This window comes from Pipistrellus hanaki, assembly GCF_964339955.1.
Source record: "Pipistrellus hanaki genome assembly, chromosome: 14".
Lineage (NCBI taxonomy): Eukaryota > Metazoa > Chordata > Mammalia > Chiroptera > Vespertilionidae > Pipistrellus > Pipistrellus hanaki.
The window spans coordinates 5,634,721-5,706,809 of record NC_140516.1 but is presented as its reverse complement, the minus strand read 5'-3'; the positions used below and the strand labels follow the sequence as shown (position 1 = coordinate 5,706,809).

The following is a 72,089-nucleotide window of genomic DNA, read 5'->3' as shown; positions in this document are numbered from 1 at the left end:
TCACTCCCTGTCCTCCCTCCTCACAACCTGTCCTCCCTCCTCACTCCCTGTCCTCCCTCCTCACAACCTGTCCTCCCTCCTCACAACCTGTCCTCCCTCCTCACAACCTGTCCTCCCTCTCCACAACCTGTCCTCCCTCCTCACTCCCTGTCCTCCCTCCTCACTCCCTGTCCTCCCTCCTCACAACCTGTCCTCCCTCCTCACAACCTGTCCTCCCTCCTCACTCCCTGTCCTCCCTCCTCACTCCCTGTCCTCCCTCCTCACAACCTGTCCTCCCTCCTCACAACCTGTCCTCCCTCCTCACTCCCTGTCCTCCCTCCTCACTCCCTGTCCTCCCTCCTCACAACCTGTCCTCCCTCCTCACAACCTGTCCTCCCTCCTCACAACCTGTCCTCCCTCCTCACAACCTGTCCTCCCTTCTCACTCCCTGTCCTCCCTCCTCACAACCTGTCCTCCCTCCTCACAACCTGTCCTCCCTCCTCACAACCTGTCCTCCCTCCTCACTCCCTGTCCTCCCTCCTCACTCCCTGTCCTCCCTCCTCACAACCTGTCCTCCCTCCTCACTCCCTGTCCTCCCTCCTCACAACCTGTCCTCCCTCCTCACTCCCTGTCCTCCCTCCTCACAACCTGTCCTCCCTCCTCACTCCCTGTCCTCCCTCCTCACAACCTGTCCTCCCTCCTCACAACCTGTCCTCCCTCCTCACTCCCTGTCCTCCCTCCTCACTCCCTGTCCCCCCCTCCTCACACCCTGTCCTCCCTCCTCACAACCTGTCCTCCCTCCTCACTCCCTGTCCTCCCTCCTCACAACCCTGTCCTCCCTCCTCACTCCCTGTCCTCCCTCCTCACTCCCTGTCCTCCCTCCTCACAACCTGTCCTCCCTCCTCACAACCTGTCCTCCCTCCTCACTCCCTGTCCTCCCTCCTCACTCCCTGTCCTCCCTCCTCACAACCTGTCCTCCCCCCACACAACCTGTCCTCCCTCCTCACAACCTGTCCTCCCTCCTCACAACCTGTCCTCCCCCCACACAACCTGTCCTCCCCCCACACAACCTGTCCTCCCTCCTCACAACCTGTCCTCCCTCCTCACAACCTGTCCTCCCTCCTCACACCCTGTCCTCCCTCCTCACACCCTGTCCTCCCTCCTCACAACCTGTCCTCCCTCCTCACATCCTGTCCTCCCTCCTCACTCCCTGTCCTCCCTCCTCACAACCTGTCCTCCCTCCTCACAACCTGTCCTCCCTCCTCACAACCTGTCCTCCCTCCTCACAACCTGTCCTCCCTCCTCACAACCTGTCCTCCCTCCTCACAACCTGTCCTCCCTCCTCACAACCTGTCCTCCCTTCTCACTCCCTGTCCTCCCTCCTCACAACCTGTCCTCCCTCCTCACTCCCTGTCCTCCCTCCTCACAACCTGTCCTCCCTCCTCACACCCTGTCCTCCCTCCTCACAACCTGTCCTCCCTCCTCACAACCTGTCCTCCCTCCTCACACCCTGTCCTCCCTCCTCACACCCTGTCCTCCCTCCTCACAACCTGTCCTCCCTCCTCACAACCTGTCCTCCCTCCTCACTCCCTGTCCTCCCTCCTCACACCCTGTCCTCCCTCCTCACAACCTGTCCTCCCTCCTCACAACCTGTCCTCCCTCCTCACAACCTGTCCTCCCCCCACACAACCTGTCCTCCCTCCTCACTCCCTGTCCTCCCTCCTCACAACCTGTCCTCCCTCCTCACTCCCTGTCCTCCCTCCTCACAACCTGTCCTCCCTCCTCACAACCTGTCCTCCCTCCTCACACCCTGTCCTCCGTCCTCACAACCTGTCCTCCCTCCTCACTCCCTGTCCTCCCTCCACACACCCTGTCCTCCCTCCTCACTCCCTGTCCTCCCTCCTCACAACCTGTCCTCCCTCCTCACAACCTGTCCACCCTCCTCACACCCTGTCCTCCCTCCTCACACCCTGTCCTCCCTCCTCACAACCTGTCCACCCTCCTCACAACCTGTCCTCCCTCCTCACAACCTGTCCTCCCTCCTCACAACCTGTCCTCCCTCCTCACTCCCTGTCCTCCCTCCTCACTCCCTGTCCTCCCTCCTCACACCCTGTCCTCCCTCCTCACTCCCTGTCCTCCCTCCTCACAACCTGTCCTCCCTCCTCACTCCCTGTCCTCCCTCCTCACAACCTGTCCTCCCTCCTCACACCCTGTCCTCCCTCCTTACAACCTGTCCTCCCTCCTCACTCCCTGTCCTCCCTCCTCACTCCCTGTCCTCCCTCCTCACACCCTGTCCTCCCTCCTCACAACCTGTCCTCCCTCCTCACTCCCTGTCCTCCCTCCTCACAACCTGTCCTCCCTCCTCACAACCTGTCCTCCCTCCTCACAACCTGTCCTCCCTCCTCACACCCTGTCCTCCCTCCTTACAACCTGTCCTCCCTCCTCACAACCTGTCCTCCCTCCTCACAACCTGTCCTCCCTCCTCACACCCTGTCCTCCCTCCTTACAACCTGTCCTCCCTCCTCACTCCCTGTCCTCCCTCCTCACTCCCTGTCCTCCCTCCTCACACCCTGTCCTCCCTCCTCACAACCTGTCCTCCCTCCTCACTCCCTGTCCTCCCTCCTCACAACCTGTCCTCCCTCCTCACAACCTGTCCTCCCTCCTCACAACCTGTCCTCCCTCCTCACACCCTGTCCTCCCTCCTTACAACCTGTCCTCCCTCCTCACTCCCTGTCCTCCCTCCTCACTCCCTGTCCTCCCTCCTCACACCCTGTCCTCCCTCCTCACAACCTGTCCTCCCTCCTCACTCCCTGTCCTCCCTCCTCACAACCTGTCCTCCCTCCTCACAACCTGTCCTCCCTCCTCACAACCTGTCCTCCCTCCTCACACCCTGTCCTCCCTCCTCACACCCTGTCCTCCCTCCTTACAACCTGTCCTCCCTCCTCACTCCCTGTCCTCCCTCCTCACTCCCTGTCCTCCCTCCTCACACCCTGTCCTCCCTCCTCACAACCTGTCCTCCCTCCTCACTCCCTGTCCTCCCTCCTCACAACCTGTCCTCCCTCCTCACAACCTGTCCTCCCTCCTCACACCCTGTCCTCCGTCCTCACAACCTGTCCTCCCTCCTCACTCCCTGTCCTCCCTCCACACACCCTGTCCTCCCTCCTCACTCCCTGTCCTCCCTCCTCACAACCTGTCCTCCCTCCTCACTCCCTGTCCTCCCTCCTCACAACCTGTCCTCCCTCCTCACAACCTGTCCTCCCTCCTCACTCCCTGTCCTCCCTCCTCACTCCCTGTCCTCCCTCCTCACAACCTGTCCTTCCTCCCTGGACCCTGCTTTATACAAAACGGGGAGCAGAACCAGACTCTAGACTCCACGGAAGCAGTCCCCTCTCGGTCTGGGCGGCCTGGGAAATGCTGATGGCAGACCGAGGTGTAACCAGGTCACCAAACTCCAGAAGGGAGAGTGGGCCTTTGCACAACACACGTGTGACCAGCGCGTACCACTGGTGCTGTGCCGGTCAGCAGATGGAACAAGCCTCCCACTCCGCTGGGTTGTGATGCAGGAAGGGAAGGGATATTAAAAACCAGCCCTACTGTGCATTCTCCATCCTATGCACTGCAAATCCTCTTTGTGGCTTTCTCCCTCGACACTGAAGCCACACGGAGGAAGGAGCACAGCTCTGCCCTCCCTTCCCGCCTCTTCCTAGAAGCCAGGAAGCGAACTCTGTCATGAACAGCAGCGTGTCACTAGGGTTTCACCCGGAAAAATACGTTTCTCATTTTCCAGGGAAAGCTTTTAAAATGACGTTTCCTTGGAACCATCGGTTATGAGCATAAATATGCAAGTTCAAATGGCATATCCAGTTTTCACAGCTGTATCTGTGCTAAATTAAATAATAAAAAAAAGATGAAGAAACAGAGAGAGAAAAAAACGACCCACAGCTTTCTGCAGCAGAACGGAGGCTCTGCCTGCCCAGCCCGGCGAGCCCCCTCCAGCGGGGTCTGCTAATTGCTCACAGCCCGAGCTCTGCACTTTCACTGGACCTGGTGTTTAATTTTCTGGTTCTAGTGCCCACTTGAGCATCCTCTGGCAATAAAACATCCCGGGAGGAGTTATAAAAACATGTCATCCTGGTTCTAACATGTGGCTAATTGATTTTTGAGAATCGCCTAATTGTATGCCTTTAGTTAACTAAACAGCAATGCCGGTTTTCACACCCCCGATATTAGCTCAGCCAGTTCATGGCCGGCCCCCGCTGAGACACACTCGCATTTCTGACTGTAAACCCGGCCATGGCGAGGCCCGCCTGCTTGCTCCCGCTTTGTTGTGGTGGTTTTACGGCAGGTTGCCTTTCTGTCTTTTTTTTTTTTTTTACTTTATAGTGGGCAATAAACATGGAGAGAGGTTTAGGGGTAGAAAGTGTTTGTTTCCAATCCATGTGAGCTGCGCTTTTTAATTTCTTCCTTACATAGAATAATAAAAGGTGGCTTTCTTCATTTCTCCTCCCAACATGTATCTCTGTAGGTTCCACTTAAATTGTATGTGAGAGAAACAGGAGCCGTGGCCCTTTTACAGAGTTCGCCCCAGTCTCCGCAGAGCTGGCCTGATTGCCTGGAAGTTTCACAGGGGCTGTGTCCTTACAGGAGGTTGTAGCTTAGAAAAGTCAGGATGATAGGCGTCTGGGAAGCGGGCCTGAGAGAAAGGAGGGCGGAGGAGGGAGACAGGCGCTGAGGCCAGTGGGGAAACCTGGGGGGGTAAGAAAGTGGGGCTCAAGACTGGCAGTATTTCCCCAGATTGTGATCCAAGCTATAAAGAAAGGAGCAGGGGCAGCTCCTCTTCCCGGTTTGCACCCCCTGAAAATTGCCTGATAGATCAAAGACTGCCACCAAGGCATTCTACAGTGTCAAGGCCGAGGTATTAAAGATACAGAAAGTCACAGCCTGGGATGTAGGAAGTAGCCTTGACTTTCCATAGCTCAGCTTGAGGCTGCTGACTTTTTCTTTTCTTAAAAAAAAATCATACAGGAAACCCAGAGCAATCGTTAAAATCTGTAACGAGAGCTTGGTATTTCCATGCTACTCACCGTGTGCTAGGGCATAGTCTGGGTGCGTTGTTATTCCTTATAGCAGCAGTACTCAACCTTCCTAATGCCTCGACCCTTTAATACTGTTCCTCGTGTTGTGGTGACTCCCAACCATAAAATTATTTTCGTTGCTACTTCATAACTGTAATTTTGCTACTGTTAATGAATCATAATGTAAATATCTGTGTTTTCAGATGGTCTTAGGCTCTACAGCAGCAGTTCTCAACCTGTGGGTCATAAGAAAACACTGATATTTACATTATGATTCATTAACAGTAGCAAAATTACAGTTATGAATTGCAACGAAAATAATTTTATGGTTGGGGGTCACCACAACACGAGGCATTAGGAAGGTTGAGAATCACTGTCTTAAAGCCTCACAAGGACCCTGCGATGCAAGTCCTGCTGTTCTCCCATTTCACAGACGAAACTGTGGAGGCACGCCGGGGTGAGTGCTGTGTGGCAGAGCTCCAGCCTCCGTCCTGGGAACAGTGTGCTTCCTAGTCTCTGTTTTGGTTGATTCCCAGATAAAAGCTTCAACAAGTCCCTGGGTGCTGGGCCCAGCAGTCCTGACCCGGGGAAGGCACAGGGCTGACTCCCAGGGAAGGACGTGAGCCTTTGCTCCTTTCCCTGCTGCTGCCTGGCCAGAGCCTCCAGCGCGGAGACAGCTCTCCTCATTCCCAGGGGGAGGGGGAGGGCAGGAGCCCTTTGCCACCAAGCACGATGCTGGCTGCAGGTTTTTGTTTTTACTCTTTACCGGGGCGAGAAAGTTCCCCCCGAATCCTAGTTCTCTGAGGCTTTTTATCCTAATGGGTATTAAACTCTCTCAAGTGCTTTCTCTGCATCCATTAATATGATCCTGCGATTTTTTCTTTCATTAATATGGTAGATTTCGTGGATTAATTTCTCCATATGGAACCCGCTTTGCATACTGGAGTAACCCCTGCTTGGTCAGGGTGTATGTTCTCTTTAAGTTACTCAATTCTACCAGATTGACATTGTGGAGGGTTTTTGCAATGACAAGAGAAGGAAAGGAGATCCCAGACAGAGCCTTCACTGAGCGGTGGGCAAACCTGGTAGTTTGAGATTCTGGCTGCTGGGCCGCGCCCCCACCAGGCCCTGCAGAAGACCCCGCTGCCCCAGTGCCAATGGGGCTGGGTTAAATGGTGATGCAAACGCAGAACCAGCAGGCAGACCTGGGAGTTCTCACCTGGGCCATTCCAGAAGCCAGTCTGAGGCTTCGTGTGGTTCTGAAGGGAAGGTGTTGGCTCCAGGGCACTGCGACTGTGTTTCACGCCAGCTGCCAGGTAAGACCCACAGAAAAACCAAACGCATCCACTTCCCTTCCCTTTTAGGAGCAAGATAACATTCCCCAGCAATTTTCACTGAACAGGAACAGGACGCTTTGCAGGAATGTAATTGCCTCTGGCATCTACATTGCCCAGGCCCGCTCACCCCACCAGGACCACCACTGTGAGCCAGGGGTGCCCTGGCCAGGGCACATGCAGGAAGGCACTCCTCCTGCCTCAGCCTGGGCACGCTCCCTGCCTTCCCAGGGACGCAAGCCTTGCTGTGCACCTTAGGGCTCATTTCCTGTGCTGACCCACCGGTAACCTCCCCAATACCGAGGGGGAGATATAATTTATCTTCCAAACCAAGAATGACAGTGTATATGCTGGAACAACAGGACTGAAGCAACAATCCCCCATGAAGCAACAATCCCCCTATGAAGTAACAATCCCCCCATGAAGCAACAATCCCCCATGAAGTAACAATCCCCCTATGAAGTAACAATCCCCCCTATGAGATAACAATCCCTCCTATAGGTAACAATCCCACCATGAGGTAACAATCCCCCCCATGAAGTAACAATCCCTCCTATGAGATAACAATCCCTCCTATAGGTAACAATCCCACCATGAGGTAACAATCCCACATATGAAGTAACAATCCCCCATGGAGTAACAATGCCCTTTGAAGTAACAATTCCCTATGAAATAACAATCCCCCCTATGAAGTAAAAATCCCATTATGAGGTAACAATCCCCCTATGAAGTAACATTCCCCCCTATGAAGTAACTCCCCCTTTGAAATAACAATCCCACCTATGAAGTAACAATCCCCCTATGAGGTAAAAATCCCACTTATGAAGTAACAATCCCCCCTATGAGGTAACAATCTCACTATGAGGTAATAATCCCTCTGATGAGGTAACAATCCCCTTATGAGGTAACAATCACCCGATGAAGTCACAATCCCACATATGAAGTAACAATCCCCCTTATGAAGTGACAATTCCTTCTATGAAGTAACAATCCCCCCTATGAGGTAACAATCCCACTATGAAGTAACAATCTCCCTATTAGGTAACAATCCCACCTATGAAGTAACAATCCCACCTATGAAGTAACAATCCCCCTTATGAAGTAACAATCCCCTCTATGAGGAAACAATCCCAGTATGACGTTACAATCCCTCTTATAAGGTAACAATCCCCCTATGAGGTAACAATCCCCCTATAAAGTCACAATCTCACTTATGAAGTAACAATACCCCTTATGAAGTAACAATTCCTTCTATGAAGTAACAATACCTCAATGAGGTAACAATCCCCCCCTATGAAGTAACAATCCCTCCTATGAGGTAACAATCCCCCTATGAGTTAACAATCCCCCTATGAAGTCACAATACCCCTATGAAGTAACAATTCCTTCTATGAAGTAACAATCCTCCCTATGAAGTAACAATTCCTTCTATGAAGTAACAACCCCCCCTATGAAGTAACAATCTCCCCTATGAGGTAACACTCCCCCTATGAAGTAACAATTCCCCTATGAAGTAACAATCCCCCTATGAAGTAACTCCCCCTTTGAAGTAACAATCCCACTATGAGGTAACAATGCCCCTAGGAAGTAACATCCCTTCTATGAAGTAACAATCCCTTCTATGAAGTAGAATCCCCACTATGAGGTAACAATTCCTTCTATGAAGTAACAATCCCCCCTATGAGGTAACAATCCCCTCTATGAGGTAACAATCCCCAGTATGAGGTAACAATCCCTTCTATGAAGTAACAATACCTTCTATGAAGTAACTATCCCCCTATGATGTAACAATCCCTTCTATGAAGTAACAATCCCCACTATGAGGTAACAATCCCCCCTATGAGGTAACAACCCCCACTATGAGGTAACAATCCCCCCTATGATGTAACAATCTCCCTATGAAGTAACAATCCCCACTATTGGGGAAAGAATAGGGCCTAGCTAGGACCCATTATTAAATCCCTGATCCTTTTACTCCTCTCACAGCGTCTCACAGACAAACCCAAAGCTCTTCCGCAGAGGTTAGGAGAGGCAGTGGTTACAGCTTTACAGGAGGTTGCAAAGACATCACAGAGGCGCTAGGACTCTCCGCAGGGCCCTAATCTTACAGGACATAGAATAATATCTCAGCCAGAGACTGGCACCAGGCGCTGCCGTCTTCCCACCCGGGGGCTGTGCATGGGCACTGCTGCCCAGAGCCAGCACTGCCTCCTACCTCAGAGCCTCCCTCTGCACCTCTCCTCACCGCCCTCACCTGGCCTGGCCCCAGGCAGCTGCGGATCTGGTGGCTATTTCTAGAATCGTGTCAGTTTGGAAATGCGATATGAGTGGGATCATACAGCATCTAACCTTTGGCAATGGGCTCCCCCCCCCCCCGTTGCTTATTTATTTATTTATTTATTTATTTACGACAGTATTATAGATGTTCCCCATTTAAAAAAAATTTGAATCTTTATTGTTGAAAGTATTCCATACGTCCCCTCTTTCCCCCGCATTGACCTCCTCCAGCCGGCCCCGCCCCCTCCCCTCCCCCAGGCCTTTGCCACCTGTCTGAGTCCATGGGCTATGCATATACCCATTCAAGTTCTTTGGTTGATATCTTCCCACACACCACCCTCCCCCGCCTTCCCTCTGCAATTCGGCAGTCTGTTCCATGCTTCCATGACTCTGGATTTTTTTTCTTCATCAGTTTACTTTGTCCATTAGGTTCCACATATGAGTGAGATCATGTGACACTTGCGTTTCCCTTAGCATAACACTCTCCAGGCGCCTCCGTGCTGTCTTTTTCACAGCTGCCTGGCATTCCCTGGTGTCAGTGTACCGTGGGTGAGCGTGTGCAGCCGGCATCTGTAGTTAGGAAGATGGGTCCGAGCTGGATTCATCACTGATGGCCTTTAGAGCCATGACCTGTGGGGTGCCTCCTCGGGAGCGTGTGGATGGACCCGGCTCCACATTTGGCAGGGTGTGACCTCCAGAGAGTCCCCTCATAGGACTCCGGAGCCTTCTCTGCGGAGGCGGGTTCTCAGACTCCCTGTCAGCCCGGGGTCAGCATTTCCAAGAACAGGTCCCTGTGCCCCTCAGTGCTCTCCTGCCCAGGCCCCCCTGGCACTCTGCTGATGGGCTGGGCGGTCAGGATGCCTCCCCGGGGGACCAGTGCAGCCCCAGCATCGCCACCCGCATTGTGAGAACGCTGATCAAAGACACAGGTTTTAAAACCCTCCGGGCCTGCTGAGCTGCTCAGAGGAGGCTCCCCCGGCCTATTTGCTTCCTCACTGATTCACCCCCGTGTTGGCATTCCCAAGTCCAAATAAGAGAGAGGACCGAGGATTTTGTTTAACAGGAGACGGTTTAATCTGATTCTCCTTGGGAGTTTTCATGTTGGAAAAAACAGGAGGCCTTAGCATGTGCGAAGGCCACAGAAAGCCCTGCAGGAAAGGGAAAACAGGCGGCACGCTCTGCGCCTTGCTTCCGAGGCTCAGACCCACCGGCATCAGCAATGGCGTCAGCCGTTAGCTCTCCTGCAGCTGCGTCAGCCCTGGGTGCATCCCCAGGAAACAGGAGCGGGCTGTCTGTGTGGCTACAGTTTCCCGGTCTGCGGCCCAAATGAGGCTGATGCCACCGCCCTGGCTGAGCCCACGTCCAGCACCTGCTCATGAAGCCCCGTCTCCGGTGGGGAGGGGCAGGAGCCTGGGCACAAGCTTTCTGAGAGAGGCTGGCACAGGTGGCCCAAGGCCTGGCCCTGGCTGAGATGGACGGGCAGTCAGCTACCCTGCGCTGCTGGCAGTTAAACCGGCCACTGTGCCTCCCTCTATCCCCCTCCTCCCGCCCCCTCCCTGCTCCTGCCGTGGCTCCTCCGTGGAAGGCCCACATGAGCAGTTCAGTCCACAGGGGTCCAGGAAAACACCCCAACCAGGGGGCGGGATCCATGCTCCCTCCAGGACAGAGATGGGTCCTGGGGTCTGCGTTACTGCCCCTCACTGACTCGCCCCCCGCCCCCCCGACTCTGCCTCCGGGGCCCCCCTCCAGGTCTGGGCAGGACCTGGCCTGCAGGAGCTGGGCCCGGGCGGGGCTCTTCCTCCAGGAGGGGTGGGGGCTGGCAATGGACCAGCTGCCCATCCTGGGAGGGTGCGGATGGGAGGTGGAGAGCTGGAGTGCGCCGCCATCCTTCCTGACCCCTGAAGTCAACGATGTAAAATGAAACAAACAAACAAACAAAATAACTTAGAAGCAAAGACTACTGTGCGCCTCCGGGCAGCTGTGGGAGCTGTGTGCGAGGGTCAGGGTCACGTGTGGAAGGAGTGGGGAGGGCACGAACCCCTCAATAACAGCCCCCTTCTGCGTGGCCTTGTCTCTTCCACACTTCAGAGCAGCTGAAGGGGAAGCCTTACTTTAAAGCCGTGAAGGTCAGAGCCCTTAGACGGCACCCGGTGAACTGCTGGCCCCAGGGTCAGAGGCAGGTCCTGAGCCTGAGCGGCCTCTCCGCTCCGCGGACCTGCTGGTTCCGGGCTGTGTGACTCGGAGACCTGGTGGGAAAGGCAGAAGGCGAATGTTTTCTTGGCTTCTCTCAAGTTTTCTCTCTGTGCAGAGGGTGACCACCCTCAGACCTGCATGGGGACCTGCATGGGGAGAAAAAGCAGGTGGAGATTACGTGTCCATGTCACCACCACTCAACACTGAGCACGCACATGAGCAATGTTGCCAGGCTGGAAGCCCAGCCGGGGCCCCCAGCCTCACAGCCTCATGCTGAGCAGTTCAGAACAAGGATTTGGATAATCTCACCCTTATCGTTGGCAAAGTGGGCGCAACATCTGCTTATCTCCTTGGAATGTGGCAAAGAAAACGGAATTGATCACCAGGCATTGAGTCAAGTTTTATAGTGCCATGTAGGACACATGCAGGAATAAACAAACGCACACCCCTTCTCTAGGAGGGCTGTTATTTATGTAGACGAAGAAAAAACTTAGACATTTGGACGATGATGTTCGTTACACATTGCCAAGTTCATTTACAAACTTCTGCAAGGCTTGCAGAGCACAGAGGTTAGCTGAAACCTGTCTGGCAACTGCAATGTATTTGCAGTTAAATGTCCCAACAGAATACATTGCTTTTTTTTTTTCCCATTTGTGTGGAAATGTTGCTTAGATTTTAATTCCCTTTGACCTACGAGCCATTTTGGCCCTTCTGGTTTTAATTACATCTGTCTCTGATTAATCCCGTGGTGTTCTTCACCTCCTCTGCTGTCACTGGCAGAACATTTTGCAAAGTGCAAATGCCTTTGGTATGTTTACTGATTTAATTGATCCCAAATGTAGAGGGGAGATACCTGCTGGAGTTGAGAGCTAAATTCTCACCTATCAGAGTTTCCTAAGTGCTTTCTCTGCGTCTCCAATGAAGACTTTGGGGAAATGCTGTGGCATTTTACTTTTTTGTAATTAGATGTTTCTCATTATTTCCATATGTTTCTATCAGCAAGAATTTTATCTTGTTTGCAAATAATACATCATATTTTAATTAATAGGCTCTGTGTTTCTGCCAAATTTGTTCATAAGAATCTTAGTTAATATCTATAATTTATAACCCAGCATTGCTGGGAGCAGCCCCTCAAGGCCTCTGCTTCTGGTTAACCCGAGTCATGTCACCTTGCCCGCCCCCTCTCGCCACCTCCCCTCCCCCCCCCCCGTCCCTGCCCCCAATGGAGCAGAGGGAGGACAGGCTAAGGGCAGAAGGCGTGAAGACCCGGGGGTGAACTTGAGCTCTGATACCAAATCTGCATTTGGTTCTGGGCAAGTGTTTCAAGGCTTTTCATCTACAGAACTGAATGAAGCTATTTATGCGCACACAGAAAAGTGAAGAGGACTCTAATAAAAAGGGGGATTCACACGTATGTTCACATGCATACAGCCATAGGTTTGAGAACACATCAAGGTGCACGTGTGATTTTGCACGGGTGGTGATGTAGGCGATAAACCAGCTTTGAAATTTTGTGAATTTGCCTACATACTCTGTCTCTCTGTCCCCCCCACCCTCTCACACATACACAAACACACTCCATAGGTGACCACATTCTGGTTTTAATCCCCGTGGATTTGTTTTGTCTTTTATACAGTTTCATGTACATTGAATTATTCATTATGTGCTATTTTGTGGTTTGACTTTTATTCCTCAACATCATGTTTGTGAGACTCATTCGAGTTGTTGCTGCCTGCACCAGTAGTTTCTCCGTATTTGAGAACATATATATGCACATATACAAATACTAGTACACACACTATGTTATCTTTTAATTCATGAGCATGGGCTTGGTATGCTTCTCTACTCACTTGTATTGTTTCAATGATCTAAGCAATGTATTTTTTTTTTTTTTTTTAGTTTTCAGTGTAGCAGTCTTACATGTATTTTACTTGATTTATTATTACCTATTTAATGCTTTTAAATGACATTTTTATTTTATTTTAAAAACTTCTTGCTGCTGGGCATATCAAAATATAGATAATTTTGTATATTGCCTCTTATTCTATGACTATGTATTCTAGTGCTTTTCTGTTTTGTTTTTTTTAGAGTCCACAAGGTTTTGAATGTACACAATTGTCAATGGTAAATAATGACAGTTTTATTCCTTCCTTTCTTTTTAAAAATATTTCTTATTGATTTTAGAGAGGGAGGGAGAGGGAGAGAGAGATAGAAACATCATTGATGAGAGAGAATCATTGATCATCTGCCTCCTACATGCCCAAAACTTGTGATTGAGTCCTCAATCTAGGCATGTTCACTGACTGGGAATTGAACCCCGATCTCCTGGTTCATAGGTTAATGCTTAAAACTGAGTTATGCTGGCCGAGCTACTTCTTCCTTTCTAATCCACATGTCCTTTATTTATTTTATTTACCCTTAATGGAACTTCTGGTATAGTGATTTAGATAGAAGATGCAAGAGTGGACATACTTATCTTATTTTTCATCATAGGAAGAAATTGTTCAATTTCTTTACCAAAACTATGATAGTAGGTACAGGTTCTTTGTCCATGCCTGTTATCTGATTGAAAGACTTCCATTTTATTCCTAGTTTAGAGAGATTTTTCTCACAAGTGGGCACTTTTGACTGTTGCAATTCATCTCTTGTAAGGGATGGGCTCAGCTGCTATTGCACTAGATGTTGATCTCATTCATAGAGATTTGCCTCTCATAGAGATCCTAATCCTTTTACTTTCATTGATGTTAGCAGAGTGTAAACAATCTCATTTTGACATGAACAGCTCGCTGTTAAGCTAAACATCACTTCTCTGTGTATTTATTTTTTTGAAACCACATATCAATCAGACTTTATTGCTTGGTGCAAATCATATACAAGCTCTTCCCTCCAATCCATTTTTATTCTTGATATGACTGAAATTTGATGAAATATTTCACAATAATGTTTACATTACATTTTTACACACAAAACCCAGTAATCAGGTTTAAAATAAAGAAAATTAGTTTATTTAAAGCCCACGGTATAGGATTACTTGCTTTTCTGGGTGTTAATAGGTAATATGCATGTTAGAATCTCACAACAGGATCCATCTTATGCTTCTGCAGTTTTACTTTTGAAATGTATATAAAAACAAAAACAAAAAGTGAAATAAAAACCCCAGGATTTTAAATTTGTAAGAAATACAAATTTGTAATAAAATTACAATTTGGGATACACTTACCATTATTTTATTATAGAAAAATTATGACATATTTTTCTCTTAGAATTTGCATGTAATAAGTGAAATGGTATCACTTTCTTACACTAAACAAAAACAAGCTCACAATGGATTAAAGGTTTAAATGTGAGGCTTGGGACCCTAAAGCGCCTAGAAGGAAACAGGCAGCAGACTCCCTGAGAATGATCTTAGCTGTTTTTGTTTTCTTCGATCTGTTTCCTCAGGCAATGACAACAGGAGTGAACTTAAACAGATGTGACTACACCAAACTAAAAAGGTTTTGCACAGGGAAAGAAACTGTAGCAAAACAAAAAGGCAACTTACTGAATGAGTGAAGACATGTGCAAATAACATATCCAATAAAGGGTTAATACCCAAAATATACAAGGAACTCCTGCAAATCGATATAAAAAATAAACAATCCAATCAAAAACTGGGCAGAGGATTTGAAGCAACATTTTTCTAAAGGAGACATACAGTAGGACAGCAGTCATCACTAATCACCTGGGACATGCAAATAAAAACCACACTCAGGCCGAAACTGGTTTGGCTCAATGGATAGAGCGTCGGCTTGGGGACTGAAAGGTCCCGGGTTTGATTCCGGTCAAGGGCATGTACCTTGGTTGTGGGTATATCCCCAGTGGGGGGTGTGCAAGAGGCAGCTGATTGATGACTCTCTCTCATCGATGTTTCTAACTCTCTATCTCTCTCTGTACAAAATCAATAAAATATATTAAAAAAAAAAAAAACAACCACACTCAGATATCACCTCACACCTGCAGAATGATTATCATAAAAAAGACAACAAATAACAAATAGTAAATGTTTGCGATTATGTGGAGAAAAGGGAGCCAACATGCATTGTTGGTGGAAACATAAATTGGTTCAGTCACTATGGCAACATAATGGAGGCCATGTCTAGGTATTTGTCCAAAGAAATTGAAAATACTACTTTAAAAAAATATATATGGACGTTTAGGCTCATTGCAGCATTATTTACAATAGCAAAGATATGGATGCAGCCTTAATGGCCACAGGAAGGAGAATGGATAAAGAAGATGTGGTACATATACACAACGAAATAGTCTTGATCATAAATAAGGATGAAACTTTGCCATTTGTAACAATATGGATGGACCTAGAGGATGCTATACCAAATGAAATAAGTCAGGCAAAGACAAATACCATATACTTTCATTTGTATGTGGAATCCAAATATCAAAACAAAACAGAAAGAGACTCATAGGTACAGAGAACAAACTAATGGTTTCCAGGGGAGGTGAGTGGGGAGATTGGCAAAATAGGTGAAAGGGATTAAGAGGTACAAACTTTCAATTGTAAACTAAATGAGAGTAATGTATAGTATAGGAAATGTAATCAATAATATTATATTTAGATAGTTACTAGACTTACTATGATAATTATTCCATAAAGGATATAAATGTCAAATCACCATGTTTTACACCTTGAAACTAATATAATATTGTATGCCAACTACATTTTAATAAATTTAAAAAGACACATTTTCCATCTCTGTCCCCTGAAAACATATAAAAGCAATAACAACCTCATCACAATTAGTACCTTAGGATCCTGTTTGGGGACTTTAAACATAATTATCCACTAAAACAATTCAGATTTCTTTTTCTTTCTTTCTTTCTTTCTTTCTTTCTTTCTTTCTTTCTTTCTTTCTTTCTTTCTTCCTTCCTTCCTTCCTTCCTTCCTTCCTTCCTTCCTTCCTTCCTTCCTTCCTCTCTCTCTCTCTCTCTCTCTCTCTCTCTCTCTCTCTCTCTCTCTCTCTCTCTTTCTTTCTTTTTAAAAATATATTTTTATTGATTTTTTACAGAGAGGAAGGGAGAGAGATAGAGTTAGAAACGTCGATGAGAGAGAAACACCGACCAGCTGCCTCTTGCACACCCCCTAATGGGGATGTGCCCACAACCAACGTACATGCCCCTGACCAGAATTGAACCTGGGACCTTTCAGTCCGCAGACTGATGCTCTACCACTGAGCCAAACCGGTTTCGGCAACAATTCAGATTTCTTGCAGAATTGGTTCCAGGTTTGGAAGAGGAAATAGAAAAGATGAGCTTTTATATGCTTTCAACTTGAAAACTCCTACTGGCCTGAGATGGGATAATTTGAGCATCCAAAGTAATAACTGAATGGATTGAAATCCAATATTTATTTTTAAAAATGTTTATGAGTTCTAATTGTCTATTTTTAAAAAGGCAAAAATAATCATTTGTCATATTGGATTTCAACATTTCTATATCACTAATTTATTCTTAAAATTTATAATTTAAGGAAAAGAATCATAGTTTTACCCTGAATTTCCTATACAAAGGATAACCAAGTAATTGTATCTTTATAGAAGATGCTGCTGAATACAAATAGAAGAAATAGTAAAAAAGAATATTGATTCTAATTCAGATTAAGTCAACTATAAAAATACATTTTTGATACAATCAAGGAAATTTGAACACTGACTATGCATTTTCTGATATTAAGGAATTATTGGAAAATTTTAGATAGGATAAAGACATTCCAGATTTTAAGTGTCTTTTATCTGTAAGATTTTAAGAATCAAAGCATCTTTTTACAAAATATGGTACCTGAAATTTTCTTTAGAATATTTCAATGTGTAATTGGAGGTAGTACAAAATGTTTGGGCACATATCAGTTGTCATCAAAACTGAAACATTTGAGAGTAAAATTGGTGCTATTAATAATTGATCAGCCATAAACAGATATAAACAGGCTATCACCCTGCATGTACATCTGCTCAGGGCCATGGATGCAGCACGCTGGTCTGGACACTTATGGGGAAATCCAATAACAGCACTCCCACAGAACAGCACTGCATTCCAGCAGCACGAGTGCCCAGCTGATACCCAGAGAGTGTCTGAAGGAGGGGCTGTGTGTGGTTTACAGACTGTTCTGAGCTTGGTCTTTCTTCCTGCTTGCTCCGTTGAAAGAGAGACACCCTAAGGTGAGGCGGCCTAATTAAGTAGGCTACATCAATAGCAATGACTTCCTGTTCATATAAACTTATATATAAACTTAGAGACAGGTGCTTAAATAGTTCATTCGAACAACACCTCTGAGTATTTATGAGAAGCTGAGAATTATTTTATTTTTTATAAATATATGTTATTGATTTCTTTTTACAGAGAGGAAGGGAGAGAGATTGTTAGAAACATTGATGAGAGAGAAACATCGATCAGCTGTCTCCAAAACCAAGGTACATGCCCTTGTCTGGAATCAAACCTGGGATTCTTTAGTCCGCAGGCTGATGCTCTATCCACTGAGCCAAACTGGTTAGGGCTGAGTATTATTTTAGACAGAAGAAAGAGTATTGGTCACTCCCTTTATCCTCAGGAAGATTAATATCAGGTTTGCATGTCCAGGAAGGACTTCACAGAGCAGGGAGTGCTGGGCAGAGTCTTGGAGGAGAAAGAGGAGATAATCTGAGAGAGGAAATAAGGTCTGAGCATTCTAAACAGAGAGAATAACTCTGCTTAGAATGAAGGAAGAGAAAAGCCACTGCAAATGTCAGAGGAAAAAACTAAATTCTCATGCCTGGATGGGTTCCAGCTTCCAGGAAAAGCCAAATGTGCTAATTAATGGCTTTGTGAGCTGATTATCCCTTGGATGTCAGCTTCTTTTCTGGAGTTGAGGACAGGCTCAGCTCCCATCTCTGCTGAAGCCCACATGTAGCTCCTGTGCCTCCCGGAATGAAGCTTGTCTCGGCAGAGCTGGACTTTCCATCCTGTTGGCTCAAGCCCTTCCTCTGGCATTGTCTCCAGGACTAAGGATAGGATTCTTACTAACTCAATAGGAATTATTGCCAATTGCACAATCCTGATAGCAGAACTCATCCAAAATTATTAAGGACTCTGTAGCTGGGTTTCCAATTAAAAATATACATATTGTTTAAGGCAGAGCTATTAAAGCTTGTGGGAAGGAAGGGGCTTAGATTTTAGGGCTAACTCTGTAGGTCACTAGAGGTGACAAACACTAAGTAAACGGCCCTACCGAATCCACCACTTCCACCACATAGGTTCTCCTATGATCTGGCTTTTAAATCATCTCTTTTCCTATCTCCCACCAATGAGCTACCTGCTAACTTGGAAATGGTAGAGAAAGTGGCATCTAGCCTTATGGCAAGAACTTAGAAAAAGAATATATAGCCATTTGCATTAATTTATATCTTGGTGTCCAGGTTTTTATATCTTGAAAGTATGGGGAAAAAAAAACTAAAACTAAAGACATGATCTTAGAGCAAAGTTTAGATAGTTATCATGGAGGAATCATAAAGAATGAGATAGTTTCCACTTTCTGAACTGACATGTAAACTAGTCATCACCCCCATTCTCACAACAAGCAAAAAGCTTATGAAACAAAACAAAATCTTTCCTTATACCCATCAAAAAATTGAGGTCTCAGGGCAAAATGATATCTCTGAAATTGGAGGAAGAGGTGAACACAGAGAATTGCAGCTTACTGAAAATAGATGCTTCCAGAGCCAGAGTTACAGCTAAGAGATAAGTGCTTAGATTCTATTTAAGCAGGAGTCTCTAGGGAAAGCCAAAGATAACGGGAGACAAAAACTAGGACATTAGAGAGTTTTGAAACCTAAGGCTACAGAGAAGAGTCAACACAGCATAATTTCTATTCAGGTAAAAAAAAAAAAAAAATACACAAAAAACCTAGGTATGGGTTTTTTATGTTTATCCTGCTTCCAGCTTCCAGGAAAAGCCAAATGTGCTAATTAATCACATTTTGCAGATTGAATAGAAGATTTGTGTTAGAATGGGTCTTCCTTTCCCTGGCTGCACCAACTTTCTGCTCCAAGGCTGCCTTCCCACGCTGCCCAGAGGCCCTGAGAGACCAGGGGTGGGGCAAACCTATACCTAGGTTTTTTGTGTATTTTTTTTTTTACCTGAATAGAAATTACATATTTATATTAATATGTAATATAAATATATGTAATTAATATGTAATATATGTAATATAAATTAATGCAAATGGCTATATATTCTTTTTCTAAGTTCTTGCCATAGGTTTTTTGTGTATTTTTTTTTTTACCTGAATAGAAATTACATATTTATATTAATATGTAATATAAATATATGTAATTAATATGTAATATATGTAATATAAATTAATGCAAATGGCTATATATTCTTTTTCTAAGTTCTTGCCATAGGCTAGATGCCACTTTCTCTACCATTTCCAAGTTAGCAGGTAGCTCATTGGTGGGAGATAGGAAAAGAGATGATTTAAAAGCCAGATCATAGTAGCTCATTGGTGGGAGATAGGAAAAGAGATGATTTAAAAGCCAGATCAAAAAAAAAAATACCCAAACGAAAGTCTTATTAACCTTAGTTTTTATTATTCAATGCATTTTGTCTGACTTTAAAAAATGTTTGAGCCATGCTACAAGGCAAGAAAGAACACAGTATAAAGAGACAAATCAAGTAACGGAACCAGATTCAATTATGATACCGATTTTGGAATTATCAAAGCAGGAATTTAAAATAATAATAATAATTAATATACTAAGGGTTCTAATGGAAAAAGTGGACAACATGAGAGAACAGATGGGTAATGTAAGGAGAGGGTTCAAAATTCTAAGATAGAATCCACAGGAAATTCTAGAAATTAAACATATGCTATCGGAAAGAATATCTTTGATGGGCTCACTACTCACTGATGCACATTGTCGAGGACACAATCAGTGAGCTTGAAATATGTCAACAGAAAATTCCCAAACTGCAGTGTGAAGGGAAAAAAAAACAAACCCACAGAACATCCAAAACCTGTGGGATATTTATTCATATGCATAATGGGAATACCAGGAAATAAAGATGGGGACAGAAGAAATATTTGAAGCAATAATGGCTAAATTTTTAAAAAACTAATGACAAATCCAAACCATTGATCCAGAAGTTTAGAAAACACCAAGCAGGATAAACATAAAAAACCTATACCTAGGCATATGATCTTACCTAATAATAAACATGTAAATCTGCTACATCCTCTAGCCAATCAAGAGTGGTATGCAAATTAGCACAACAAAGATGACAGTTAATTTGCATACACAGGCGTAAGTGACCAGGGTGGGCAGGATGCTTGCATTGTAGCCATGGTGATGACACAGGTGTTCTGCCCCACCCCTGGTCTCTCAGGGCCTCTGGGCAGGGTGGGAAGGCAGCCTTGGAGCAGAAAGTTGGTGCAGCCAGGGAAAGGAAGACCCATTCTAACACAAATCTTCTATTCAATCTGCAAAAAAACCAAGATAAAGAGAAGATCTTGAAAGAAGCTGAAAGGAAAGAACCTTACCTATTCATAGGAGCAAGGATAAGAATTACATCAGGCTTCTCTTCAGAAAACATTCTTGTTTTCTTCAGAATGAAATACTTAGAGTGTTTAAAAAACTTAGCCTAAATATTGTGTTAAGAAAAAATATTCTTCAAAAGTAAAGAAAAAATAAAGACGTTCTCAGACAAAAATAAATAAATAAATAAATAAATAAATAAATAAAATTTAAAGGAATTTATTTCTAATAAACTTGCCTTGCATGAAATGTTAGAAGAAGTTCTTCCAACAGAAGGACAATTATATAGATGTTTAGTGGTTTTTTAAAAATATTTTTATTGATTTTTTACAGAGAGGAAGAGAGAGGAATAGAGAGTTAGAAACATCGATGAGTGAGAACCATTGATCAGCCGCCTCCTACACACCCCCTCTTGGGGATGTGCCCACAACCAAGGTACATACCCTTGACCAGAATCAAACCTGTGACCTTTCAGTCCACAGGCCAAAGCTCTATCCACTGAGCCAAACCAGCTTCAGCTCTTTTCATATGTTTATTGCCCATCTATATACTGTCTTCAGAGCTGAAAATTTAGGCAATTTGTCCATCTTTTAATTGAATTGCTTGATTTTTGGTATTGAATTGAATTCTTTATACAATTTGAATATTAAGTCTTTATCAGCTGTATCATTGGCGAATATGTTCTCCCATTCAGTGAGTTGCTTTTTATTTTATTGATGGTTGCTTTTACTGTGAAAAAAAAAAAAACATTTTAGTTTGATGTAGTCCCATTTGTTTATTTTTTATTTTATTTCCCTTGCACAAGAAAATATATCTGAAAAGTATTGCCAGGAGATATGTCGGATATTTTACTGCCAATGTTTTCTTTTAGGATTTTTATGGTTTCAAGTGAAACCATTAACTCTAATGCAATTTGAGTTTATTCTTGTGTATGGTGTAATAAGGTGGTCTAGTTTCATTTTGGCACATATCTATACAATTTTTTCCCCAGCACCATTTATGCAATACACAATCTTTACTGTATTGTATGTTCTTAACTCCTTTGTAAAAAAGTAATTAACTATGAAGAATTTGGTTTATGTTCCCTCTATTCCCATGTTATTGAGAGTTTTTATCAGAAATGGATGCTAAAAATTGTAAAACACCTTTTTCTGCATCTATAGATATGATAATGTGGTTTTTATCATTCATTTTGTTTATGTGGTATGTCAAGCTTATTGATTTTCAGATATTGTACTAATAAAATTCCACATGATCATGGTATATGATCTTTTAAATGTTTTGCTGGAACCAGTTTGCTAACATTTTGTTGAGGATTTTAGCATCTACATTCATTATGGATATTGACCTATAATTTTTTCTTTGTAGTGTCTTTATTTAAAATTAGGATAATCCTGGCCTCATAAGAATAGATTTGGAGTCTTCATTCCACTTGAATTTTTTGGAACAGTTTGAGGAGGATATGTATTAATTCTTCTTTGAATGTTTGATAAAGTTTAATAAAGTTGATTTGTGAAAACTATCCAGTCTAGGTCTTTTGTTTGTTGGGAGATTTCTGATTACTGCTTCAATTTTACTAAATGTAATCTGTCTATTCAGATGATCCTATTCTTCCTGATTTGATTTTGGAAGATTGCATATTTCCTAGAATTTATCCATTTTGTCTAGGTTATCCAATTTCTTGGCATATAGTTCTTCATAATATTTTCATACTATCATTTGTATTTTTTTGGTAGCAGTTGTTATTTCTCTTTCACTTCTGATTTTATTACTTTATTTCTCTCTTTTTTTCTTGTAAAGGTTCATCAATCTGGTTTATCTTTTCAAAAAACCAGCTCTTGTTTTCATTGATCTTTTGTATTGTTATTTTTTCAGGCTCTATTTCAATGACTTGTGCTCTGTTCATTATTATTTTCTTTCTCCTACTCACTTTGGGCTCTGTTTGTTGTTCTTTTTCAAGTTCCCTTAATTGTAAAGTTAAATTGTTTATTTGAGATTTTTCTTGTTTCTTAAGGTTGGCTTATAATGTTATCAATTTCCCACTTAGAACTGCTTTTGCTGTATCCTGTAGATTTTGTATTGTTATGTTTTTATTTTTATTTGTCTCAAGGTATCTTTAGTTTTCTTTCTTGATATTGCTAACCCATTCATTCTTTAGTAACATGCCAAATGCTTTTGTATGTTTTTCAGTTTCTTTATTCTGATTGATTTCTGGTTCCATAACTTTATGGTCAGAGAAGATGCTTGATATGATTTCAATATTCTTAAATTTATTGAGACTTCTTTTGTGTCCTAATGTACACTGAATGGCCAGATTATTATGATCTTTGAATGCATAATAATCTGGCCACTCAGTGTATTCTATATAGTAAAAGGCTAATATGCAAATTGTTCCCTCAACCAGAGTCCACTGGATCTGTAAAGAATAATTTCAATTTGAAATGGAAATTAAACCAGGAATCTTAAAAAGGCACTGGGAAGGTAAACATGAAATGCGGAGTGGGGCAAAAGTAGGTTTGCAGTTGTGAGTCCTGAAAACAAAGAATTTTTTCTTGTACTATTATTTATTAACTAGAAGCCTCAGTGCCCGAAATTTATGTATGGGGGGATGCCTGGCCTGCACCCTCTCCAATCTGGGACCCCTCGGGGAATGTCTGACTGCCAGTTTAAACCAGAAGTCAGACATCACTTTCACAATCCAGGAACACTAGCTCCTAATCATTTGCCTGCCTGTCTGCCTGATCACCCCTAACCACTCTGCCTGTCTGCCTGATCGCCCCTAACTGCCTCTGTCTGCCAGCCTGATCACTCCTAACTTACCCTGCTGCTGGCCTGATAGCCCCTAACTTGCTCCCCTGCTGGCTTGATCGACCCTAACTGCCTCTGCCTCAGCCCCGGCCTAAGCTGCAGTCTGGCCTCTCTCTCCGAAAGGCGACTTGGTGGATCAGGGGAAGGACCCACCACCGTTACCCCACTGCTGCTGCCACTGCCAGCCTGAGCCTTGGCCCTTTGCAGCTGTGCAGCTTTGTTCAGAGGGGTGTCCGGAACGTTGTCCGCCCTAATTATCATATTACCCTTTTATTAGTATAGATTATTGTATTATTTTCCATACAATACTATAAAACTACTTTTGTTCCACCCTGTATAAAAGACATGCTAAAATTTACTTAAGCATTTAAAGAACTTTTGGGGAAGATAAGATTATAATTTTAAATTATGGAGTTCTAATCAGTAGAGTTATGACAATTCCTTAGCAATTAGATAAAGAATATTTATTTAATTAAAAATTGTATATATTTTTTTTTGACAACTAGCTTGTACAGCATTAGATAGAAACAATTGGAAATAGTGAGTCCTTCCTATTGGTGCTTGTTAAAAGGGAAATCAGGAGGAATGTGTGGAAGCACACTGAAGAAGAAATTCCCCATATGAAAGGGAATGGGCTTGCTGTTCTTAAGAAATCCTTTTAATAATATTGCAGGGAAAATCCGTACTTTTCCCGCTCAGCCTCGCTTCCTGCTTGTTTGGGCAATAGCATTCCAGTTTTACAGCACCATTGCTCAGTCTATGAAGTTTAGAGTCATGGCCCCTCCCTTAACGTGAGGACCAGGCCACCCAGAACACTGTCTCTCTCTGCCTAGTGATTAGCCCATGAGTGGACACACTGACCAATGACAACCCTCCTGGGGTTTAGGCTGGAATCACTAAGGAGGAGATGCTCCTGGCCCACTGAGATTATGAAGGCAGAATTCTGTAAATTAGTCCTTCTGCAACCATACATTACAGAAGGACGACTAAGAATGCAGCTGGCACAGAAGAGACGAAAGCTTGAGTCAGAGACAGGACACAGAGACTGTTCTGGTAACAGCTTTTAAACACTACATCTGCCCATTCCTCCCAGTTTAATGAGCCAATAAAACCCCCTTTCTTGCTTAGAGTGGTTTGAGTCAGTTTTCTGTTAAATGCAGCCAAATTAGTCTTAATAACCTATATACGTTCTCTTCAAAACCACAGATACAGGGCGGCATTGTGGTTAAGTGCCAGAAACCAATCATTGTCTCACTAATAGAAAGAGGCTGGTCAACCTTGAAGCTCTGAAAGGTCAGAGCCAACCACTCCCTATCTAATTGAGACAATAGTAACTGAGGCAACTTCCCCATCTTGTAATCATGTAAATCCTTACTGATATGATAACCCGCTTATTACCTGCCTAAGGGCTATGGGTGTTTCCCAAAGGTGCTTAAGGGTAATGGGTGTATCCCAAAGCTGCTTAAGGGTAATGGGTGTATCCCATAGCAGCCTCAATAAAAGGGAGAGCAAGGCCAGAGCCTAGCTAGTCTTCCCACTAGAGATTGACTCCCACCTGGTCCCCGATTTGTCCCAAATTAACTCTTTTCTAGTCTCTCTCTTCATTTTAGTGTGCGGCCTCCTCCAGAAACCGGACCCTGAGTGGGCCCTAATCACGCCGGTCGTGTTAAGGGTTCCCACAGTTAAGGTCGTGTGTGGCGGTGTGGTGGCGGCGGCGGCAGCAGCAGCGGCAGCGGCGGCAGCAGAAGAGTTTGGCGCGATGTCTCACACCATTTTGCTGGTACAGCTTACCAAGAGACCAGAAGGCAGAACTTATGCTGATTATGAATCAGTGAATAAGTGCATGGAAGGTGTTTGTAAAATGTATGAAGAACATCTGAAGAGAATGAATCCCAACAGCCACTCTATCACGTATGGTATCAGCCAGTTGTTTGACTTTATTGATGATCTGGCGGACCTCAGCTGTCTTGTTTACCGAGCTGATACCCAGACATACCAGCCTTATAACAAAGATTGGATTAAAGAGAAGATCTACATGCTCCTTTGTCGACAGGCCCAACAGACCGGGAAATAGTTGTGTTGGAAGCATTTGGGGGCTGGGGGTGGGCTTGGAACACAGGCGTGTACAGCGGTCTGTATGAAGTTTTGTATTATAGTAATCCTGTTTCCATTTTGGTGCACTCTAGCCAGGATTGACTGTGTTAGATGATATGTGAGAATCTTGTTCAATCTGAACTCCCATCACCCCTCCCCCCCCTTTTCTCTTTTTTTACTTAAACATGTTATAATGACCTAGAAGGAAGTTTTCTTTGTCAGTTAATGTTGACTCCAATCCTTCATATCTGCTTTATAACATTCTAAGCCTTCTTCAGGTTGGGGTGGGGGGTAGTGACACAGTTTAATTATGTGCTAAGATAAAGTGTTAGTGAAAAACAAATAAATGTTCTTTAGTTATAAACAAACAAACAAAACAAAACAAAAAAACAACACAGATGCATTTTATGAAACAAAGTGTATGTGAAAATCTCTTCTCATTCCAGAGTATGAATGCCATTCATAAATATAGCAGGGCTAGCTAAATTCAGTACTCAAAAATATATGCCAGAGTCCAGTACACTTGTTAAAACTGGGTTACACATTTACCTTGAAGTGTTTCAGAAGCCAATCATAACAGAAGAGCATTTCAATATCACCCAAAGACCAGTTGCAGGGTTTATATCTTACAGACAGCTCTCGGTGTGTCTCCTATGGGCCTTGGTGATGAGACCACGTTCTCACCAAGTTCCTAGGGTGAGAGCAATTAACACGCGTTGCCTGGGCCTCTCCATACTGCCCCTTAGTATCGACTGTGGGCATCACAGGAAAACAAAGTGAAAGAAAAGCTCATTTGTACGATGTCAAAACAACCAATGTATTTAATGTCTAATCACCGAGAAACAGTCAATAGTTCTGACAATCTGGCTTCATTAAAGAGAATTTATCAAATTTTGAGGACTGAATGTGTCATGTGTCCCTCAGGCAGCATTTGCTGAGTGTCAGGGCCTCTGTATCTGGAAACTCAGGCTTATCCATTCAAGTGGTTCCTCAGGTGAGGGGTCAGCTCTGCTCAGTGAGAAGGAGGCCCTGGCAAAGGGCTCTATATCAGGAGGAAGGTGTGCCTTTTCCTCACTAACAGTGCAGTCTCCCCCTCAATAACCAAAACAACCTTTAGAAAGAACAAATTCATAGGCTTCACAGTTCCTGATTTTAAAACTTATTACAAAGTTACAATAAACAAAACAGTGTGGTACTGGGATAAAGACAGACGTAAAGACCAGTAGAACAGAATGGAAAGCCCAGGAATTAACCCATGTATATGTGGTCAAATGATTTTTTTTTTTGTCAGTAGCTTCTAACTGTTTAGTACAGTAGCTCCTATTTCTTTGTCCCTCAGGACACCCATGATAGATGGCAGTCATGTGACTGAAACACCATCATTGCACAGTCAGGGTTATGTACAACTTTTCACACATTTGTTATAACGTCACATCTTTCCCTCACTTTAAAAATTAGCATATCAAGATTTTATATTTTTCTTCTGAAATTGCTACCCATTTATTACAGAATATTTTCTTTTTCTTTTCTTTTTTAAACCTGAAGTGATTTTCCACAGAGAGGAAGGGAGAGGGATAGAGAGCTAGAAACGCTGAGAGAGAAACATCAACCAGCTGCCTCCTGCACACCCCCTACCGGGGATGTGCACACAACCAATGTACATGCCTTTGACCAGAATCGAACCTGGGACCTTTCAGTCCGCAGGCTGACGCTCTATCCACTGAGCCAAACCGGTTTTGGCTACAGCATATTTTCTTTTACTTGATTGAAAACAGTTACAATAAGTGCTTTAAAGTTCTTTTCTGAAAAGCTGCACAATCTACATTTTCTTGGAGTTGGCATCTGTTGATTGTTCTTTCCCTTAGAATTTGCCATATTTACCTAGGTCTTCATATGTCAAGTAATTTTGGTTTGGGTCTTTGACATTTTAATATTCTTTTATAGAAACTCTCAATTCTGTTATACTCCTCTAGAGTGTTTTTTTTTTGTTTTTTTTTTTCCCCCCTTTAGAAGGCAGGTAACTTGGTTAAGTTAAAAATGCAAACTTAACCTGCCTTGTTGGTGGCTCTGCATGTGGGGTTCAACAGTCTGCAAGTCTTGAACAAAGTTTATGCACAGACTTTGATATTCCTTTATCTGGTTCTCTCTTTCTAGAATTTTCCCCATTACTCTACAGTGGTCCTCCCTCTAAATCATCTTACCATAGAGGTTTTAATTTCCCTTCCCCCAACATCATTGCCATGGGGCAGTGGTTGGCAAACTCATTAGTCAACAGAGCCAAATATAAATAGCACAATGATTGAAATTTCTTTTGAGAGCCAAATTTTTTAAACTTAAACTTCTTCTAATGCCACTTCTTCAAAATAGACTTGCCAAGGCCATGTTATTTTGTGGAAGAGCCACACTCAAGGGGCCAAAGAGCCACATGTGGCTCGTGAGCCGCAGTTTGCTGACCACGGCCATAGGGCAAAACTGGTGCTGGTCATTGGCAATTTTTGACTTCCTGCTTTTCTGCACTCTAGAGCACTCAAAAAGATATTTTTTATTTTATTTTTTAATTACAGTTGATATTGAATATATTTTATATTAATTTCAGGCATACAACATAGTGGTTAGACCTTTATATAATTTACCCTGAGAAGTCTAGTATCCACCTGGAACTATTCATAGTATTACAATATTATTGACTATTTTCCCTATGCTATACTTTACATCCCTGTGACTATTTTGTAAGTACCAATTTGTACTTCTTAATTCTTCATATTTTTACCTGCCCTACCAAACACCCCATTCCCATCTGGTAACAATCAGTTTGTTCTCTGTATCTATGAGTCTTTTTGCTTTATTTGTTAGTTTATTTTGTTATTTATTAGTAGTTCCCACATAAAGTAAAATCGCATGTATTTGTCTTTCTCTGACATATTTCATTTAGTCTAATACCCACTAAGTCAGCAAACTGTGGCTCTGGAGCCACATGCGGCTGTCAAGCAGCAGTTTGCTGCTCTGTTGACTAATGAGTTTGCAGACCACTTACCTAGACTCTCAATTCCAATAATTACAGGCTGTTGTTGTTCCTTGTGATTAAGCCCCTATCCCAGAGGTTGGCAAACTCATTCTTCAACAGAGCTGCAAACTGCAGCTCTCGAGCCTCAGATGGCTCATGAGCCGCAGTTTGTCAACCACTGCACTAGGTTTATCCATGATGTCACAAATAGTAATCTTGAATTATTTTTTTATGGTAAAGTAATATTCCATTATATTACATACCACATCTTCTTTATCCAATTGCCCATTGATAGGCACTTAAGTTTCATCTATATATTGGATATCTTACCTAACAAAAGAGTAATATGCAAATTGACCATCACTCCACCCCACCTGCCATGCCCACCTGCCACACCCACTAGCCAATCAGAGCAAGTATCCAAATAAAGCTCAATCAAGATGGCTGCAACCACAGAGAGCAGGAGGGAGCCTCGGGTTTCCCAGGCAACGAAAGAAGCCAAGCTTTCTGCCTGCCCTAGCGGGTTTAAGCCTCCACTCAAGACTACAAAGTTTCAATTATAGAAGGTAAACAAATCCAAACAGAAATGGTAGCAGCCACAGAGTGAGCAGGAGGCTTGGCTCCGCTCCAGGCTACAAAGTTTCAATTGTAGAAAGTAAATAAATTCCAGATACTAGGGCCTCTGCTTGGGTCACCAGGGGGCGTGGCTGGCCAGCAAATCACCGCAGACACCTAGCTCAGGCTGCCCTATACCCCAAGGGAACCCCCACCCTGATCTGGGACACCCTTCAGGGCAAACCAGCTGGTCCTCACCCATGAACCAAGCCTCTATCCTATGTAATAAAAGAGTAATATGCATATCGACCATCACTCAAACACACAATAGCTGCCCCCATGTGGACACAAGATGGCCACCACAAGATGGCCAGCAAGGAAGGGCGGTTGGGAGATACCAGGCATGCAAAGGAGGGCAGTTGGAGGCGATCAACCCTGCAGGGGAGGGCAGTTAGGGGTGACCAGGATGGCAAAGGAGTGAAGTTGGGGACAAATAGGCTGGCAGGGAAGCAGTTTGACATCAATCAGGCTGGCATGGGAGCAGTTAGACATCAATCTAACTGATGTCTAACTGCTCAGACAGGCAGTTGGCAGGCAGAAGCAGTTAGGGGCAATCAGGAAGGCAGGCAGGCGAGAAGTTGGGAGCCAGCAGTCCTGGATTGTGAGAGGGATCCCATGTTAAAGAGGGTGCAGGCTGAACTGAGGGACACCACCCCTCCTGGTCTGTGCACAAATTTTGTGCACCAGGCCTCTAGTTGTAAATGATAGTCCTATATTCACTTGAAATGAATATATCTTCTGTTGCTTTAGGGTAAAATGCTGTAAAAATTTCAATTAAATCTTGGGTTAATCTGTCATTAAAGGCTATTGTTTCACTCTTTATTTTCTGTCTGGAAGATCTATCACTTGATGAAAATGGGGTGCCAGAGTCCACTATTATGACTGTATTGCTATTGATCTCTCCCTTTGTGTCCATCAGATTTGCTTTTTATACTTAAGTGCTCCTATGTTGGGTATATAAATGTTTAGAAGGGTAATAATTGTTGGATTGAACCTTATCCTATGTACCGTATTTTTCGGACCATAAGACGCACTTTTTCCCCCCCAGAAGTGGGGGGAAAAAGTCCCTGCGTCTTATGGTCCAAATATAGCCTACACATATACTGTAAAAAAATAGTTTTTTTACTTGCCCAGCTCTGTGTGGTCTCTGTGTGCTTGCCCGGCTCTAAAATGGTTCTAAATGCTGCTGTTTACTTTACAGGGTTGATTACATGTGTTTATGACTGTGATGTTGGGTTTTAATGCACATAAAATATTTTAGGACACTATTTGTTTCAGAATCTTTTTTTCTTCATTTCCCTTCTCTAAAAACTGGTGCGTCTTATGGTCCGGTGCATCTTATGGTCCGAAAAATACAGTAAGAAAAGAGTAATATGCAAATTGACCATCACTCCAACACACAAGATGGCCACCACAAGGTGGCTGGCAGGAGAGGGCAGTTGGGGAGGGGCAGCCCTGGTGGGGAGGACAGTTGTGGGGTGATCAGGCCTGTAAGGGAGGACAGTTTGGGGTGACCAGACCTGCAGTGGTAGACAGTTAGGGGCAACCAGGCCTGTAGGGGAGGGCAGTTGGGGGCTACCAGGCTGGCAGGGGAGTGGTTAGGGGGTGATCAGTCTGGCTGGCAGGGTGGGCAATTAGGAGCAATCAGGCAGGCAGGCAGGTGGTCAGTTGGGAGCCAGCAGTCCTGGATGGTGATAGGGATCCCAGATTGGGGAGAGTGTAGGCTGGGCTTACGGACACACACATACACTTACACACACACAAACACACACATACACACACATACCCCAGGCACAAATTTTGTGCACTGGGCCTCTAGTCCTATATAATAAAAGGTTAATATGCAAATAGACCAAATGGCAGAACAACCGAACAACAGAACCACCAGTCACTATGATGTGGGCTGACCTCCAGGATGTGCATGTGGAACATAGCAGGGATTGGCAGCAGGCGGCAGAGCACAGAACATGGTGGATGTTGGCCACATCAGGATGGTAGACCAGGTGAATGGGGTCATCGGACCAAGGCGGGGCACTGGTTCTGCCATCAGTGAGCCTCTGGTGATTACTGAAAATTCTTTGCTTGCTTGCGCTATGGTCCTGCCCAGTGCTCGCACCTGCTGCCATTGCCAGCCCTGCTGGTCCCAATAGCTCTGTGCCATCAGCATGTGGGAGTGGCAGCAGCAGACAGGGGACTGTGAGCCATAGTGGGAGGGTCTGAGTGGGGGCATGGAGGATGGGCAGAGACTCACCCCTGTGCCTACTGCAGCCTCATGGGCCACAGTTCCTTTCAAGGTGCAGGAATTCATGCACTAGGCCCCTAGTATCATTCTAAAATGTCATTCTTTGTTTCTTAATGAAGCCTTTGTTTTAAAGTCTATTTGATCAGATATAAACATTGCTACTCCAGGCTTTTTCTTTTCTATTTCTGTTTCATTGAAATATTTTTCCCCTTTTCTTTCCGTATGTGTGTCTTTTCATCTGAAGAGGGTCTCTTGGAGATAGCATGTTTTTTTTAATGAATTTATTCAGATACCCTATGTCTTTTGATTGAAGCATTTAATCCATTTATAGTTAAAGTGAGTATTCATAGGTATGTAATTATTGCCATTTTATTATTCATATTTATGTTTTTCCCCTCTTCTTAAAGAAGTAGCTTTAACATATTTGTAATACTGGTTTGGTAGTGATGATCTCCCTTAGCTTTTTCTTGTCTGGGAAGCTCTTTATGTTTCGTTCAATTTAAAAATATATTTTATTGATTTTTTTACAGAGAGGAAGGGAGAGAGATAGAGAGCTAGAAACGTTGATGAGAGAGAAACATCGACCAGCTGTCTCTTGCACACCCCCTACTGGGGATGTGCCCGCAACCAATGTACATGCCCTTGACCAGAATCAAACCTGGGACCCTTCAGTCCGCAGAGCGACGCTCTACCACTGAGCTAAACCAGTTTCGGCTATTTCGTTCAATTTTAAATAGCTTTGCTGGGAAGTAGGATCTTGTTTCTGTAAATATGGCTATTTGGTCTTCACAGGGGGTGGAACAAAGAAACACACTTGCGTATGACTAAAAAAACAGCCCTGATATGCTGGGAACAGACAGCCTCCAAACTCTGGACCTCTGGGCCATGAAGTGCAGTCACAGTGATTTTGAAAATGTTCAGAGCATTTACAATCACCCACCATGACCATAACCTTGCAATAATTCACTCAAAAGTTATTAATTTTAAGCAATGCCATTCCTAATAAAATTTCCAAGATAAATTAGTTGCAAAAATGTACATTCAAATAACTAAATGAGTTGACCTGCAGAGTCCAAGTGTTAGATATGAGCCAATTAAATGCTGGCAGGTGGCTGATTTGGAAGTCAGAGGAATTGATCTTAAATCATCCTTTTGGATTGAAATTAGATACAAGGCCCAGGGGACTGTTGGGGGTCACTAAATTTATGACTATTCAAGAAAGAATCATATGGTTTATCTAAAAAAGGATTTGGTCCTTTTAAAGAGAAGGCAATACAGAACACATTCCTGTTTTATGACATCATAAAATATCTCATTGACAATATTTTAATAGAACCTGTTTGTTTCAGTGACACTGGATGGCAGATTTATAATTAAGCATTAATAATTAAGGATTTGATATTAAATGCCTCAATAAAAATTTATTATTGAAGGATACTGATTCTCCCTAATATTTTCATATATGTAGAACAATCCAATCAAATACAGCAAATGACTACTATAAAAAATAACTACTTAAAAAATTAGAATGCTACTAGCAAAGAAATTGTTATAGAAAAATAGTAATGAGGGAGAATCTCACTAACAGATGTTAGATCACTATATAAGTTAGAAATAGACAAAAATGGTGATAGAGTTTATGTTAGTGTGAAGTTAAGTGAGAGGTAAAGATGATGTGGTTACTTAGAAACCAGGATTAAATGGATAATCATTTGGAAAAGACAGAATAGATGTAGATCCCTATCTTGTGCCATATTTAATTCAAGTTGAGTAAAGATTTAAGTATAAAACATGAAAACATTGGAGAAATGTCTATTCAAGTCCTCTGCCCATTTTTAATTGGATTGCTTGTCTTGCTTGTTTTCTGGGTGTTAATTATATGAGTTTTTTTTAAAATAAATTTTGGATATTAACCCCTCATCAAATCTATCAATGGTGAATATCTCTCTCTCTCTTTTTTTTTTTTTTAAATTGTTCCATTGTCTTAATTGGATAATGCTCATGATAGTGTATGTTTTTTTTAAAAATATATATATATTTTATTGATTTTGTACAGAGAGGAAGGGAGAGAGATAGAGAGTTAGAAACATCGACGAGAGAGAGTCATCGATCAGCTGCCTCTTGCACACTCTCTACTGGGGATATGCCCGAAACCAAGGTACATGCCCTTGACCAGAATCGAACTCGGGTCCTTCAGTCCCCAAGCCGACGCTGTATCCATTGAGCCAAACCGGTTTCGGCAATGGTGAATATCTCTTACCAATTGGTAGGCTGCCTTTTCATTTAGTTGATGGTTTCTTTTGTTGTACCCAAATTGTTTAGTTTGATGTAGTCCATTTGTTTATATTTTCTTTTGTTTCAGTTGTCTGAGGAGACATAACAAAAATATTACTAAGATTAACATCATAGATTTTACTAACTATGTTTTCTGCTATCAGTTTTATGTTTTTGTGTTTTACATTTACATTTTGAGTTATTCTTGTATGTGGTATAAGAATGTGGTCTAGTTTTATTTTTTGTGCATGTATAGGTACAGTTTTCCAAATACCATATATTGAATAGGCTATTATTCCCCCATTCTATGTTCTTGCTTCCTTTATCATAGATTAATTGTTCACAGAGGTGTGGGTTTATTTCTGAGTTTTCTATTTTCCATTGATCTATGTGTATGTTTACACAATTGGAAAAATAAGATGTGGCACACATATAGTACACGATGAAATATTACTTGGTCATAAAAAAGAATAAAATCTTACCACTTTATGGATGAATATACAGGGTTTTATGCTAAGTGAACTATGTCAGACAGAAAAAGACAAATATCATATGATTTTACTTATGTAATCTAAAGAACAAAATAAATAAACAAAACAGAAACAGATTCTTCAATACAGAGAACATCTGATAGTTACCAGATGGAAAATGGGATTGGTAGAATGGGGTGGAAAAAAAGATATTAAGAAGTACAAATTGCCAAAACCGGTTTGGCTCAGCGGTAGAGCGTCCGTCTGTGGACTGAAGGGTCCCAGGTTCGATTCCGGTCAGGGGCATGTACCTTGGTTGCGGGCACATCCCCGGTGGGGGGTGTGCAAGAGGCAGCTGGTCAATGATTCTCTCTTATCGACGTTTCTGGCTCTCTATCTCTCTCCCTTCCTCTCTGTAAAAAATCAATAAAATATATTTTTTTAAAAAAAGAAGTACAAATTGATAGTTACAAAATAGTCATGGGGATGTAAAATACAGCAAAAGGACAATTGTCAATAATATTGTAACAACTATGTATGGAGCTAGTGAGTACTAGACTTATTGGGTGGATCACTTTGTAAATTTTATAAACATCTAACCACTATGCTGAATACCTGAAACTAATATAAAATAATATTTAATGTCAACTGTAATTAAAAAATAAAATAGAGCCCAGCTGTGTGGCTCAGAGGTTGAACATTGACCTATGAACCAGGAGGTCACAGTTTGATTCCTGGTCAGGTCATATACTCGGGGTTGGCAAACTCCATCCCCAGTAAGGGGCTTGCAGGAGGCAGCCAATCAATGATTCTCACACATCATTGATGTTTCTATCCTTCTCTTCCTCTCCCTTCCTCTCTCTAAAATAAATAAAAACATAAAAATAAAATTTAAAAACCCACAACCTGAAAACATTATGTCTAGAAACCATATAAATGAGTCTTCAAATAATTTTGACGAGAAGGTAGAATTTCTAAACAGAACCCAAGAAACACAGAACCCTCAGAGAGATAGCTTTGAAAACTTTTACATATAAAAATAAAGATCAGCACATATTTTCTTCAAAATATCCCAAGAACAATAACAAAGTGAACTATGATTAGGACAATAGAGATGCTTCCTTTAGTTGATATGTAGGGGCAACAAATTGCTCAAGCAGAAAAGACTGATCCTTATCCTTTGATTTTAATTAATTATTTAATGTATTTAAAAAAATTAAAAAATACATCTACCTCTCCCAGTGCCCTACTAAAAAAAACTCCAGAGTATCAAACCAAACAAACAGACAAATAAACAAAATGATACTTGTCACTTAGAAAATTAAAATTCAAACAAATTTATATCAAATTCTTGGTTTAATGCAAAAATGAAAATTAAAGTTAAGAAAGATCAACAATTAGAGCACTAAACAGCTACATCCGTTGGCTGGAGCCAGTGCAGCACTGCCAGGGATATTTCATGACTTTCAAAGCGTGTAGTATGTCAGAATGAAATATAAAAGCCAGAGCATAGTTTTTGTTTCTTTTTCTCCATGCAATTAATAAAAGCAAAAGGGAATGCATCCATTAAAGTACTGGGGGCACAATGATTTGAGTAGGGTTGCGCCATCAACTGATGCGGAGATTCAGAAAATGTTGACGCAATGGAAAGGAAATGGGAGAACCCATTATATGAAAAAGAGGAGAAACAAAAACCAGAACCTGGCCACAGAAGGGCTGCAGGGGAGGTGGGAAACCTCTTGTTCTAGAAAGTGTCCAGGGAACCCCAAGCTCTCAGTGCCCTGATTGTCTCTAGGGACCCACAGCTAACCTGTCCCCTCTCTCCAGCAAACAGAGTTTTAATTCTTCCTCCACCTCCAATCACAGAAGGAATAGTTAGCTGTCTAGCATTTACTAGCTGATAAACCAAAAAACTAAATCAGAGAGTTCTTTTGAGGAAAATGCAAAGACTTGAAAATTAGGATATAGGCGTTGGCACCCCAGCAGAAACCATCTTCCTTTAGGGGCCTCTCTGTGCCACCTCACCGGGGATGTCATTTCAGAGAATGAAGAACAAAGATGCATCTGAGAGACTCAGTGCTCCCCAAGATTGTTTGAAATGAAGATCAGAATAAATTGGCTTGAACACAGATTATTGTTTTCCAAAATCACTAGCAGTCGGTGCTCATGTAGAAGGCCAGATGAGCTATAGACAAAAACAAGAAGTAATCTGAGAGAAAATGTGTGATCCTGCTACATCTCAAATCATTCATTTAGATGATTTCTTCTTAACATCTTCACACAGACTTCTGAGCACCCATCTCCACAGACTAGTGCCCCTACAATTTATGGCTTCCAGTTTCTAATGGGCAATCAAAACTTGTCTGCCTTGTGTGTTTTTTTCTCCCCTCCAGCAATATTAGAAGGTGTCACTCTCCTTCCAATAAATCATTGATCACCACCCTCCTGTCTTAGGCTAACACCTCCTCTTAGATTCTCATCCTTTCAAATCATGACTTACACAGGAACAAAGCTTCTTCCTGGACTCCTCTTAATGTGCCCCTTTCCAGATCCAGGCCTGTGTGTTTCACAGGGGCAGGATCTGCCTTGACTCCCTGTTTCTCCCCAGTTATCTGTGTACTGGTTGGAAGAGATGGCAAACACGAAAGGACCAAAGTGTCCAAATAGCCTGAGCTGAAAGTAGACACAGTCCACTTACTACAAAAGGTGGAGTTCTGGGACTCGCCCCAAGCCTGCTTCCTTTCAACCAGGTGGTTATTGAACGGCACTAAGGGGTACGGAGAATGGAGGATGTGTTTCCCTCAGAAAACTGCATGGTGGCTCCATTGCACCTTCAGTAAGATGATGGGCAGCCTGTACTCAGCTTCTGGCTCCTTTGTTTTTCCGAAGGAGGCATTTTCCTGGGATAAGCAAACTGGCCTTCAGGAAATTGTTGAAGAGGCACCTTTGCCTGGATCTGTTTCTAGTATCATAATTTGAATTTGAAAGAGTAAATTTACTAAAAGCAAGAGCTTGGCTTGCTGAGGTTAAGTTATAATAAGAGGACAGATGAGACTACCACGGATAGCTATTTGGGTTTATCTATAGAGCAGTTAATGAAAACATCAGACCTGAGTCCTAGGGGATGGGGCAAAGGAGGTGAGAGCCAGGGCACAAAGCTTCGAGCGGGACTCACAGCATAGAAATAGAAAGTCCCATTATCTGTGCCGATGGAAATGTCCTCTAGTCACACTAATACAATAGCCAGTACCTACACAAGGCTATTGAGTTTGTGAAATGTGAACAGGGCAGTACTAAAGGACTTTTTTATATGAAATTTTTTAATAGATGAGAGAAAATTAAACAAAAATTTGGTGTATGTATACTTGATATATAACCCATAATCTTATTCATAGGCAAACAACCACAAAAAAGCACCCTGAACAAGACTTGCGGGCCAATCAAGTGTTATTAGTATATTTCACTGTGAATATACTTGCATGGCCGTTGGGCTGTAGCTGAAGGACAGCCTAGAGGAGAGGCGGGAACAGGCAGTGTGACTGTGGCTTTAGAAAAGATGGTACACAGAGAACACTCAGGGGACAAAACAGCGTGGCAGTGCTGATGGAGAACAGCCTGGAATGTTAAAGTCAGACATGCTCTCCTTTCTTCATGTCCAATTGTTACTAGAGAATCAAACTTTTCTGTTGCTCCTGGGAGTGGGGTTTTTATGATATTTTTAGAAAATGATTTTTTAAGACTTGCATGGGAGGGTGAATGGTTTTTATGGGTGTGGAATTATATTTCTTGGGTTGTAAAGTCTCATGGCCCTTAACACAGTCCTGAGAAAGGTGCAGCTGGGTTCCAGTAGAATCAAAAGCAGGTCCAGTGTCCAGAGCTTCTGCTCCATGCTGCAGCCAGGTCCATACAGTTAGTCCAGATTCAGTCCGTTCATCCATCAAATGGAGTCTACATGGTTGTGGGCCACTTGGACAAATGGAGGAGAATGCACCCTCTGCATCAGGAGCCCCAAAATAGCTAGAGGGCCAAGAGCCAAGGGCCAAGAGAACAAACATCCTTTGTTCAGAAGTTTAAGTATTCAGGTTCCCCACCCTTGCAGTGGCCATGCCTATTCTGGCCAGTTACCTGTTCCCAGATGTGATTGACAGACAGGTAAGCACTTTCCCATGTGAGTCAGACCTTATGGGAAATGAGTCTAAACTGCCTTTGTTCAGTCCCTTCCCCCAATGATGAGAGGGGAACAGACTTGGTTAATGTTAAATTACAGCTTTCTAGCAAAGCTGTATAAATGGCATGCTTATATTATCCAGTCTTCCTTGGATTCCTTTCCTGTTAAATAATAATCAGATTATTGCAGTGGTATCACAATGTCTTTCCTAATCATTGAGGTGTCTGGGGGTTGGAGAACACAACAAATGTATAGAGTGACAAATTCCAAATATTGAAAGTCAACCAGGAAAGCTTTTCTACTCTTCTCCAATCCAATGGGCCACAGAGAGAGAAGATATATGGTAATCAGTGTCCAGGACCACAGAACTGGGGGCTCCAGAGCATGGGAGGAAGGTAGGCAAGAGACCTGGAGAGGTCTTCTGTGCGGCTAGCCTGCCATATAAAAAGCCTGCCATTCCTTTATTTCATTATCAGTTAATATTTATATACTTTTTATGCAAGGGATACAGGAATAAACAGAAGAGACATTATACCTGCCATCGATGAGCTAAAACTCCACCAGGGAAGACAAATGTTAAGTACATAATCATACTAAGAGTTAATCAATCCCAATTGTATTGGCCGCTATGAAGGAATATGACTGGCAAAGTGGACCTACTTGTGAAGGGGAGTTGGGTAGGGCTGTACCAAAGCCTCTGTTAAGAAATCACATTTTAGCCGCTACCTGAAATGTATTATTCTACTGAAATGTCCAGAAGGATAAAAGAGAAGAACATTCCAGGAGAGAAAATCATTTGGGGATCTGAAAGACCAGTGTGATGAGAGGTGTGGTAGATAATGAGTTAGCTATAGGCATGGGGTAGTCACAGAGGGCCTGGAGCACATTCCAGGATGTTGGCATTTTATCTTACGGGGTTCGAGGTAGGCTTTTTCCCTGAAAACACACATATGCTCCATTTGGGTGGCCCACATTCTCTTCTCCAGGCACTACTGCATGTGGAAGGGATGATGGAGAGGTTGGCTAGGATTTGGGCAAGTGCACTATGGGATAGCAAAGGTATCCATCTGTCCTGACCAATTCTGACACTAAAAAAACCTTTAATTTTGTGGAGCCTGTCTTCTTTGGGGTTGCTGTAGAGTCATCCAAGCTGTGGCTTACACCCAAGGTCATTAATTATTAAATGACAGTGAGGCCTTTACAGGGCATGCATTTGTGGTGAGAACTTTATTACAAGTAATCCCCACAGAATTGGCCTCCACATTCAAACTCATCTCTGACTGAACAGATGGTAAATGTTTGCATTTGCACATGTTTCACCTCAGTGTTATCAGATGCTTCATTTTTCTCAGGCATTGTGCTGGGTTCTTCATTATGGTATATGGAACTGAAAGCTTCCATAATCTAGGCTCCACATCCAATTTGTAATTTTGTGAGGAAACAAGAAACCTTAGAACCTGTTCAGATCTCCAGATCTGGTACGGTGAGTAAGAGTTCTATATATAGAGTTGTAGTCAATTGTCACTGTTTACCCAGTTAAATTTGCATTTCAGATGATTAACAATTTACTTTTTAGCTTAAGTATATTCCAGGTTATGGAAACATTGCATGAGACAGGCTTATACTAATAAAAGTATTTGTTTATCTAAAATGTGAATTTAACTGCTTATTCTGTATTTTATCTATCAATCCTATGTGTGAGTGACATCTCATTATCATAGAGGGAAGATGGAAAAAATTTGGGAAATGTTTGAAAGGCAAACTGGTATAGTTTGGAATAACTTGAATGACCACAGGGTTTTGTAGTCTTTTGGATCCGAAAGGAAACCCTAAGGAATTGCAACCTTGTGGAATGAACCAAATATGGGGTTCGTCCAACCTAGCTTTGAACTTCAGTTTCATTATTGAGTTACCTTGTGCAAACCTTGATTTCTCTGAAATTTAGGCTTCTCATTTACATAAGAACTAATAATACTTGTTCTTAAGAGTTTAAGTAAATGTTAAAGATAATCTATGCCAAGCATGTGGCACCTGGTTAATATATGCATTTAAAAATACACAGTAAAACGGGTCTACATCCTCCCAAAAGGAGACAAACATAATTGAGGAGAACAGGTCCATTAGAAAACCAAAGTACAGGTGACGCCTGCAGGCAGCTGTAGAGAGACCTAGATGGTGTTAGTAAAGAGGTTGTGCGTCTGTGGAAATAAGATAAGGTTTAGAAAAGGCATTTCAGCAGGTGAACATCATGAAGTAGCTATGTGTCTACCCAATCGTACTAAGAGGGTCACGAAAGAGTGTAGAGAGGACACCTTCTGTGGGCTAGCCGGGGAGTGGACAGCATATGCATGGCATTTTATAGGATGTCCACTACCCTTTGCCACTGGTTCAAAAGAGAACCCTAATTCTCATTTTCTTAATTAGAAGCTGGACTCAGTGACTCACTTTTCACAAGTAGATTTGGGTGGAGGTGATGGTGTAGGACTTCTAAGACTAGGCCAGGTAAGGAACAGCATCGTCCTTTCTCAGGGATCCTTGCTCCAGGGGAAGCTGGATGCCATAGTGTAAGGGCACTCCAGTAACCCTATGGAGAAATCCACAGGGTGAGGAACCGAGGCCTCCTGCCAACTACTGTGTGAGGGAGCCATCTTGGAAGAAGATCGTCCAAATTCTAGCCAAGCCTTCAGATGACTTCATGAGTGAACCTAAATCAGAACCACCCAACTAAGCGGTCTCTAGATTCCTGACCATCAAAACTATGTGAGAGGATAAATTCTTGTTTTAAGTGCTAAATTTTGATGTAATTTGATATGTAGCAATGAATAATTAACACAAATAATAATAGTAGCTATCATATATTGACTGCTTATTGATTACTAATATATGTCAAAGATTCTACTAAGCATTTCACACAGGCTATCATTTCCCTCTAATTTGTAGACGAGGAAACTGAAGTACAAAAAGGTTACATAACTTGTCTAGTGGAAATACATAGTAAATAACCTAAATACAGCTAGGTTCTCCTTTCACATGTGCTCACTCTAATATATGTTTGTTTTACTGCCAAACTCTATGTTTTCCTTACTAGATTATAAATCCCACCAGGTTAGGATGTTTTCTACTCATAGCATTGGAACCTAGCAGAATGCTTAGAATTCAGTATGTCTGAAATTTTAATAAATTAAATAAGTGAATGATGAAGAAGTAAAATAAAAATTATTACACACCAGCTGTTTGCCCACGAAACTTGAATGTTTGAGTGTAACATCAAGCCACATACGAGAGCTTCACTGTTGGGGGATAAGTATGTACCCTCTCGTTAAATATCTGAAAAATTGAACTTATCTTATTGCCAATTTTAGATGGTGCAAAATGCCCTAATCTAACCCTGAAACCTAATGTTTCATGAATTTGCACTTAAATCCAAGGAAAATTGGAAATAACCTAAATAACCACATTGGAGTTTAATAAATTATGGCAGGTCAGTGCAGTGAAATTTTATCCAACCACCAAAATTATAAAACTATGTTGAAACAAGAAAAAATGTTTCAATGTGTATTATTTGAAAATAGCAGAAAAAAAGTAAATTTTAAGAAAATTCCCATTATGAATTATTTAGTTATTAAAATATGAAGACTATTTTTACTCATGGAGTGACATCAAAGATATATTTTTAAGTTCTAATGTTACATGTGACTAGTATTGTATAAAATTGTATGTTTCATTAAAAAATAAAAAAGGCGACATGTTGGCTCAGTTGGTTGAGTGTCATCCTGTGCAACAAAAGGTTACAAGTTCAATTCCTGGTGAGGGCACATGCCCAGGTTGCTGGTTGGGTTGCATGTGGAAGGCAACTAATCAATGTTTCTCTCTCTCTCTAAAATTTATATATGAGGATTATTTCCAAAAATTATACTACCCTAAATGGCAATAAACACTGGAAGAGCATTCATAGGAAACTTTGTTCTTGTGTGTAAAGCCTGTCATGTCAATGATCATGCCAATGGCACCACATGTCAATGAGCACGTCACCCAGCGCAGAGAAAAACCAGTTGGATATTAACTGATCTCAGACAGAAGACTCAGCATAGTATGCCCAGAATATAATAGTTCTCTCTACTGTCTGGTATTTAAGTTCTCCTCACTTAGGGGTGTGGAGATGGAAGCACATGTAAGATGAACATTCAGATCTCTGCAGTCTTAATTGAATGACAGAGCATGATGCAGACTATATAGCTATATCATGTATATTTTATGCCATAATGGTATGCTACTACTATGCCTATTTTACAGATGGTAAAATTGAGGTCCAGAGAATTTGAGGAACTTAATATGTTGGCTTAGAGTGTGGCTTCACATGTGAGATAAGTGGATTCACATTTTTTTTCTCAAATATTTAACAAATATGGGACTTGAGGAAGTTGCTTAGTCTAAGACTCAGGGTCACTTAAAAAGTGGGGCAAAAAATATCCTTAACTTGTAGAACTCTTATGAGAATCAAGTGAATGAGCTCACCTGAAGCTCCTAGCAGAACCTGAACATGCTGATAATTTAATCAATATTAGCTTTTGTACTGTTTATGTATCAAGCATGAAAGATTAGAGCTAGAATTCCAATTATCAGTTTGTTTTATGGCTGCAAACCTGACATTGTTTTGGTCATAGCTAACACTGCCATAAGGAAGGAGTGAGACCTTGAGCAGTTCGTTTCCTCTCACAGAGGGTATTCTGTAATGGGCTATGGTGCCTAGGGTTGGGTAGATTGCTTCAAGCTCTGGGATACTGTTACATGTTCACTCATTCACTCATGCATTCCTTCTTGGGTGCACACAATAAAAAATGTGTGGCCTCAATACCTTACAGGGTGCAGAGATGGTCCTACCCCAAAGGCAATTTAGAAAAGATGTGTGCATAATTCAGTGCATGGTCAGGCAGAAAACAAAAGGGTGCTATTAGCAGGAGAAAGACAGATGCATGTCTTTGGGACTTCAGAAGGAAATAATCTACTTTCAAAGTTTAGGATGAGGGGAAGTTAAGTGGAAAATAGAGCTTTCAGGATGGACCTTGAAAATCAAGTGGGCGGGAGGACTATTGGAGAATGAGCTTGGAGAGGGAGGAAGTCAGGGCAGCCACCCATGAGAACATCAAATACACAGAATATAGAAATGTGGATAACCATACAGAGAAGTGGTAGACAGTCCAGAGAGGCAACAGCTGGGCTAGGATAGATTTGTGAAAATGGATGAGGAGGAAGGAGAGAAGGAAGAGTCAGAGGAGATTTTGCACTTCTAATGGAGAAACCTGGAGACTGAAGATGAGTGTAATATTGTTCATGAGCCCGAGGAAGAACAGGCTTGGGGTGACCAAGCTCTACCAAGGAATGGCTAAGCATGGGGTGCCCATTTGTCATCAGGTGGCGATGGCCAGGAGCAAGCAGACACAAGGAGCTGAATCTCTGCAGGGAGGCCGGGCTAATTGCACATGAGGTGCTTATCTGCTCATTAATTCCTTGAATATTCATCGGGTGCCTCCTCCCTGATAGCTCTCAGGGACTGGGTTTGCAGGGATGAAATTGAGCAGCCCACACCTGGCTTCTGAATGATTTGGATTTAGCCATGAGAGTCAAGGCTTCAGAGTGGAAGAGGTGGGGCCATCAGGAGGAATCCAGTGCTCAGGTGCATGGCGCTTTGGTTCTGGAAGGGGGTCCTGGTGTCTGCCTACGTCAGACCAATCACCACTACTCAGGACACATAGGCTGCATCCACAGAGCACCATGGAGGTTTTGGCAACCCTGGGTAGATAAAGGTGAATAGAGGACTCAACCCAGGGCTAGTGGCCTTTATTATTTTATTCCCCCCCCCCCCCCCCCCTGAAGAAGCTGTCAGTATAGTATTAACCAAAGACAGGAGAGAAAGGAGGGCTTGGTGCAGGTGAGGCAGGGAGGAGATGATGAGGAAGGGGGGGGGGGTGTTCTGCCTGCCCTGTGTTCAAGGTCTCTGCTGTCCTCATCTTCCCTCCTTAAAATACAGGCATCCGAGGTCAAGCTAACTTATTATTTGATGTGGTGATTAGCTTAGTTAAGATTTGTGTAGGGGGATGAGAGAGGTGGTTTAGCAGGAATAACTATCCCATAGCAAGGTCAAAGGGCCAATGAGGGTATTGTGCTGAATTGGAGCTAAACCTAAAAATACTATGCTGCAGTAAAAATGAAGGAATTCTTACCATTTGCAACAGCATGGATGGAACTGGAGAGCATTATGCTAAGCAAAAAAGCCAGTCAGAGAAAGATAAATATTACATGACCTCACTCATTTGTGGAATATAATGAACAACATAAACTGATGAACAAAAACACATCCAGAGACAGAGAAACATGGATCAGACCTTCCAACTTCAGAGGGAAGTAAAGGGAGGGTGGAGGTAAGGGGGAGAGATCAACCAAAGGACTTGTATGCATGCATAAAAGCCTAACCAATGGACACAGACACCAGGAGAATGAAATCATGAGTGGGGGTGGGGAGGCAATGGGGGAATAGGACACATATGTAATACCTTAATCAATAAAAAAAATTAAAAATAAATTGAAAATAAAATGTAATTAAAAAAAAAAAGAAGACAGCTCATGGCCCAGCTGGTGTTGCTCAGTAGTTGAGTGTTGACCCATGAACCAAGAGATCACCAGATTGATTCCCGGTCAGGGCACTTGCCTGGGTTGTGTGCTCAATCCCTAATAGGGGCATGTAGGAGGCAGCCAATTGATATTTCTCTCTCATTGATGTTTTACCTTCCTAGCCCTCTCCCTTCCTTTCTGAAATAAATTAAAACATATTTTTAAATGTGCATGGTTCCACAGCTCGCTTTGTTTGAGCCCCACATCTCAGGGGACAGGGTCCTGCAGTGATTGATTGGTTTGCTACCTGAGGTGGCCAGGACAGAAAGAGGCAGAGGTGAGCCCAGGAGTAGTCCGTTGTGTCTCAGTTATAAAGTCAATATTGAAAATCAGGAGCTAGGAAGACCTAGAGTGAACCAGTTAATGATGAACCATATCCACAAGTGCAAGAGGAAGGAAAACACAGCAGTTCAAAGCTTTGGAGTCACACCAACCTGACTTGGAGCCAGGTGTGTCATGTCCTATGTGAGAGGACTTGGCAAGTTACATAGTTTTCCTACTGGAGTTGTGCTCGATTCACAGAGCAGGAACACACTGGGTGGCTTAATCAATCAGGGGTTTGTTTTCTCACCCAAATAGGTGTTCAGGCTGGCTCAGAGGCCCCCAGCGTTACCTGTGTCCCAGGTTTCTCTCTTTCCATGCCACCACTCTTAGGAGAGCTTTTGTTCTCTTGCCTACAGCCTCTTATTTACAGCCAGCTGCTCCCCTCCAGCCTGGTGGCTGCATTCCAGGCAAACAGAGGAAAGAAGCAGGAAGGTGGCACTAACCCTGGGAGTCAAAGCCTACGCTGAAACCCTCAGCTCAGGGCAGGTTCATTGCTGCCCCGAACAAAATATTCTGCTGGGGAATGAATGCTGAATTGGCACCTAGGAGTGACTTCCTTTCCTCTTCCTTATCTGCACAATGATCGGGTGATAATCCATCAGGAGCTGAGCATAGAACTCAGGATGAGTGAACACTGCAGTGATAGCTGAGAATGATGGAGCTGTCTCTGAGAGACTGGGCTCCTGGGCAGTCACCTGACCAAAACAGAAGGGGCGTTTTCTTTTGAGAAGAGCATTGTTGGGTGAATGCAGAGCTCATTTAGTTTGTACATGTACATTCAATAGTTCAACATTTTGTATATCAAGTATGCGTCTGGGAAAAAAGTATTGATTGAAAATGTTTCCTCACTTGAATTGCCCTTTTCATCCAAAAGTTTATGGGCATTTGTTTTTAAATAAATTTATATTTTTAGAATGAATTATTACTGGTTTCTTGCAGTGTCCTATAATTGGTCTTCTGCTCCACTTATGGGACTTTCCCACATTGCACAAAAATATTTTAAAGATAGTATAGAAAATTGCCATTTATTCCACACCCAGTGTCTCCTATATTTTTAACATTTTAAATTAATATGATACATTTGCCAAAATTAATGGACTAATATTGTTATACCAGTTTTACTGAATAATGGACTAATATTGTTATACCAGTTTTAACTAATATTGTTATACTAGTTTTACAGTTTCTAAGACTGGTTTCATGTGCATTTTCTCTATTTCAAGTATTTTCTGAAGTGTCCAGTACCCTTTCTGTACTATATACTGACATTGAGATATCTTTTCTGCTTTGTCTCTAACAATTCTGTCCTATTTACAGTTATTTCCTCTGAATTATTACTGGTTTCTTGCAGCGTCCTATAATTGGTCTTCTGCTCCACTTATGGGACTTTCCCACATTGTACAAAAATATTTTGAAGATAGTATAGAGTTGCCATATACTCCACTCCCAGTGTCTCCTATTTTTTTTAACATTTTAAATTAATATCATAGATTTGCCAAAATTAATGGACTAATATTGTAATACCAGTTTTATTGAAAATTCATACTTTATTTACAATCCCTTAGTTTTATCGAATGTCCTTTTCCTGATCCAGGAACCTGTTCAGGTACCACTTTACATTTAGTCATCATGTCTTCTTAGGCTCCTCTTGGTTATGACAGATTCTTGTACTTTCCCTGTTTTTTATGATCTTGACAGTATTAAGGAATTTTGGTGAAGTATATTTTATATTTTTAGGATGCCCCTCTACTGGGATTTATGTAATGCTTTTCTTATGAGTAGGCTGGCATTTGGGGTTCTTGGGAGAAATATCATAGATATAAAGAGCCCTTCTCATCACATCATATCAAAGGTAAATGATATCAACACAGCATCACTATTGATGTTGGCCTTGATCACCTGGGTGAGGAAGTGTTCCCAGACCCCTTCCCCACTTTGCATATAGAACTCTTTGAGAGGAAGGAAGTGGTTATGGGCACACACACTCAAGACATGGAGAGTTATACCCACTGCCTTGAGAATTATTTACATAAATCATTTGGAATATTTTGCATGGGAGATTTTTTTCTTTCCATTTATTTATTTACTCAATGATGTGTGGACTCATGGATATTTATTTTATACTTTGGGTTATAATCCCATATCATAATATTTATTTTGTTGCTCAAATGGTTGCAGCTTAGGCCATTGGGAGTTCCTTCCGTTGGCTGCTATTTCACTTTGACATACCCCTAGCGATATGTTTTATTGTTGTTTAAGCATTTCCTAACTCTTGGCACTACAATGTGCCCTTGCCCATCTTGCCCCAGTCCTAGAAACAGCCATTTTCCCACGGAGCCCTGTTTCTTTTTAGTGTAGGTGGAATTAGAAACCGAGATGTGGGTGCCAGGTGTGTTCCTTGGTTCTGGGCTGTCCTTGCTTCTAGACCCCTCAGTGATCAGAGGAAGGAAATATACAAATGGAAACCTACATGTGGGTTAGCACTTATATATACTAACCCATTTGTATAAATGCAAGTGTATACCTATCTGTGTATGTATATTGATATGTATTTATATTAATCTAACCATGAATTTATACTATTTTCCAAACCCCAATCCATTACTGTATGAAACATGTTAGCTTCATTCCCTTGCTTATCTGTTAACTCCTGCTTTCACAGTGAAAAATGTGGCTCTATATACCATCTATGTACTGCAAAGCTATTCTCCAAAAGTTAAGGAGAAATAAAACCTTTTTTGAGGAAATTCATCATTGGAAGACCTTTCCTGAAAACAAAATGTTTTAAAAGTTCTTCAGGTAAAATGGGAAGTGATATAGATGAGAAACAGATGTACATGTAAAAAGTGTTGGTGAAGTAATAATGGAGTTAAATAGAATATTTTTCTTATTCTTAATTGATACAAAAGTTAACTGTTTAAAGTAATAATAGTAACAATTACTGGGTAATTATGGCATATTCTTAAGTGAAATAGTTAATGGCAGTGGTAGCTTCATGTCAGGAACCAAAACCTCCTTAAGAATGGCCTTGAACACCTTGTTCTCCACAGATAGCTGCCCCTAGTGTAGTCTTTACAATATTTGATAATATCTTGGGGGAGGCAAAGCTCTCAGTCAGTATTCTATCCCATTCTGTTAGTCCAGTAAAGGTAGAGGTAGAACAGGACAGTCATTCTCATAGAGGGTGGAGAACCAGAGAGACAACAGAAAAATAAATCAGAGGTCCAAAGACAATTTTACGAGCTGGAGCCACAGGGATAGCAATGGGAATAGAAGGTCAGATTCAGTCTTGAGAATGTAAGAGAAACACCATTTGAACAGAATGGAGTGCTACTGGGATGCAGGCCTGTGACTTGGGCAACAAGGCACAGGGAATTTCCACTGCTCTAGTTGTTTCCTGTGTCCACTATGGCTTTCTTGGGGCCACTTGCTGAACTCACCTGACATATGGGTCACCTGCTAACCTCAGCTGGCCGGTTTGAGTGACTTAGGGTACAATCCTCCAAGCTATTGAGTATGGGAGCTGGCTAATGTGTGAGCCTATAGTTTAGCTCAGTTAAATGGGCAGGATTGGTTGGCCCTGAGACCGCTCTACTGGAAGAGTTGGGACAGGGGACGCTGCCCTGGGACCCTGCACAGTCCACATGGTGCTGCATGTTCTTATTGGTGAGAACAGGGAGGAAAGGCCACAGGGAACCCCACAGATCTGTTAGAGGAAACAATGCTTGCAACAAATTCCACACTCACTGTGGACTTTGATGTTCTGGGCTTTCATGTTGAACAAAACATGGAAGACTAGAGTAAACTGTCCCGAGAACCCAAAACAAATAATCTCTTCGGTGACTCCCATGTCACAAAGTTAAGTGTTTTCTCTTCTTAGAGGTTATTATTAGAACTCTTTACTCAGAAGGGACTGGGCTATTTTGGGAGATGGATTTTATAGGCCCGTTGGAGGAATAGAAACAGGCTTCCTGGACCTGGGTTTGGAGCTGGTGCCTAGTTTCCATGAGGAAGAGAAAAACTCTGCCTAATTTATGAGACTGGGAGGAATTTGATGTCCCATCAGAGACAAATTCAGGAGGGAATAGGCAAGATGGATTGACTCTCATGCAAGGGGATGTTTAGGAGTTCTGAAGTTGAGAGCAGATTCAAAAAGGGTGACTGGAAATGCACGATAGTTTTTGTTTGGTTCATTTTTATATCATGTTGGGTTGGATGATGCAAACCATCTCAGCCATCTTCTCTATGAAATCACTCCTATTAAAAAAGAAAAAGAAAGTTGCTCCTGTGTGGATGGGGAATGGGGAATGATAAAGGGAAGAGGGAGATTCTGACAACAGGATGCACCTATGTAATTAATCAGAAAAGTTTTTTTTTTTTTGCCAGAAATCACTAGGAATGACTAGGTGTGTATGTGTGTGTGTGTGTGTGTGTGTGTGTGTGTGTGTGTGTGTTGATCAAGACAAGATGAATGAAACCTAAAATATTTTTATTTGTGTGAACAAAATTATGAAAATTCATAGTACCACTATACCTCTCACTGTTTAGGGGAGGTTGTTAATTTTTTTCTGACTTCATAGAAAGCTGTAATTGGCTGATTTATCCATTCTGATAGCCTGTATTCATGATCTTATAAATAAAATGGTCTCACTCAAGTAAGGAATTGAGAGGTGAAAACAAAGAAAATCAGATTGCAGATTGGAATAGTCTCATTTGAAGAGCTTTCCATGGCAAATGAAGGTTTATGATGTCCCCTCTCTTTTCCTTTAGAGAAGTGGTTTTGAAGAGTGGATCTTCAACCAACAGTATCAGAATCAGCATTGCCTGCAACTTGTTGGAAATGCAAATTATTGGTCTTGGTCCCAGACCTACAGAATAAGAAACTCTGGGTATGAGACCAGAAATGTGTTATGACCAATCAATCTGATGTAATTGTTTGAAATCCTTTTTGTATGTGTCTGGATTCAATTTTCTAACATTTTGTTAATGATTTTAGCTTTTATGTTCATAAGAGATATTGGTCTGAGATTTCTTTTCTTTTTGTTGCTTTGAATTCTACTGATAGAATTCAAATAACAACCAGAATCTCATAATATTCACAATGCTCAGGATTAAATCCTAAGTTTTGATATATTAGGGACCAGGAAATTTATATATATATATATATATATATATATATATATATATATATATATATATATGTGTGTGTGTGTGTGTGTGTGTGTGTGTGTGTGTATGTGTGTGTGTGTGTGTGTGTGTGTGTGTGTGTGTTTGCATATATATAACAATGGTATGTCTATATTAATATCAAAGCAGGGTTTAGAGCGAAAAAATATGCCAGGAACAAATGGAGACATTACATAATGATAAAAGAGTCAATTCTCCAAGAAGACATAATAATCATAAGTGTGTAACACCTAAAATAAAATTCTAAAATATATGAAGCTGACAGGACTGTAAGGATTGATGAACAAACCAACGATTGTCAACACTATCGATAATAGAAAGAAAATCAGCAAGGATATAAAAGAACTGAATAACACCACCAGCCAAATGGATCAAATTGACATTTAAAATTGTTTGTGTAAACACATTTCAGGGAAAGTAGAAAATATTTTTTTAACTGAGCAAAATTGAAAACACAACATTAAATTTGTGGAATGTAGGTAAAAGAGTGCTGTCAGGAAAATTTATAAAATTAAGTACTTACATTAAAAAGAAAACCATTTTAAAATAAATAATCTATGCCTCTATTATAATTTTCTAGGAAAAGAAAAGCAAAATAACTCTAAAGCAAGTAGAAGAAGAAAATAATAAAGGTATGAGCAGAAATCAATAAAATTTAAAACAAAAATTGTAGATAAAAATAAATAAAATAAATAAGTGATTCTTTAAAAAGAAAAACCTTTAACCCAACAGTGTGGCTTAGTGGTTGAGCATCGACCTATGAATCAGAAGGTCATGGTTTAATTCCTGGTCAGGGCACATGCCCAGGTTGCAGGCTTGACCCCTGATAAGGAACATGTAGGAGGGAGTTGATCGATGATTTTCTCTCATCATTGATGTTTCCAACTCTCTCCCTTCCTCTCTAAAATCAACTGAAAGACATAAAAGATATACCTCTATAAGACTGACAAAGATAAAAGGAGAGAAGACACAGTTATTAAAATTAGCAATGAAAAAAAGGATATCACTATAGCTCTTGCAGACATTAAAAGAATAACATGGGAATATTATGAACAACTTTATGCTCATAAAAATTACAACTGAAAAAAAAATTAGCCAGTTTTTTGAAAACCATAAATTACCAAAATTCACTCAAAATTAAATAGATGACCTCTGTAAAACAAATTGGCTTTGTAATTAAAGTCCTTTTGAAAAAGCTATGTCCAGGTCCAGATAGTTACACTGAAAAAATCTTTTTTAAAAAATTTAAAAAAGTAATACCAATTTTACACAATCTCTTTTAGAAAATAGAAAAAAGGGGAACACATTTTATGGCAACCAGCTATATTTTGGAGGAGTGGAATAAGTAAGTATATACCGTATTTTCCGGCGAATAAGACGACTTTTGAAATGAAAACAAGTCAACTGAAAATCGGGGGCAGAAGACCAAAATTGCACAAAAATTACCTGCAGATCTTGATGGCAAAGTCTTTTCTTTGAAGTGGGGAGTAGTCTTATACAGCGAATATAGGCCTAAACCTGTTTTAACTGTAAAATTAGGGGTCGTCTTATACGCCGGAAAATACAGTACCCATATTTATTTTTAAGCCATTTTGTGTGTGGTGATGGTAGTGGTGGTGCATTTGCTTTTAATTATATGTATGCATTATTCTAATTATATTATTATTTTTTCTTTCATTTTTTTAAAATATATTTTATTGATTTTTTACAGAGAGGAAGGGAGAGAGATAGAGAGCTAGAAACGCCGATGAGAGAGAAACATCAACTGGCTGCCTCTTGCATACCCCCTACCGAGGATGTGCCCTCAACCAATGTACATGCTCTTGACCGGAATCGAACCTGGGACCTTTCAGTCCGCAGACAGATGCTCTACCACTGAGCCAAACCGGCTTTGGCATCTTTCATTTTTTTATTAAGGTATTATATGTGTACATATCTTACCAATTCCCCCCCTTCACTCCCATACATGCCCTCCCTCCCCAGAGTTTTGCGTCCATTGGTTATGCTTATATGCATGCATACAAGTCCTTCAGTTGATCTTTTATCTCCCCCATATCTAATTATAATTGTAACTAAGTATAAGCACCCTGGTTGCAGGCCTCGAGAGTCACCCATCACCAGGCTATCAGTTGTTATCCTATGGACTCTGCCACAGGAAGCCAGGTGACTCAGCTATCATTTTCTCCTCTAAAATGTTCTTTTCCTTCAACTGCAGAGCTTTCTCAGAGGACTTTCAATTTCAGGACATCTGACCTTCTTTATCTCAACTCTAATAAATCTAATTTCCCTTAAATGAGGTCTTTGGTCTATCAAAATGGGGTGAGTGCAGGCATTTTTTCACAATCAGCCTCAGGAGAACAATCAATGAGGTTCTCAGAAAAGAATGCACATTGAGGAAATACCCTTTGAGCTGACCATGTCCATGAACTCCAGTTCTGTTTGTGGTTTCATATTTACTGAGCACCCAGAGTGGGTCAGGGGACTTTTAGGGAGAGAGCATGGAGAGTGCTCTAAGGGGGGTCATGACACTATGGATTGTGAAACTGCATTCGTTGGGAGTATAACTGACCTTGGGCAAATATCCACTGGGTGGGTGAGAGGCCAGGCCATGCTATGCAGCCCACTCAGAATAATCATGAATGGCACAGGGGCAAGATGAAATCAAAGGTTCATGGACATAAAATAATCCCATGGTCCTTGCATAACCTTGGATGGAGCCCAGAAAAAAGGAATTAAAACCACATAGAGTTGACCTAGGGGCTTTAAAGGGGGAGAATTAGTTGGCAAAATCTTGGTCTCTGTCAAGAAAGAGATGTTTTGAAAACCATTCTGAGCTCTTTGTGTCTACATGGATCTCAGTCTTATTTTGTCCTGGCCTATTGCAGAGGCTTATCAGACATTTCGGGTGCTTAAATTGTTGACTTTTTCTGACCACCTGAAATGTGTAGTGACAATAGGAGGGGAGCTGGTTGGTTTCACAACTGGGACCTGATTTCTCCTACATCTGGTCTGAAGTCAGCCATTGGGCATGATCTGAGGCACCTCAGATTTCATTCTGTGAGAACCCAACATCTACTCCCCCGACAAACATCCTTATAGAGAAGTAATAAGATGAATGGATATAAGCCTTCTTATGGAGTCTGCTGTGAGCTACTACTGTCCCTGCTGCCCACTGGGTATGCAGAAGGGACAGCACGGAGAGCAGAGAAGGCAGGGCAAAGCTTCTTTCTAAAGGAACTTTCTTGCCTACACCCTGCAGTGGATACAAGAAAAATATTTGAGAAAAGAGTATATGGATTCTGACAGTGCCACAAACACCTACAGAGTCAACCACCTTCTTCTCTCTGAAGCTTAGACATGTGGGAATAAGCAACTATAATAGCAAAGGCATATGCAGCACTTACTTTGTGGCAGGTAGTGTTCTGAGGGTGCTGTGTACACCAATCTGTGACCTTTGTAACTCTCACAACATTCCTATGAGTTGTTAGACACACACACACACACACACACACACACACACACACACACATATATATATATATATATATATATATATATATATATATATATATGCCTAAGTGACCGACTAGTTGACAGTTCACTATGATGCGCACTGACCACCAGGGGGCAGATGTTCAATGCAGGAGCTTCCCCCTGGTGGTCAGTGCGCAACCACAGTGGGAGCACCACTCAGTTGACTGGTGAGTCTCTCCCTTCTCTCCAGCAGCACTACTGAGTGGCAGCGGTGGAAGGCACAGCGGGGTCAGGATGAGGGGGAGCAGCATGGTGCCCAGACCAAGCTCAGGCTCCTCCCTGGCCACCTGCCACTTTGTGGACTACTACATCTTTCAGGGGGTGTTGGACTGCCAGTTTTGGCCCAATCCCAGACAAGAGATACAATGAGAAATTTGACTACCCTGGGGGTCGGGCTGAAGCTGGCAGTCTGATATCCCCTGAGGGGTCCTGGATTGTGAGAGCACACAGACCAGCTAGAGGGACCCCACTGGTGTACGAATCTGTGCATTGGGTCTCTAGTCTCTAGATAAGGGAACTAAGGAACCCAGGGGCAAGTAACTTGCTGGTATGGTCACACAGCAGATAAGTGGCAGAGCCAGGATTCAAACTTAGGTGGGCTGGCCCTAGAATCAGTGTGTAGCCTGTGGTCTAAACTTCCTCTCTGCTTTCATGCAGCAGAGCCCATCGGGATAGGTTCTGGCCCCTATCAGCTAATGCCATGGTTCCTCTGTTGTGTAGAATTATCACATGTCTCAACTCAAGCAGTGTGGGGGTGTTTGGAGAACAATGTTCTCTTTCAATTACATGTCTCTGATGATGCTCAGGAATATATATAAAACTTTAATTTGAAATGGCATTTAGCGCCTTCATTTTCTCCTCAAGACTCTGACCTAATAGAAGTCTCAGAATACACAAAGCAAAACTGAAAGAATTAAGAGAGTAACCCAAATTCTCAATAATAGTAGGGCATTTTTTCCCCTACACTGAACTCTCAGTAATTGACAAAATAAGAAGACAAAACAATAGGATAAGCTGAAGAACTTGAAAACTTAATCAACACCCTTGATTTAATACACTTTCATAGATGTCACATCTAACCATTTCAGAATAGGTATTTTTAAAAGTGTACATGAAGCAGTCATCAAAAGAGGACATGTATTAACCATCAGAGTCAATAAATTTATAAAAATTGAGGTAATAAGTATCTGACCACAAAATAAATTAGGTAGAAAAGAGGAAAAATCTCCAAATAGTTGACAACTGAACAGCACACTTCTAAATAACTTCTGTGAAAAAGACAACTTACCAAAACTGATAAGAGATACAATAAGAAATTTGACTACCCTTATATCGATTAAAGGAAAAAAAGTAATTAACAGAAAATCCAACATTTCTTAAAAGTAATCTTCATGTCTAGATAGATTGAGTGATAAATTCTATCAAACATGTAGGATATAAAGATCAATCTTGCACAAACTCTTTTAGAAAATAAATAAGGAAATATTACTTTCCAACTTTTTGAGCCCAATATAACTCTGATACCAAAACCAAAGATACTACAAGTAAAGGAAATTACAATGTCTTTTAAGAACAGACACATTTTTAGCAAAATAGAGCAAAATGAATACAACAATATGTAAGATTATCATTATTCTCAAGTAGGGCTTATCCAGAAAGGGAAGTTGGTTTAATATTTAAAAGCAATCAGTATGATTCACCAAATTAACAGGATTTCAAAAATTACATACAATTATCCCAATAGATGCAAGCAAAAAATTTGACAAAATTTGAAACTCCTTTATGATTTAGAAAATGGACTCTCATGAAACTAGAAATACATGGGGATTTCCTTAATATGATACTTAATGGAGAGATATGCCTGCTGTCACCAGTTTTATTTAACATTGCATTATTATTCCATGCAATAAGTCAATTAAAAGAAATTCTCAACAAAAAGAATGAAAAGAGAAGAAAATATATAATAATCCATTTTACTCATAGTAGGTGGTATGTAAATATTCAGAACTAGATAATCAGATACAACCTTCATGGGGACAATTTGGCAATATCAATCTAAATTTAAAATGCACATGTTATTTGGCTTAGAAATTACACTTCTAAGAATTCTTCCTAAAGATATACTTGGCACATGTATACAATAATGTATGTAGAAGGGTACCAATACAGTCTTTTTATTTTCCTTTTCTTTTTAAACTAGCAAACATTTGGAAGCAACCTAAATATTCATCGACATGGGACTGACTAAAAAATATTGTGAGATACTATATGCCTATAAAAATAATAATAACAATAAGCACCTCAATATGTTCTGATATGAAACAATCTGTTTGGTAGCTTTATAGCAAAAAAAAAAAAAAAAAAAAAAAAAAAAAAAAAAGAAGAAGAAGAATCCAGTTGCAAAAGGGAATAGAATCTGGCTCATTACTCCCTGAGCTGTGAACATTTAGTTCAATTTCACCAAGGGGGGCGGAGCTTGAAGATGGCGACCGAACAGAGGACTTGTTCTGACCCTGGTCCTAGAACAGAAAAAAGCAGCGTCTGAGTCGCTCAGGGAATGTTGATTGGCAGCTAAGGGGCAGCTGAACTCTCAAGGAAGGTAAGGAAGGGCCCGGTCCGCTGGACAGGATTTCCTGACCAAGCGGTCAGCACTGCGGCAGCCGTGACTTCTCCCTGAGCTGTGGGCTCAGTGGGAAGGCTGTGCCATCTTAACAGGAAAGGAGGAGCTTCTCTGAGGCCTGGAAAACCCACAGCAGAGGAGTCCATCTAGCAGTTGGGACGCCCCAATCGGCGCAAACAGGTGGATTCAAGGGAGTTCTTCAATCACCCACGGAAAGGAGAAGGAACACCTCATAACCAGACATCCTGAAAAGAGAGACCATGGGGCGACAGAGAAATGGCCCGCACATGAAGGAAAAGCAGGCAATACTAGAAAAGGAAGTAAACGAGTCTGAGGCATGCAGCCTACCAGAGCAAGAATTCAGAGTAATGATCATAGGATGGCTAAAAAGAATGAAAGAGAAATTTGACAATAACCAAGAAGAAATGAGGAAGAACCATGAGGAAATGAAGAAGAGCCATGAGGAATTGAAGAAGAACCAAGAGGAATTGAAGAAGAACCAAGAAGAAATGAAAAATGACATCACGACCATGAAGAACTCAATAGAAAGCATCAAGAGTAGACTAGATGAAGCATAGGACCGCATCAGTGAGCTAGAAGACAAGATGGAAAAAAATACCTAATTAGAGCAGCTTCTAGAAAAAAAGATTAAAAAGCAGGAGGAGAGCCTATGGGAGCTTTGGGACAGTACAAAACAAAATAATATTTGAATAATAGGGGTTCCAGAAGGAAAGGAAACTGAGGTAGACATGGAAAAAGTATTTCAAGAAATAATGACAGAAAACTTTCCTGAGATAGAGAAGAAAAAACCCACACAAATCCGAGATGCTCGCAGAGTCCCAAGCAAAATGAATCCCAGAAGACAGACGCCAAGGCACATTATAATTAAATTGGCAAACATCAATTTCACCAAGGGGTCCCAAGGACTGCCTGCATCAGGGCCCTCTGAGGTCCTTGGTAGAAATACTTGTTCCCTACCCATGCCCCCTGCAGATATGTTGCGATGTATGGCAACTATTTGAGAACTGATAAATAAATGAACAAAAACACATCTGCCATGATTCCCATGTTGTTCCTCTTCCCACTGATTTGAAAAGATTCATTGTTCACTGTCAACCAAGAACTGTGCCCTCCTATGCTTCACAGTGGCCCACAAAACAGGGCAAAGGCAGTGTGTGCCACTGGCCGGAGGGCAAGACGTTCTTGCCTCAGTTCTATTTCTGCCTCTGAAAGTGGCATGGAAATGTGTGTCCCATGGCATGCCTTTCCCAGGCTTTGACTTGTGTAGCTGCTCAGTGGGTAAAGTGATACCCTACTGAGAAAGGATAGAACTTACTGGGGTATTTTCTTAGGACACTGGATTTAAAGTAACTGGCTAAGGATTTTCTAAGCTATTTTCATTATTCAGAAATGCCCTTTAAAGAAACAAATAGGCACTGAGTTATCTAACATTTCAATTCGATTTGGCTTTCTGTATCGCCTGAGGTTTTGTTGTGGGATATGAGTGTATTATCTTATTGCTTTGATAACTCACCACCTAGTCATCCAAATAAACCAATATCTGTACACATTTACTACTCATGAATTTTAGGTAAGATACTTGTTTGGTTCTATGGGAATGCCAGAGTAAATGGGAAAGACATAGGCGAGTCTCACAAAAAACTCCTAGCTGGGGAGAAGACCCTTTTGTAAACAAATGCAGTGTCTACCAGAAATGGCTGTGAGGAAGGCTCGGGCAGCTTGTGTGCTGACGTTAAAAGAAGATCCGTAACTCAGACGATGGCGGGGTTGATGAGCTCAGCCTTGCAGGTAGATAAGGCTTCCAAAGCTGAGCTGGAACAACAGTACAAAAGCACTAAGTCAGGGAGTCAAAAGTGTGTTCAGGATCTAGTGTGGAGAACCATTTAATAGGCACCGAGGGCGTGCGCAGGAGTGGGAAATGAGGCTGGAAAGATGGACGAGGCTTAGAAGGAGAGTTTGCTGCCTGATGAAAAGCAATGACATCTAAGGCATGTGAAGCTGGGGAAAGACTCTTACAGCAAATACTGCAAAGATTAAACTTGTATTTCTTCCCACGCAACTGGTACAGTTAGGCCCTAAAGGGAAGGGAAGATACACCTCTCATAATCCTGTTACTTAGTTGGCATTCACTAAGTATTTGCCAACTCAGTTGTTAGATAAATGGAAATAAAACATCAGAGAGAACTACTGCTTAGAGTCACATAACAGGGAGTCCATCGCCATGTGTCCCCTGGACAAAGTCAGGACAATGGCAGAGTAGGGTTTAAAGGAAGAACTTCAAGTAATACATGAAATACTCATATGGGTCCGTATCTGAGGCAAATCAGTGAGCACCCAGGGCCTTCTTGGCCTGCTCTGCTGACGTCTTTTAGAGTTTGACACAAACTGGCAGCACCCAGAGGAACCGGTTCTTGTTTGTCCTGGTGAGAATGAAGTAAATAAATGATTAGTTAATACAGTGTTATTTTTCTTAATCTCTTTCATTCACTAGTGCATTTGACTTTTGAAAAGCTCTTTCATAATATTATTGCATTACTTTCACAACCCACTCTTGTGAGGCAAGAAGAGAAGAATCATTTTCATTTGGTTTGATGGTGAAGAAACTGAGGCCTAGAAGGATTTCATGGCTTTTCTGAGACCCAGTTGCTAATGGAGAAGGTGAGATGCACCTCAGGTTTTATTGGTTCATTATTCAAAAGTTTAAAAGTTGTCTGTGCTGGGCACTTGCTGAACCTGAATAAGCCACACCTCCCACTTCAAAGTCTGCAGAGCCCAGAGGGAGGATTCCAGTTCATAAAACAGGAGAGCAAAGCTGAGGTGTGCCTCCTTTCTCATTATAAAGCAGAAAAATACTAGATATGTGTAACCAGAATAAAATATTTTTAGACATATAGCTGAGCTTAGTAGAAAGAAATAAAAATTCTCACATGTTAGAAATGAAAAGTGCAGGCTAGAGATATCGCTTGTGGTCAGATGCTTAGGCTGGCAGAAGAGTGAGATCTGGATATGGGTCCTAGAAGCTGAGAGGACGGATGCCTTCAGGATGGGACATGGGGTGGAGGACTGGTAGAGAGTTGGAGGTTGGATCCAGATGGCCTACAGAGAGTGGGAATCTGAAAGGGTTGTCCTTCCAAAAAAGGAAACGAAGCACAGAAACAATTAGGAAACCTACTGTTCACCTGGGGCTCTGAGTGGGAAGCAAATGGAAAGTAACCTGGACAATTGGACATCCTTGTGAGGCATCAAAACATGATACCCATGCCATGCATAAGAAGGGCCCAGAGTTCAAGGTTATATCCCCACAGGGTTTGAGGTTCCCCAAGAAATGGAAGTTAGACTAGACTTGGTCAAGGTATCCTGCAGAAGCAAAAGTAAAGCCACTCTGCATGGAATTTTCCACTGTCCTGAGTGCCCAGAGATAAACAAATCCTTGGAAGATGAACTTGGAAACAAGAATTATGAACTGGACAAGATAGCTATAAATTGTGAGAAAGAAGTAAAATATACAACAAATATGAAAATAGTAAGAATTTGAGATAAGCTGTCTGAAAGAACTAAAACTAAACTTGTTTTAATATGTTAAAGAGGCAAAGAAATGATTAGAAACTCAAATGAAATAACAAATACTAAGTAGAAAAACAAAACAAGCAAGACAAAGCTAAATGAAAAACCTTCCAGAAATAAAATCCTTGAAATAGAGATAAACAAAATGCAGTGGACCAGCAGATTGGACTTAACTGAAGAATGAATTCTTTGAAGACAGAAGAGATAACTGTCTAGAACAGTGGCTGTGGCTCTTTGGCCCCTTGAGTGTGGCTCTTCCACAAAATACCACATGTAGGCGCGCACATACAGTGCAATTGAAACTTCGTGACCCAAGCGCAGAAGTCGGTTTTTGGCTCTCAAAAGAAATTTAAATCGTTGTACTATTGATATTTGGCTCTGTTGACTAATGAGTTTGCCGACCACTAGTCTAGAGAAACCAAAGGGTAAGATATATATAGAATATGAAGATTCATTATACGTCTAAGAGGAGTGAGTTGCAGAAGTATTAAGAGAGAGAATGTGGGGAAGCCATATCAAAGTCATGATACTGAGAACTTTCTATGCACGAAACATCTTCAGTTGTTCCCGTGTACTGCCTTCCAGAGAGGGCGAGGAACAGATTTCACACCAAGTGTCATGGCAGTCCAGCCACACAATGCTGCAGACCAGTGGGCACGTGGAGGAGACAAACATAAGGGGCCCTGTTGCTGAGGAGGGTTCCCTGGTGCAGGCACACGTCAGGAACGGGGGTGGGGGTGTCAGAAGCAGAGTTATGAAGTGGTTGCTCTGGAAACCTGCCTGGAGATGTGGGAGGCAAGTAGAGCAAGGTGATAGGGCAATAAAGCATGTGCTGATTGACAGCCTCAGAGGAAGAGGAGGATCAGTGTGGGTGTGAGGGATGGAAATGGCCAGGGAAAGAGGGAGGCTGCAGGGGCGGGACCGCTCTGGGACAGCACTGTGTGTCCTTCCTTACAGGACCAGGATAATCACTAAGGATATGGGATGGATTCATAGGGGCTTAATCACAAGGAACAACAACAGCCTGTAATTATTGGAATTGAGAGTCTAGGTCAGTGGTCTAGCTCATTAGTCAACAGAGCAGCAAACAGCAGCAAACTGATAGAACAAAGACAGGGAAAATGTGCATTTTAGAGAATACTCTAGCTCTGTGTAGAGAATGGACAGAAAGTGGGGGAAAAGGAAAACAGGCTTTAGCTAGAATATTGTTACCACAATCCAAGCACGAAGTGAATGCTGAGGGTCCGTCCGAACACAGCAGACCCAGGGGGGTGAAGGAAGGAGATAGCGCTGTGAAGGCTGAAGGACCGTCATGTGTAAGACGTGCTGCCTGATAGGAGAGGAAAGAGGGACAGAGGGTTGTAAGGTTTGAGGCACAGGAAACCAGTCAGAGACCACCAAGACATATTAAAGGAAGGTTTATTTCCCAGTAATGAGCGGGACTCATTACGGAGGTAGAGAAATCAGAATTAAAGGAAGGAGGAGAGGAGAAAGGACCCAGCCGGGCTGACTCCACAGATGGAGATGGAGAGCAGCACTTGGAGGGGTGGGAGAGCCTTTTGAGGGGACAAATAGGAAAGGGTTGGACCCAGGGCGGAACAGGGCTCCAGGGCACTTCGGCACGTGCTGATTGGTGGTACAATGTCTTGGTGGCAGATGCCAGTAATGTCACAACTCCGCCCACCAGTTGGGGGAGGGAGGATCTCACAGGGTGACTTCCATGTGCTTGGCCGGGAATATGGATGGCTGGTCCCTTGACACAGGCCACACAGACTTTCTGATCCTACTAGCCATGTGGGATTTGTAATCTATTCACTGTTTACTATCTCTCTATCTTCCTTATTAATACCAAGGCCAAGCGCCATTGATTCACAAGTATTCACCTTTACCAATCATCTTGAAAGGAAACTTACGTTTAGTTTGGGACCAATGGTGAAATATGATGTCTTTGCAAGGTGGTGTTATATAAATGAGTAGCAGAATGCTTACACTATGTATCCCCTATACAAGGAGGCCCCTTTATGAAGGAAGTAATCATTTATACATATGGGGAGGCCCAGATCGTGTAAGCAAGTAAAAGGGGTGCGGGGTTGTGAGATAATGATGTTTATAATCATAGCAATTTCTCAGCATCCTAAAAAGTGCCAATGGGATAGATAAAGGGATAGATTGGATGTGCTGGAACCCCATAAATGGGGCTGTCTGACCCTGGGCTGGATCTGAACACCTACCCAGTTCTCCTGCTTGTGGCCTGAGATGGGAGGAACGGGAGGAAAGAATCATTTTCTACTTGAGGGTGACTTGCAAGGTCAAAGGGAACAACGTTGCTGAATGTCTGTTAATGTGCTAGAGATTCCTCATCATGATTCTCAGTGAGCCTGACTGCGGATGTAAATGCAAATGTTGAAATTCTGCTAAAGGCACGGGAAAGGGGGCTCAGGTGAGCACCTTGGCAAAGTCACAGCCGTGACCGGGAAGAGATGTTCTTTACGTAGCCTGTGGCATTCCTGCTGTCGCCCCACATGAGTCAAGGGCCCCCCATTGGGTCCTCTGGCGGGCCCCTTGCTTCTTCAGGAGGGGTCTCGATCAGGACAATGACCAGACCCTGCTCCTGCCCCTCCAGCCTCTAGTTGTGTGGTCTCCAAAAATCACTTAACTGCTTGCTGCCTTGGCCTCCCCATCTGTGCAATGGGGATCAGATTTCACTGCTTCATGTCCGTCTGCCGGCACAGCCGCGATGATTAATGATTAATTAGATCTCAGAAGGGCAATTGCACCCAAGGGCAGACTCATTTATTATGCAGCCAAGTGCATATTTCTTCTTCCTTTCATACATTGACAAATAGTTTGTAAAAAGTAAAATAAGCTAAGGGATAAATTTTCCAGAATTTTATTGCAAAACAGTTAAAAATTACAAATTAACTTAAGCTAAAAACCTTTAATTTAGTTAACAAAGTGAGATTACTATCTGAGAAAACCAATTTAGGTTTGGTGTTGGTATAATTTTCAAGATTTCAACCTGATTTTTATTTATTCCACAAATAAAATGGGTAACACACAAAGTGACATTTCAAATAACCAGTTTCCATACACCTTCAGGGCATTAAGGTTTAGTCTTTCTATCTGGAGAGTCTGGAGAATAGCTTTAATAACTCCTAACCAACTGTCAGCTATAACTTTCCCAAACATTAGGATTGAATGAATTCTCCACATTCCTTTTAAAAGTTAGAGATGCAAGTTGAGAACATAGCGTGTTATCAATCTTTGAAAACACCATTGACAAATGCACAGAGGAGTAATCAGCTTGCATACTTAGTCATTGTTCTAACCAGGGTACAGTAATGGGGACTGCCCAAGGGTCTTTCAGAATCTCCAGGGACAAGTATTTATGTAACCATACTATTTTAATGCAAGGCACATGTGACTAGAATTCAGGGGAGCTCTCATACCCTGGGCTGTATTAGTCTGAGAATGTATCTTTGCAAGCTTCTGATCCTGTCCTGGAGGGTGTTTTCATTCATTTCATACTCTGGATGTGAGCATGCGTCTGAAGGGGGGTGTAAAGGCGATAGGAAAGATTTACACGGCAGTGCCCACAGGTAGGAAAACAGGGTGCAGGCTAGCTGAGGGGACACCCCATCTCCGACAGGTGCTACGCCAGAAGTAAAGCGAGCGGCTCTTCCAAAACATGACGGACTTTTGGATTTTTATGTGAAGCTTTAGTTGTTGTTTTTTTTTTTTTAAATATTGGTAATTAATTGGAGAATCATAATCCTTTTTAAGAAATGTTTTTGTTGATATTGGAGAGAGGGAGAGAAAGAGAGAGAGAGAGAGAGAGAGAGAGAGAGAGAGAGAGAGAGAGAGAGAGAGAAAGGGGGAAACAATGATGAGACAGAAAAATTGATTGGCTGCCTCCCGCCTGCTCCTCACTGAGAATCAAGCCTGTATCCCGGGAACCTGCCCTGACTAGGAAGTGAATGGGTGACCTCAGGATACTCGGGAGAATGCTCAATCAACTGAGACATGCCGACCAGGGCACAACAATCTTTCTTTAAACACTGGGTGCTGTGTTGGGCCAAATAAAACTGGTTAGCGGTCTTTGCTTTAAAGATTCTCTCTGCCCCAAACTCTCACTTTCATCAGCGGTTTCCTTCACAGGCAAACATCTGGCCTCTGTGTCCTGGCAGGAATGTGGCATCTGAAGGTGTGAGATCTCACGTGTGGTTCTATTGGGTGGCACAGCTACCTCATTTCTCAGGGAGAGGAGTTGCTTTTTTTTTTTTTAAATATATTTTTATTGATTTTTTTACAGAGAGGAAGGGAGAGAGATAGAGAGCTAGAAACGTCGATGAGAGAGAAACATCGACCAGTTGCCTCCTGCACACCCCCCACTGGGGATGTGCCCGCAACCAATGTACATGCCCTTGACCGGAATCGAACCCGGGACCTTTCAGTCCGCAGACCAACGCTCTACCACTGAGCCAAACCGGTTTCGGCAAGAGAGGAGAGGAGTTGCTTTTAAGAGAAGAAGGTCTAACTAACCTGAGTGTCGCTGGAAGGAAGCAAATTCACAATTAGGTGCAGTTAGGCACTCTCCTCAGAAAATCTTTTTCTCATTCATCCTCCCTTGCACAGAAGCCCAATATGTATTGCTTAAACTCTCTATCTGTTGGTTATGAAATCTTTTAATTAAAAAAGGTTTAGATAACTTTTAGAAGCTGGATCCCTATATAATTCTGTTATTTTTTTCCCTTCGTGAGCAAAGCACATAGAGAAGGCTGGAGAGGGCCAGGGTATGTACCCCCTCAGCAAACAGCCAGTCCAGAATGAGATGCAAATCCTATCATTGTCACCCTGACCTGCTGCGACAATCCTGGGCTCCTGGTGGCCCCCCTTTCAGCGGCTGTGCCAGTCACTGTGGCTGAAGTGGACGAACATGGCTAAGGACGTGAGACACATCTGCCCAGCGCCCACTTATGTCAACAGCTGGCCTGGGCTGCTCCTTGATGAGGCAGAGAATAAACAAATTCAGTGGTGTGACCAGGAAGAACACCGTCCTCGCTCTCTTACGTCTGTTTGGACATGCGGGCCTGGGCGACCTGGGAGGTTAGCGCAGTCCTCCCTGCAGCTCACACGCTTATGTAAACAGAAGAAGGGTTTGAAGGATGCCTCCCCGAGGTCACTCACTGTACATGAGGCCCAGGCAGATAGAAGGCAGCTCGGACCTCAGTTGGGATGGAAGACCACCCTGGTCTAATTGAAAAAAGTGCATCAGGGTCTATGATGTGACTGCTGATGGGTGTCTGCGTTTGGAGTGACGGATGGCAGTTTACGAGACGGCAGCAGCTTGGCGTTTGCAGTTCTGTGGAGGACAGATACCAGGAGAACCCATCCTGGTTTGCTTTTTGAGTAACACCATCCCCTGCCCTGAAGAGAAATCATGAGTTATGAGATCAGAAAAATGTCTAGGCCACGAGGGCTGATCCCGGTGTAAGTGACACACACATGTCCACACATTAGAGAACTGTAATCGGACTTGTCACCTTCTTCTGAACGTCTCTGTGGTCTGGCCACTCACTACACACTACACATGGAGCAGAACCGAATGCAGATGTTTAGAGGCCCCCGGGAGGAGAAACCACTGTTTATCCTCAGTGCGTAATCCGGCTTAATGGGAGTGACAGGGACTTATACCGACAGCCGTTACTTATGATCTAAAAAGACAGTTTCTCCAAGAAAGTGAGATCTACTCAAATGGGCTGTGGATCATCACTAACTTTCTGTGTTGTTCAGCTGGCTTTTTCCTTTTTGTTTCAGCAGCCATGATTATTTAGTAGAAATGATATTTCATTTGCCAAGTATCGTTAGCTCCATTGGGAGGAATCCACAACTTTAACCACGAAGGAGAGCATTCATTGTGAGCCCATTATTTACTTAACGTTTCACTTGAAAGGTTCTTAGTACTTAATGCTTCTTGTGTTTATTTTTACTTGGGTTAAAGAAAAAAAAAAAGGTCGGGTTCAAGGTCTTTGAAGAATGGATACAGGGATAGAATATGGAGCGAGAGGGGAACATTTGTGTATTTCTGAACATAATTTCAAGAGCCAATGTCTAATCTTTGGGAAAAGCTCTTCCTGGAAGGGTTTTAACTCCCGTGGCTTCAGTCTCTCACATTCTCCTGGGCCATGTCCTCTTCAGGGTGTCAAGTTTCCGGGGCACCACAGAGCCCCCCAGCTCCGGTTTAAGCAGCAGCAGACATCCATCAGGAGGAACAAAGGGCCCTCCCTGGCCCTCTAGCCCTCCTATTAATGAAATATTCACCAAGAAAACAGTGCCAGAATGCAAACAAACAGTGCTGACCATATCCTTGCTTCACTTCTAGCCTCTTGTGATCTTTGGCTGCTGTTCAGTAATTGTATTTATTTTTATTTCATTAAAAATGTGAGAGAAGGAATTTTACTTAGGCCAGAAGTTTAAGGATTTATAGCAGAGAGAGTGGTCTTGGTGTTTGTGTCAGTTTGGGGTTGGGAGCCCTGGTCCCTTCGGGATGTTTTACTGAGAATGAGGTAACAGATGTCCCTCATATTTTCTGAGCCATGTACAAACAGTTTACAACATGCCATCGTCATCGTTTTCCTCATCTGATCTCGCAGCAACTCTGTGAGTTAGGTGGGGTCACTTTCTTTTAACAAACCTCATTTCCCCAGATTTGTGAGATTAGAGATAAAGTGCTTCAGCAGTATCCACAGATTGAAATAAGCAGTTTCTTTCATTCATAAATGTCTACCTGCTCAACGTACCCCTTCGCTGTGCCAAGCCCACAGTGCCAGGCACATAAATATGTAGATGAGCCATTTTCCAAGCAGTTTTACTAATAATTCACATGAGAGAGCATTCACATTAATATATATATATATATATATATATATATATATATATATATATATAGTATTGATTTCAGATAGGAAGAAAGAGAGAGAGATAGAAACATCAATGATGAGAGAGAATTATTGAGTAACTGCCTCCTGTTTGTTCCCTACTGGGGACTGAGCCTGGAACCCAGGCATATGCCCTTGACTGGAATCGAACTGTGACCTCCTGGTTCATAGGTTGATGCTCAACCACTGAGCCATGCTGGCTGGGAACATGTTTTTACTATTTCAAGTTAAATTGTGAATCCAATTTAAAAATAATAATTTATATGTCACTGGATAGTTAATAACTCTTCCACTATCAGGATCCATGTGTCTCCATTCTCTCTGCACCCGAGTCCCTTAGCCATACCATCTGCATGTGATGGAACAAGGACTTACCTGGACTCTACTATTGGATGGGCATTTCATCTTCATCCTGAGTCTTATCTGGTAGTATTCTACCAACTGAAGGGAGCCACTCATTTTAGAATGGCAGTATGTCATTCTAAAAAAAATGGCTGTACCATAACACCATGTAAAATAGATTCCAAACTTCCAAAGAGAGATGAAACAACTAAGATTAGGGAGACTGTCATTAACTAGTACATGACAAAAATGGAGATGAGTCAAGATTATGTGACCAAGAGTCCTCTGCTTGGTGATCAGCAGATCTGATGATGTCAACATCGTGGTGTAGAAGAGCTGAGATGAAACTCTAGGCATATCCTGTGGGAGCAGGAGCATGGCAAGTGCTGACCACACAGACATGGACTGAAGACGCTGAGTCTAGCCAACAGATATTGGAAACAAGGACATACATTGAGGAGGCAATGTGTCCCCCAAAGCTGTGATGCACAATGAGCAGAAGTAAATATTGTGAGCTGGTGTTTTGTCCATCTTGTCACCCTCAGCTTCCAGCAACATACCTGGCTCAGCGGAGTACTTGTAATGTTTGCCAGGAGGTAATACATTGGAGATGAGTTTCAGAACAACTGAATTCGATTAAAGAAGTATGTTTTAATTTTCAAGTCTTTCTTTATCATGGGAGCCTGAGACACTTGATGATGATCACTCAATATTGAAGCTATTATTTGCAATGCTCTTCAACATTCTTGGTTTTTTTCTCTTTATTACAAATTGAAGAAAGCAAAGTTCCTAAAAGCCATCCATCCTTAATTATTTTTCCTCATTTGCTCTTTTGGTCAATGTCAAGAATGGCTATGACATTCAGTGCGGAGGAGACTGGTTTCCACTTCTTCTTTTCATCAGATAAGGACAGCTAAGAAAAGAAGTCCTTAACTGTCTGGAACTGCTATGGTATTAGCACCAATTGACGACTTTATCTTAATGTGTCTCATATTTAGGGTGACAGACTTCTTTGAGGTTTATGATTGTGTGAGACACAAACAATGGTATCATAGTAATTGGGGGAGATTGTCTACATCCCATGAGACCTCATCAAGTTGTACTCACAGCCTCCATCACCGAGAAATGGCCTTGAACCCACAGCCTTCCATCACAGAGAAATGGCCTTGAACCGACAACCTTCCATCACAGAGAAATGGCCTCACTGTGTTTTCCTCCCTCGGTCATGCTGACAATTCTTTCACCATCCCTCCTACATAAGAACTTTAATAACAACTTAGATAGATGCAAGAGCTGGCACTTTAGGAAAACAAATTAACCATGATTATACTTGGCAAGTATAAATGATGAAAAAACAAGAATGTGTGGAGGAAAAGGGGCCACATGCTAATCTGACTAACTTAGGGAAGGCCTGTGTGGTGGCCTTCCAAAGTCAGAGAACTAAAGTAACCATGAAAGACAGTCTGAAATTAAACTTTTTAAATTAAAAAGCAGTCTGTGTTGGGTAGTCATGTTCCAGGTGGGTATCTTCCCTGACAAAGATCACATTTGATCTTAACTGAGCCTACTGTCTTTCTGCATCTGTGATAACACACCTTTGGAATGTCAGGGTAACTTTTAAGTTCCCCCTTTTTCTGAACCTCTAATGGCTCAACCAATGCACCACAAATTCTCTCCTCATTGTTATTATCATGTTAGTTCTTGAGTGTTAATTCTCCTGTACCCACTTATGTAAACAAAGCATGTGTCTATCATTTTACTTTTTATCCAATCCTAGAGGTTTCCCCATTTTGCTTTCTCTCACCCCCTTAATCTACCAGTAATTGGTTTCAGGAAACCCATGTACATTTTGTCTCCTCCTTTGATGGTAATTTATAAAAATAGATGAAAAAACTGCCATTCTCTGGAGGCATTATCTCAATCCATTGAAATTCACTTCCTTGAAATTGTTGACAGTTTGGCTCAAATAAACGCACAAAAATTCTTTATAGGTTTAAATTTTTCTGACATTAACAAATGAGAAAGACCACCTAAATTGAAAGACCTCAAATTTTACAAAAAATATTAAGAATAAATCCATATTGATATGCTTTAAAATATATATGAAATTATTTCCCAGGAAAAGGAAAGATACCAAGATTAACTTAAAGGAATATAAAGCTTAAACAGACTCATAGTAGTAGAGATAAGAGTGACAAAACTATGGTACAATGTCCCTTTGGTGGTATTATTGACAAATTAAAAAAAACACAAAAGTTGAAACATTTTGATGATCTTTATATAATGTAACCTGTTCCAGAGAATAGAAATGTGAAAACTTTCCCAAATCATTTTTTAAGTTAGCTTAACAGTGTGGAATCTAAATCTGAAAAGACTCAAACAAAAGAAAACGTTAGGCTTAGCTCAGTTATAAATAGCAAAGCAAAACAACTAAATGAAGACTAGCAATATAATTCAGCAGTGTATTTAAAGACTAACATTCCAAGTCTAAGTTTTCCTCAAGAATGCATTGCTGATATGTTAAAAATAAATCAATTAGGAGACAGCTTACAATAAACTGGCCAAAGGGAAAATTATGCAAGTTCATTTAAAAAAAAATCGTAGGTCAGTTGATGAATTTCTAATGAAACCTGTAGGTAAATCGGCAATTAGAATGACAAGAAATATCCAATGCAACTCAACAGTGGCCATCATTTACGATGGATGGTGAAATTTCCCCATTGTGGGGGAATTGCTTTTAAAATCTGAAGCAAGGAAGTGGTTGTTATGTATTATTTACCATCCTTCTAGAAGTTACAGTCACTACACTGAGATATGGAGACAGAAATAAGAAATATATAAGAATGGCTTGGCTTAGTGGTTGAGTGTCAACCTATGAACCAGGAGGTCACAGTTCAATTCCCAGTCAGGGAACATGCTGGGATTGTGGGCTCTATCCCCAATAGGGGATGTAAAGGAGGCAGCTGATCAATGATTCTCTCTCATTATTGATGTTTCTATCTGTCCCTCTCGTTTCCTCTCTAAAATCAATAAAAATATATATTTTTAAAAAGAAATATATAAGAATTATTGAGTAAGTAAAGGTTAAATGTGCTTGCACTGGTTGTCTTATTGATGCCAATGGTTTTCTGGTACTACACTCACACATGATATCTAGCATTGGGACACAGATCTAGAAGTCTAGCCCTTCCATCTCAGAGAAGGAGGGCAAGTGGTGCCAAACTCCTTACTCTTTGTTCTGGGCTGAATTGTGCCCTGCCCCCATTATATGTTAAAGTCACAATGCCCACAACCTCAGCATGTGACTGTATTTGGAGGCAGGGCCTTTGAAGAAGTAGTTAAGGTAAAATGAAATCATATGGTGGGCTTTAGTCTCATATGATTGGTGTCCCTATTAGAAGAGGTTAGGACACAGAGAGACACAGGCATGTGCTCACACACAGAGACAACCACATGAATACACTGTGAGGAGGTGGCCAAGGGCAGGGGAGCAGAGAGGCCTGGGAAGAAACTACCCCTACCCATGAATTGATTGCTCTGAGCCCCCAGAAATGTGAGAAATGCATGTGTGTTGTTGAAGCCACCAAGCCTGTGGTATTTGGTATGGCAGCCCTAGCAGGCTGATACCCCCCTTTCTCACTGTTCTTGTGTCTACTGGAGGTCCCTGACCCTGACTCCATTTGCCTAGCTCCCAGTGGTAACACCAGATCTCTGACTCAGTCTGCTGCACAGACATCAGGGACAGAGCTAGGAAGACCTTTGCTAATCCCAGTGCCGCCAGTCCCCCAGGAGGCTGATGCAGCCCCTGTCAGAACTGCTGTTAGGAGCCAATTAAACGTGACTGATGCTCCTTGGCTGAAACCACAACAGTGATTCCAATGAGATGGGAAGGGCAGGGTGTTCCTTTCCAAATCCACACTAACCTCTGAGCTTCAGCGATCCCTCAGACCCTCTTCTCCCTGTGCTGTGGTGAGCAGTAGTTGCTTGGAGCACAGCTGATCTTGTTGCTCTCTCTTCTCTCCAAGCCCATAAAGGGCCGGAGAAAAAGCATTTCTTAGTTCTGTGTAAGACACTGAAACTCCTCCCCAGATGACAGACACTGTTCTAATGAGAAACATGTGGAGGGCCCAAATGCCTTAGCCAGGGGGCCGGGGAAGTTGAGAAAGAGGAAAATGCCAATATCGCCGCATCCATCTGAGCTGCCAGCTCCAAAACATGTTCCATTCAGCTACGGTTTGCACTTCGGTAATTCAATAATTGTAGCATTGCCCCACCGAGTCATGCGAAGAGAAATGAATTGAATCAATTAGCTACGACTTCAGGACACATTCAGCAGAAGGAATGTACTCATTTGTCTTTAGACCTTAAGTCTCACCCTTTAAGAAAAACTGAAGCAATCTGAACTAAAACCCATGGTTAATTAGCACATTTCAGATGAATGGGAAAAAATATGATGCAGCAAGAAACAAAGGGAGGGTGTGATGTGTTGGTTTGTACAACATGGATGGTGGCTCCTTCATGAGGGCTCTGAGCCAAATATGCACACAGCACCCAACTCCTCCACCTCCCTCTTCATTCCGTGAGGTTAGTTTAACCTCAAATCCCTGTTAGTATATTTTTCTGTGAATGGTTTTATGGGGAAATTTATTAGCTACATGCTATTACATGAGGAAACTCTGATAAGGAAAATTACAGAAGCTGAGAAGTTCCCTTTCCTCATCTCTTCCCTGCAGGCCACAGCGGCGGGAGGCAGTGCTTTGAACACTCAGGCCTGAATGGCAGAAAGGCGAGCACATC

General features: G+C 42.2%; 1 protein-coding gene and 1 long non-coding RNA gene across 2 annotated transcripts; one reads left to right on the top strand and one right to left on the bottom strand.

Moving 5' to 3' along the window:
* The first annotated feature begins 24,952 nt into the window (after nt 1-24,952).
* LOC311632821 (enhancer of rudimentary homolog) lies at nt 24,953-25,314 on the top strand. Its single transcript, XM_084904706.1, has one exon. It carries the CDS (start codon nt 24,986-24,988, stop codon nt 25,298-25,300), a length of 315 nt encoding a protein of 104 aa, XP_084760832.1. The 5' UTR covers nt 24,953-24,985; the 3' UTR covers nt 25,301-25,314.
* A 611-nt stretch (nt 25,315-25,925) lies between these two features.
* Nucleotides 25,926-71,337, bottom strand: LOC311632859. Its single transcript, XR_014796843.1, has 3 exons — nt 71,216-71,337; nt 33,442-33,547; nt 25,926-26,072 (listed from the first exon to the last, which is right to left on the bottom strand). It is a non-coding gene; the product is annotated as an uncharacterized lncRNA (long non-coding RNA).
* Between the last annotated feature and the right edge of the window lie 752 nt (nt 71,338-72,089).

Bases quoted from the DNA above. Each gene is read 5' to 3' on its own strand.
- LOC311632821 (XM_084904706.1), top strand. From the start codon at position 24,986: ATGTCTCACACCATTTTGCTGGTACAGCTTACCAAGAGACCAGAAGGC.